Below are 71,841 nucleotides of genomic sequence, written 5' to 3'. Positions count from 1 at the left end.
CAGAGGCTGGGGAGGCCCCAGCCCGGGGAGGGCCCCTCACCTACCCTCCTCTCTCCACACAAAGCATGCCTGTGACATGGCTCTAGAAAGCTCCATTTTTTTCTTTTAAATCTACCCTTGAAAGGATCCTCTAACCATCTCTGAGCCGTGTTGACAATAAAAAATGGTCCTCCCTGGTTACAGAGCCAATGGCAGCCTCGACAGAACACAGGGCTCCTTTCAGGGTGGAGATTTGCTCTCCACACGCCTCCTGGGCTGGGAGGGGGCAGGGTGTCCAGAGGCAGGAGGGCGGGTACCACGGCCAGGGCTGCCGCCTTGTGCAAAGCAGGAACGTTGACCTGGATCATCTACACCGAGTGCCAGGAGACCACCTGGAAAAGATCACAGAGGGACCTGGACTACCAGCAGGGCAGGCAGACCACCTTGTTGGTGAGCGGATTTACCAAGACCAAAGACCCCACAGCAGGTGCCTTATACCATCGCCTCCCTGGAGACATCCTCCCGGACAGCAAAATCCCCTTTCAAACCCTTTTCCAACATGTCTACAATCTGAACACTTCCTTCTCCCTTCTGTGTTTTATACTCAGATTCACTCATCACCTGTCTTCTCGAAAACTTGAGCAGGCTTATGGCAAAGACACGTAACATGGAATCACTAAACAGGAACGGAGGTCAGGATCGAGGTCCAGACGTTCACATGATGATGTTTATTAAGGGATGATTCTGTCTCTTGGTTTCCTGGCAACCACAGCAAAAAGGGAAAGGTGTCCATCCCATGAACAGATAGAGGCAGCCTATCTATTCCTCGAAGAGATACACTTTCTCCTGGACCTACACTCTAAAAGCTTGTGATGGGTTGAATCGTGTCCCCCACCCCCGAATTATACGTTGAAGTCCTGAGCTCCCATACTTGTAAATGGGAACTTATTTGGAAATAGGGTCTTTGCAGATGTAATTAGTTAACATGAGGTCCTACTGGAGGAGGGTGTTCCCTGAATCCAATGGCTGGATAGTAAGTGTCCTTATAATAAGAGGGAAAGTTGGACACAGAGGCACACCAGGAGAAGACCTTGTGAAGACACGGCAGACATGCCCTTCTTAGCCCCCTTCTGATGGCTCTGTCTTCCTTTCCCTACTCACTGTCCTGGTGAAGGTCCAGCGGCCAAGTCCAGTGCAGTGAAACTGGACAGAGTCACAAAGGTTCTAGCCAGAGGCGGTGTGTTGGTAAAAGGATGTCACTGCCACAGGGTGCTCCCCTGTGCTCTCCCAAGCCTCCAGCTGTCCCTGGATCACCGGTTTCTCTTCCTTTGCCCATCATGTCACCCCAGACAAGTCCCTTCACTTCCTGTGTCCCAGGGTCTTCCTCATTCCAATGCCTGTCTATCCACCCAACCATTTGCTTTTAGGATAAATTACAGAATTACACCTGTGCAAGGAATCTACGTATATCTAAATATGCGAGGAGTATCTACAGATACCTACACATGTGCACAGGACCTAGAGATATTTACACGTGTGCAGGGCATCTACACATATCTAATCTACACATGTGTGGAGTACCTACAGATACCTAGATCTGTGCAAAGCATCCACAGTTATCTACATATATATATGTGAAACATCTCCACATAATTATACACATGCAGGGCATCTACAAATATCTACACAAGTGTGGAGTACCGACAGATTCCTACAAACATGCAAAGCATCTACAAATATCTACATACATGTGAAACATCCTCACATAGCTACACATGTGTGGGTATCTACAGACCTACACGTGTGCGACATTTTAGGGACCAGGCACTGCAAAGGTCCAATGATGTGTGGGCATCTCTCATGAAAGTGTGTGCTGGCACCACCCACCCTTGGAAGGGTGGCCCAGGTGTGAGACGTCCAGAACCAGATGTCCACAAAAGAGCTCCACGTTCACCGCCCTGGGAGATGAGCCATCCGTCCTCCTGTGCAAACTCAACCGGTGGTCACCCTAATGTTCCCCTGTCCCTGGGTGAGTTATGATCCCATTAGCCACCTTGAACTCTGACCTCCGTTCCAAGAAAGACCCCGCGAGACAGATGGGTCCTCGTGAAGACACTATTAACACAATTCATTTTGCGAAGACTTGTCTACTTTAGTAAGTTGTTCCTAATTAGCTATCAAGGGAAGAAAGAAAAAGAAGGCAGCGCTGGGCCCTGTTATTATGTATTGATTTTCAGCGACCCCTGGTCCTCTTGCAGCTGGTGGTGTGTGGTCAGAGAGAGAACAGAGGGGCAGACACTGCTAAGCGCCTGAGCTGTGCCTCTGGTCCTGTGGAGGGAAGCTCGCCCGCCGGTTTCCCCGTGCCTGGCCCTCGTGAGAATAGCTGTGCGCCTGGGAACTCGTGGAAGCTTTTTCTATGATCACAGTTGTCACAAATACAGGGGGCTATGAGCCCAGCCCACAACAAGCCCCTCTTGCTCTCTTCGTGTGTTTGGGAAACACCACATCTTGCCTATGGTGTATAAGACATTCATCGAGGTCTTGGGGGAGAAAGAAAGCGGTGAGGTGGGGTCTCTGCTCTCCCATCCACAATTACCGATGACCCACGCCCCCCGCCTTGTCACTATCCACAGCATCTCCATCCCTCTGCTTCTGGGAGACCCATAGTCCCCTGCACCCTGACCTTAAGGCAACCACACTGTCTGGGCACATTCATTGAAGCCCCCCCACCTTAGGACCTCCTGGCCCCGTATTCTCCTCTGGTCGCTGGGCTCCACACCGCACCAAGCCCCGGAGGACGGGGCAGAGTGCACCAGCTCTAACCGCTGGGAACATCCTTCCCAGAGACCCTCGGGGTCACTCAGGAAGCTCAGTCCCATGACAGGTTCAAGGGGCTCCACGCAAAAAGTTTTGGGGGGCAAACAGCCATCTTTGCTATATCCCTTTGGAGCCCTCCCATATACAGGTAGGAGAGGACAGTGTTCCTTTTTACCAGGACACTCCTGACACAGAGTAGGTACAGGTGGAACTTGAAATGCTGGGCGTCCAACCAGACACCTATCTCAATGGGATCACATGCCCTGACCTGCCCTGCTACCTACACGTCAGACCTTTTCTCACCACGCATACACCTGCAAGGTCACCTGCCCACACATGTCCAGACCCTGCATCTCCAGACTTTCTTATGACACACCCCCTGGTGGTTTCCTAATCTCTTTACCCACTTCCTTCTCCACCTGGGGGAGGGCATCATGGTTGATGTGGATGGTTTTTCATGCACAGATATTCAAATATCCCTTAAATGCTTTTTTCTTTATTTGCGGCAAATAAATTATCAATGTCCGGGAGCCTCAAGTGCCACAAACATACCTGCAGCATTTCCTTTAGGGGTGACGGAAACGTTTCGGAAGTAGATAGAAGTGGTGCCCGCACAACATGGTGATGGTGCTAATGCCACTGAATTGTCCACTTTATTTTCTTTAAAAAGTTTTTTTTTAAATATTTGGCCATGCTGCATGGCTGGCGGGACCTCAGTTCCCCGACCAGGGATCGAACCCATGTCCTTGGCAGTGAAAGAGCAGAGTCCTAACCACTGGACCGCCAGGGAATTCCTGAATTGTCCACTTTAAAATGGTGAATGTTAGGGTGTGTGGATTTTGCCTCAATAACAATTTTATAAATACACACAGGCAAACACGTCACAGGCACCCAAAAGACACATTTGGGATTCAGCTAACAAACTCCCAGCGGCCGGCGTAGCCCAGCTACGTTTCTCTCACTCTCTCACTCTCTCTCAGTCTATAGCCTCCCCTTAAAACTCACCATGGGGTCTCAGCAGCCCTTTCTCCCAGCACCGAGCTGTTTGACACTTCATCACTTCTTGCTCAGTAGATGTCAGCTGACTGGTGGCAGGGAAGGCGGGGAAGGGGCATTCGGGAGATTTACCCGTTCCCGGAGAGGCTCGGCCCTGCTGTCCACAAAACCCGAGGCTGTCTGTGATCTTCCATAACCACGCCGTCCTGTTACCTGGAGGCCAGCATTGTTACAGAGCAGAATGAGACCGCTTTGAGGTGTTTTTTTTGTTTTTTGTTTTTTGTTTTTAATAGAAGGCAAAATTCACATGGTTGCAGGGAACACGGTTAAAAGGGAGGAAGATTGTCAATATATTACTGTCCTTTTTTTTCTTTTCATGGAAAGGCATTTTATTTTAAATATAACAGTGTGTACATGTCCATCCCAGGCTTTGCATTTTTAAACGTGCACCCCGTCCTCTCCGTGGGGTGGCGTAAGGCGGGGACGGAGCTCCATTTGTTTCTATTTTCCATCAAGACATCAAGCAGCTCCACTCGGGGGAGTTTCGAGTCCCGTTAAGGAAATCCAGAATCTGGTGCCTGGACCTCTTTGGTTCTCACCTGCAGGCACAGAATGGGGAAAAGAAAGACAGAAAAAGTTTTGTGTCAGTTTCCAGGCAAGCCTCCTCTTCATCAGGACCTGCTTCTGGAAAGGGGGGAGCTCTTTCTCACTGGCGGTGGGGGACAGCTCCAGGCTGAGCTGATGTTTGCTTTGTCTTTGGAGGGAAAAGTTCAGAGAAAGTCCCTTGATTGTGTGCTTTTGTTTCCTCCCATGCCTCATCCCTTATAACCATCATTTAATGAATTTTTATTAGAAAAGCATGGCTCTGCTTATGAATTTTTTTTTCCTCTGAAACCAGGAGTAAGGGGGTGGATGTGTGTTTTCCCTGGCATCAGCCTCTGTGTTTTTTAATATCGGGTGTGCACTGAAGTTCACTCCAGGCTCACTCTGGAATCAAAAGGCAACAAAGGGACTCGAACAGGAAAGGAAATCACGAAGATAATGCCACGGAGAGGAGCCCCCGTGTGAAGGGAGGGCAGGAAATCAACACATGCTCCCCGCCTACCACCAGCTCCCACTTTCCTGCCCTTTGTCCTATGTCACCTCTGGCACCCGGGGAAGGTGGGCAGCGGAACCTGAGGATGACCTGAGTTTCCCTTCTTCTGAAATGAAATTGCTTCTACTCTGCCTGTTTTTCTTTTTTCTTTTCCTGCAGGAAAGGTCAAAAGACACAGAGATGAGGTTCATCACAGGTGGAAAAGCTCCCAGGAGAGGAACTCGGGGCAAACACGGACTGGGCTTCTGGGCACGCACACCCCCAGGCTCCTCCAAGATGGGTGAAAGGGGATCCCTGTTTCTGGCTTTTGCACATTGCACGCTTCCCCCGAAGGAAAGTCCCTTAACTGCATGTGCCTTGGCCCCTTGAGGACAAGTCTTCCTTGGGTAGATGAGCCCCTTTTATGCCCACCCCCAGCACAGACCCATGAATCTCTTTGTGCCCCATCTTACATAGACCATTGACTGCACCCAGGTTTCGGCATCACCTCATTCCCTCTGACTGTCTTTGAACCACTCCCGTGGGGCCCCGGACATCCCTACCTGTAACACCAGGCACTTGCAATGTCTGTGCACACCTGGAGGGCATGTGCTGTTTGCCCGCCATCCCTGGACCAGAGCAGTCTCTCCACAAACATTGATAAACAGACCGATGAAGGATGCAGGAGAGACATTCCTGATGCTCACCTTCCAAGCTTCCAGAAGCGATTTTGTTGCATCTCCCTTGGAAAGACGAAGACGCTCAAATCAGCCTCATACTTGGAACTCATGACTCAGACAGCCCAGGGGTTCTTTTTAAGCTGCAGCATCTGTCCTTAAATATCACCCGATAATGTTTAATGTGAAGGAATCTCACACTCCTGCTTATTTGGATATAGAATCACTGCTGCTAAGTGTGCCCTGTGGAGAACAAAACAGCCAATCTTGGGATGCAGAAATCCAGGAATCTGCCCTCAGAGCTTCAACTCGTTTGCACCACTTTCATCAGCAAAATGTTTCCCAAAAGTGGCCAGGGTGGGTTGATGTAAATGAAACTCTGAAGGAAAGAACGGTGCCATTTTATTCAATCGCGAGAAGTAAAAATAACAGCAAAGCATTCTGTCATTGGAGTGTTTCATAGGAACCATAAAATAGGGAAATACTCAAAAAAATAATAAACATTTGGGAGTGTATATATGTCCATGCCACTCTCTCACTTCATCCCAGCTTACCCTTCCCCCTCCCTGTGTCCTCAAGTCCATTCTTTAGTAGGTCTGCGTCTTTATTCCCGTCCTGCCCCTAGGTTCTTCATGACCTTTATTTATTTATTTATTTTTTTAGATTCCATATATATGTGTTAGTATACGGTATTTGTTGTTCTCTTTCTGACTTACACTATCAAATGTAAAACCGATAGCTAGTGGGAAGAAGCCGCATAGCACAGGGAGATCAGCTCGGTGCTCTGTGACCACTTAGAGGGGTGGGATAGGGAGGGTGGGAGGGAGACGCAAGAGGAAGGAGATATGCGGATATATGTATACATATAGCTGATTCACTTTGTTATGAAGCAGAAACTAACACACTATTGTAAAGCAATTATACTCCAGTAAAGATGTTAAAAAATATGCAAAAGATCAAAAAACATAAATAAATAAGCACAACTTTTTTACTTTTTCATAAATGCCTCATTTTTACTTCTTGTGTGATGAAATATGAAATATGTAATCCTTGAAACCTGAAAATGTCTATATATTTTTTAATAGTTTTTTTTTGTTTTGTTTTTAATTTTATTTATTTATTTATTTATTTTTGGCTGTGTTGGGTCTTCGTTTCCGTGCGAGGGCTTTCTCTGGTTGCGGCAAGTGGGGGCCATTCTTCATCGCGGTGCGCGGGCCTCTCACTATCGCAGCCTCTCTTGTTGCAGAGCACAGGCTCCAGACGTGCAGGCTCAGTAATTGTGGCTCACGGGCCTAGTTGCTCCGCAGCATGTGGGATCTTCCCAAACCAGGGCTTGAACCCATGTCCCCTGCATTGGCAGGCAGCTTCTCAACCACTGCGCCACCAGGGAAACCCTGTCTATATATTTTAAATGTGGAATAAATGGGTCATGATTTACTTGTTCATCTAGAAAACACAGGTCACATATGAACTCTGTAAAATGATATATACCAGACACAGCCATATGTGGTCCAAACAGTCAGACAGGACTTACGGTTTTCGCTGCTGATCTTTGCTCATCCAATCACACCGATTTTGTGTACTTTTACAAAGAACCTCATGTTCTGACACTCTGGGGAACCACCAGAGGGATAACCGACATCCCAGATTTTCTGAGGCTGGTGAGATTCTGGGATGCCAGACTCTGTGAGTGAAAACCGGGAGAATTCTGGGCAAAGCAAGGCCCTGAGAATGGACCCTTGCATACAGTGAGTCCCATTTCCTATGACAACTCTCTTTGGTTCCAAAAGAGGGGATCATTATCTCAACGTGGAGGGGCACTGCTGCCCCCAGACTCACATTTACTTTTTCCTTTGTGTCCCTTTGCCTTTAAAGGTGGCTAAACTTTTCATCGATAGCAGTTCATACAGAATTGGGAGAAGGATGGGGTCCAGACCCCTTGTCCTAGCGTCTCTTAAAAATTCTTCCCAGAAAATGATTGGGTGATCATTCACACATTCTGAATTTAACTGGAGGTAATTCTGTTTTCAAGATAACTTCTATCGGGCTTCCCTGGTGGTGCAGTGGTTAAGAATCTGCCTGCCAATGCAAGGGACCTGGGTTCAAGCCCTGGTCCGGGAAGATCCCATATGCCGCAGAGCAACTAAGCCCGTGCGCCACAACTACTGAGCCTGTGCTCTAAAGCCCGCGAGCCACAACTACTGAAGCCCGCGTGCCTAGAGCCCATGCTCCACAATAAGAGAAGCCACCACAATGAGAAGCCCTTGCACCGCAACGAAGAGTAGCCCCCGCTCGCCGCAACTAGAGAAAGCCCGCGCGCAGCAACGAAGACCCACCCAACACAGCCAAAAATAAATAAATTAAATTAAAAAAAAAGCAGAATGGAAAAATAGCAAAATTATTTTTTAAAAAAACGATATCTTCTTTCACTCTTGTCAAGATTTTACCCACACAGATTCCTGTTTGATTAAACGAGGGAAAATCCACCAGGTGTAGAAACACCTACTGCATTGGGCCATAGCCTTGCAAACCAGCCCAGATTAGAGATGAAATTTTTCCCACATTCAGAGGTAATTGCCACACATGAAGGGACAAAATATGGAAAAAATATTTCTATAAAGTCACCACCTAATAGTGAGGAGAAACAGCAAAGTGAGAAAAAAAAATTGTGAGTACACGTCTCTCAGAAACCACATCCACACTGTTTTAGGGAGAAAAAAAAAAAAGAAAACACTGCACTGTTCAGGACAGAGAGAGTGAAAATTACCAGATTTGTAATAACTCAAGGTGTAGGAAAAGCTGCTTTTGCCTTAATTATCAGTCCCCAAGGGACAAGTGCAAACGTGATCTGGGAACGTTAACCTTCTTCATACCAGAGCTTAAAAAAATTAATTAAATGCAAGATTTTCCCCCAAACAATATTATCAGTACTCATATTACCTGTTCAAGATTTATGTTATTATTATAGTGCATTCTATGTGTCATATATTAATTATGTATATGTATTAGTTTGCTAAGACTGCTATAACACATACCCCAGATGGTATAACCCAGATGGGGTATTTGTTAAACATCAAAGATGTATCTCTCCCAGTCCTGGAGGCTTGAATCTGAGATCCAGGTGTGGGCAGGGCTGGTTCCTCCTGCGGCCTCTCTCCTGGGAGTGTAGACCGCCGTCTCCTCCCTGTGTCCTCACAGGGTCGTCCCTCTGTGCGTGTCTGTGTCCTGATCTCCTCTTCTTATAAGGACACCAGTCCTATGGGATCAGGACCCACCCTAGTGACCTCATTTTATCTTCATCACCTCCTTAAAGACCCCCATCTCCAAATACAGCCCCATTCTGAGGTCCTGGGGGTCAGGACTTCAACATATGGATTTGGTTGGGGGAAACAGTTCAGCCTATAACACAATATTAGTAGATACTTTCACCATCAAAAATCAAGAGGAGTATTTAACAGAAAAGACTTCAATGACTTCTCCATTTTCAGGTTTAAAAAAAAAAAGCAAGGAGAACTTTAAAGCACTTCCTTTTTTAAAATTGTGCTAAAAGCCCGTAACAAGAGATCCACCCTCTTCACAAACTCTCAGCCTCACAACACAGCACCGTTTGCTGACGGGAACAACCACAGCCCAGTGGTGGTCCCCACCGGCCAGGTGGACGTTGTCAGCAGCTCCCATCCGTCACCTGTGCATCCAGAAGCAGAAGCTTCTAGACCTGCTCTTGGCGAGCAAGGGATGCCCTGTCCCCACTCGGCCCGGCTGACAAGGGCACATCCTCCCACTGCAACACCACGTCATTTTCCTTGTGGGCTTGTGGGGTCCATACCTTCTCCCCCTCACTGTGCCTGGGGGCTGAGATCTTTGCAAGTTAAATTACTGGCCCCAAGTTCCCATGGAGAGCTAGATGCTAGGTGCTGAGTGCTAGGTGCTGGGTGCTGAGTGCTGGATACTGAGTGCTAGGTGCTGAGTGCTGGGTTCTGGGTCCTCTCCAAGGTCCAGCATCACCCATGCTTGAGCCAACCCCAGATTCCGTTAGTCTAGGTGGCTCAGGTGGAGACCTGGCTGATGGATCCTCGGGTGACCCTTTGTGGAGACCCCTGATCCACCCTGCCTGTGATGGGGGAGTCCGGGCAAAGACACATGCCCGATGTAGCCTGTGTCCCTCTGTGAGTCGCCGTGAGGCCAGGATTAGACCCGAGCTCTCCTGCGCGTCAGGGACCAGGGTTTACTATAACGGACCCTGTGTGGGGAAGGGTTAATTTTGCCCTAAGAGAAGGCTGACCTTTGCTTTTGGCTCCGAGGTGGTCCCCTCTGAGCCCTTGGGACGTTCTGTTTCATTAGAGTCTTTTTACCAGGGGCCGGGTCTGGAGGCTAAAGTCAGCCATGTGGACGGCCAGCCATCCTACCAGACCTGTACCCCAAGTGCCACCCCCCCCCGAGGCACACTTTACCAAAAACAAAAGAAACAAACCACTCTCTGTGCTGAGCGTGGCATTTTCATATAAGGTTGAAATTTTTAATGATTGAAACGTACTTTTTATTGACTATTACTGGATTAGTCCAGATAAACATAGCCAATAGGCTGTGTATAGATGTATATACGCCGGGGTCTGTTACAGGAACTGACTCAGAGCATTCTGGGGGCTTAGACATCACACTATCTGCCATCTGCAAGCTGCAAACCCAGAGCTGCTGGTGGATTAAGTCCAAAGTCCCAAGAGCCAGAGTCTCTGATGTCTGAGCACAGGAAAGTGTGGTCCCCCAGCTCAAGGACAGAGAGAGAAAATTTGCCCTTTCTCCGCCTTTTTGCTCTATTCATGCCCTTGATGCATGGGCTGGTACCACCCACATTGAGTCCTGATTCAAGTGCTATTTCCTTCTGGAAAAACCCTCGCAGACAGGCCAGCTGCATGTTGGACCAGCTACCTGGGCCTCGCTGAGCGCACTCAAGTTGACCCATAAAATTAACCATCAGAATCACTGAACAATAATAAGGAATGATACAGGAAACCATTTGGATGACTCTCCAAAGAATTATGCTGAGGGGGAGAAAAACATTCCCAAAAGGTGGCATAGATACGATTCCATCCATTTAACATTTTTGAAATGACACAATGCTAGCAATGAAGGACAGATTAGTGCTTCCCAGAGGGTAGGGATGGGTGGGGATGCTGACTGGAGGTGAGCTTGATGGTGAAAGGGGAATCTGAGGGGTCCTGGCCGTGATGGAAACATTCAGGGTGTTGACTGTGCTGATGGCAACGCAGACCCGCACAGGTAATAAAACTGCACAGTGCACAGAACACACACACATACACAGAGTGTCAGCATCCCAGTACTGGTGATACCATACTCTAGTTCTGCAAGATGGTACCATTGGTGGAAAACTGCATGCCAGGCACTGGGGATCTCTTTGTATAATTTCCTACAACCACAGGTGAACCTAGAATTATCTCAAAATACTATTTAATTAATTTTATTTCATTTTTTATTTTTTCTTTCATATTGCAGTCTAGTTGATTTACAATGTTGTGTCAGTTTCAGGCATACAGCAAACTGATTCAGTTGTACATATTCATATATCTATGCTTTTTCAGATTCTTTTCCCATATAGGTTACTACAGAATATTGAGGAGAGTTCCCTGTGCTGTACAGCAGGTCCTTGTTGATTATCTGTTTTGTGTATAGTAGTGTGTATCTGTGAATCCCAACCTCCTAATAAAACATTTTTAAGTTAATTTTAAAAGAGCTCCAAAAGAGTGTTCTTAGCCAAGAATGAAAGACTGAGAGAAAGGAAAGAAAAAGGAAGAGAAGGAAGCGGGGAAGAAAATAACAGAAAGATGGACATAGCGCCTGGTTGGAGTCTGTACAAATCGGAGGGGAGAGAGTGAAACCAGAGGGAAGAGGCTCTCGGAGGTCCCCGTGCACACCTGTCGGATTCTCTCTGCCCTCCTCCCCTCCTCGTGGACCGAGTGTTCCCTCCACTAGGGGGTTTGCAGACAGAGGCAGCCTCTGTAGCCGGTGGGGAAGCTGGAACAACCCCAGGCTCTGCAGAGGAAAACCCAGAGAGCACCCGCTGGACGAAACCGCAGCCTCAGCACATCTGTCCCAACGCTCTGAGCCTCAGCGCCCTACCCTTGCCTCGTAGACCCCCGAGGCTGTTACGAGAGGGGGGCCATCCTCATCCTTCTCCAAAGCCCGTGCCGTGGAAATCCGAGGAGTTCTCTCATGATCATTCCCTGCACAGCCTTTAGTCTAGGACTCTGCTTCAGAGCCGGCAGCCTTGCAGAGATGATAACACAATAAGTCAGGGCCGGCAGAGTATCAGGCAGACCAGCCTCGATTCCCAGCTGTCACACAGAACGCTTCTTTTGTACATGTTATCGTGTTAGTTCTTCCCACTGAGCCAAGCGGCGAGGTCCACCTTTTCACAATGTGCCCTGGAGGCTGGACGCCTGGCAGCGAGGGTTCATTTATTCCCCTAATATGAATACACGAATGCAAATAACCAGGAAGGATTGATTCGTGCACAGCCCGTGCCCCCAATGGGGCACCGTGTCACTGAGAAATCCGTCTCTGATCCTGCATGTTCACCATCTCCAATCGCTTCTTAGGTGTAATGTCGAGATCTGCGTCTAGATAGAGATTCTGGAGTGTGACCGGCGTGTCATCAGCACCCAGAAAATTGCAGCACCCAGAAAATATAACTCTTCACTCTTGTAAAATGAAAATGAGCCCCAAAGAGAAATTTTAGCCCGGTCCGTTTTAAATCCCTTGGAGACGGAAGATTATAAAATCAGAATTCACAACTCTGTGTCCAGCCCATGCTCAGAAGACCGCACACTGGTCGTCCTCATTCTTTATAATTTTGGAAGACGGGAACTTGGATTTTTATTCTGTGCCTGGTCACTGGGACAAGGATATAACTTATCACTTTTTCTGAGAAGCCTGGGATCAGGAAAGTGCCCGGTCAGAGCCGGCTACTGGGTGTTTAAGAAGAAACAAATGTAAGTAGATGCGCCTCTGAGCACAGTCTTTGACAAGAGTCAGGGGACCTGGCTTCCTCCAGGAAGGGCTGGGTTATGTCTGGGAGAAGGGGGTCAGGAGGCAGAACTACCTCCCACCCCCCACCCTTTTCTACCTGGCGAATGTGATGCCTTCTGCGTGCAATCCCTGAGAAAATGTTTGCTGGGCATCCTTGCTGTGTCCCCAACAGCAGATCCTGAAGAAGGGTGCACGGTTTATTCGGGGCAGGTCCCCGAACAATTCAACAGGGCAGTGAGAAATGAGGTGCAGGGTGTTTGAGGGGAGAGGAGTGGTAAGAAAACAGCCTATTGGAATATTTAACCTCCAATTTCTAGCCATATAGGGGAGGGCTGCTGATGGGGGTAGCCGTGTCCCGGGCCACTGTGAGAAATGAACACAGACTGGGGAATGAAAACAACAGGACTTTATTCCCTCTCAGTCCTGGAGACCAGACGTCTGAGGTCAAGGTGTCATCAGGGTTGGTTTTATTCGGAAGCTCCAGGGGAGGGTCCTTCCTGCCTCTTCCAGCTTCTGGGGGCTCCAGGCGTCCCTGGGCTTGTGGCCGCATCCCTCTCGTCTCTGCCTTCCATCTTCACATGGCTTCTCCTCTGTGTCTGGGTCTCTCCTCTTCTGTGTCTTAGAAGAACCCTGTCATTGGATGTAGGGCCACCCTCCTCCAGGGGGACTGCATCTCAGATCCTTCACTTTATCACATCTGCAAAGACCCTGTTTTCACATAAGGTCATACATATCCCCAGGTACTGGGAATTAGGACCTGGACATATCTTTTCAGGGGGTGGGGATCACAATTCCACCAGCAATAGTCAGGAACCTCATCATCTTTGGCAGGTTACTCCTGTAGAATCTGGCTCAATGTTTCCCACATACGACAACAGATAGTTAACTCGATGGATTGATGCATTTGACACAGGTTCAGGGCAAGAGCCAGAAGCATAGGGCTCACTTTTGAAAACGAATGTGTCAGGGATGGAATGAAGACCAGGCTGGACCTACAGAATGTCAAGGTGCAGGTAGGCTCTGAGCTTGGGCTGATCCTAAAACACCCCATGACATATCATTAGGCTGGAAGCCCCCCGACAGAGCAGAGCGTGTCATTAAGAAGCAGCCCGCTTGGATGAAGTCTAGATGCAAGAGAATGACCAACGGTGCTCCCCTGCAGAGAACACGGGCAAAGCCTTTCTCCATTGGTTGCAATGACTTTTATCCAACCTCATCATAAATTCCCAGTTGTCCAGAAAACATCAATCTCTTGGAAAAAATAATAATTTTGTTAATAATACGTTTCCTGTGGCCACTACAGAGGTGGCCCCATGAATCGCCGTCACGGTTCTGTGGCCTCAGCCTGGGTGGGATCACGCAACGTAACTCAATTTTCCACTTGTGTTAAGTGATCTTTTGAAATTGATTTTTTTCCCCAATAGGCGTAAAAGAACGAATGTTTGTGTTGGCTGTCACACGGCTCTGGGTCAGTTTGGCAGTCATATTTCTTCATATAAATTAACGTGCCCTACCTCACACGTATGTGCTGGGTGGGAAAAGTCCAAAATTTCATAAAGTATTATTATAACTACGTAAAAACTATAGTCAAAGCCTGGAAAAAATATAGGAATATGGAAACAGATGGTCCACTAGAAGGGTAAGATGTAGGGGGGTTGTTTTTCCATCATTGTTGATACAATCAGAACCCTAAAATATCACAAATTTGGCTCCAAACCACCTCAGGAAAGCAAATATCGTGATAAAGTGAGTCACACAAATTTTCTGGCTTCCCAGGACTTCTAAAACTTATGTTCACAGTAGACAGTAGTCTCTTAACTGTGCAATAGCATTGTCTCTAAAAACAACAATTACACATTAAAAAGTATCATTTATTTAAAGATAGTGCTCTTGGAAAAACAGTGGCAATAGACTTGCTGGATGCAGTGTTGCCGTAAACCTTCAATGTGTTAAAAAAGAAAAAAAGAGTATCTGAGAAACATCATAAAATGAGGTGTGCCTGTATTTTTTAACATTCAAGTCTTATGAAATCTGTGTGTGTGTCCAATTGGAACACCACCTCAAATACAGAGGAGGGGTCTGAGGTACACTCCTCCCCACACACAGAGGTTCTTGTGATGTAGGTTTCAACACTTTTTACTCCAATTTGTGTCTCTGAGAGAAAGAAAAGAAAGACATCCATCCGTAAAGTGGAATGTGACTCAGCCATGAAAAGGAGTGAAGCTCTGACACAGGCTACAACGCAGATAGACCTTGAACACATGATGCTCAGTGAGAGAAGCAGACCCAGAAGGACACACAGTGTGTGATTCCATTGATAGGAAGTGTCCAGAACAGGCAAATGGAGACATAAAGGATATTTGTTGTTGCCTAGGAATAAAGGAATAAAGAGGATGGGGGAGGAGCTTAAGAAGTGAGTCCTTGATGGGTACAGACTTTTCTTTGTAGGACGATGAAAATGTCCTGGAATTTCATAGTAGTGGTGATGATTGCACAACATCGTGAATGTGCAAAAACAAAAAACACTGAATTTCACACTTTAATAGGGTGAAGGGTGAACTTTAGGGAATGTGACTTATGTTTCGATGAAGAAATAAAAAATAGATTTTGCAAAAAAAAAAAAAAGATTTAAAAGATGATGCAGGCCTTTCTGCCACAGAGCATAACTAATTAGGTCATTAGCTCACATTAGTGCTGGAACAACTCAAGGAACCCAGAAGACACCTCTCATGTTTCTCAATCCACATCCAGAAACAGGATACCCTATCTAACAAGAGCACCACCATGAGGTTTGAGGACAGATGCAGACGAAACGCCCACCCAGACAGACCCAAGCCATGTGTCAGTGCCGTGTGTTGGGAAGATTTCAAATCAAGGGCCCCTGTGTCATGGGGTCAGCCCCAGGCTGTTAGCAGCCGTGTGCCCCTCTCAGGATCTCACTGCCTGGACGCTGAAAATAAATGTCCAGTACATGCCATTTCCACCTATGGTCATGTGTTTGGAGAATCTATATTTAGGACTCCCAGACACAAAAAGTGTTGCACCTCCTGAGAGCATTTTAACTGTGTTTTTTGAAAATCCTTCTCCAAATATATGTGTGTGTGTGTGTGTGTGTATTTTATATATATATATATATATATATATATATATATATATATATGGCACGGTTCCTCTTTCTATGGCTTTTTCTGAATTACGTATAAAGCAAAAATGAGCCCTTGTGTTCTAAGCTGAAATGTCGTAAGTCTCTGTGGGGACCGTCTGGTGTTTCTGTCTGTCTCTTCTCTTTAATAAGAAGATCAGAATTTTAGCAAGTTTCCCAGACAACTAAGATCTGAGAGCCCATTTCCCTGCAGCTCAAAACCTTTCCTGCGACTCATATCTCTCAGCCGCATCCCCCTTGCTGTGTGTTTGGTCCAGGAATCCGTGTGTTTAAAATCTCAGGAATAAGTGACTGGTCACTTCCCCCTTCAACCTCCCTGAGGCTTCACCCAGGTCAGAAGGAAGAGGTCCAGAGGTATAACCACAACCTTCATGACCCAGGATCAACTACACATGCCCAAGACGGAACCCCAAGAAATGTGAGGGCTGTGCCAGCCTGCACAATGGTCCACAAGGGTGCTGGGTTCTGATGCCTGGAACCTGGAAATGGGACCTTATGTGGAAGCAGGGTCTCTGCAGATGTGATGAAGTGAAGGGTCTGAGATGAGGTCCTCCTGGATGAGGGTGGCCCTACATCCAATGACAGGGTCCTTCTAAGAGACAGAAGAGGAGAGACACAGACACAGAGGAGAAGCCACGTGAAGACAGGGGCAGAGACGGGAGGGAGTCGGCCACAAGCCCAGGGATGCCTGGAGCCCCCAGAAGCTGGAAGAGGCAGGAAGGACCCTCCCCGGGAGCCTCTGGAGGGAGCTCAGCCCTGGGACACCTTGACCTCAGACGTCCGGTCTCCAGGACTGGGGAAAGATGAATGTCTGTGGTTTTAAAATTCTGGTTTGTGATCCTTGGCCATGGTAAACCTGCACAGTGTCCCAGTGAAAAGCAAGCCTGGTTCTGATGCAAGTCAGTGGTGGGGCACAGCCTCACCTTCATTTCGGATGTGTTTTGCAGGCATCTCTGTCAGAAGAGAAGAAGGAATCAGGAGCATAATTGCTGGGCACAAATGTATCAGTTGGCATTGTTGGTACAAACTTAGCCAGTACTAGGTCTCAAGTCAGAGTCAAATTGTATTGTTCCTAATGGTTTCCTAAGACTTAAGCTTGAATATCCAGTGATTGCTTATGTACCATTTCATCTTGGATGAGGCTTGTCAAGAACCTTAGAGAAGCTCGGGTGTCTACAATGTATCAGCGTTAACAATGACTTCCATATCCTGTTTGCAGCACCACAAAGCTTCCCTGACAGGGTATTGTGAGTTGGAGAAAATTAAGGACATGCCCTGTGGTCCTACAAGGGCTGACATGGCGGTGGTCGCCTGACATCTCACATACACCACCCTACTTACCTCGGCGAGGGAGGGAAGGAGGGATTTTTTTCCTCCCAGACACTGGTTTCTCTCTCTTGTGCTCCTCTATGGAATTCTTCCTTCACCTTCCATCAAGGTGCAGAAACTGCACACTTTCTAGTTCCCTAGGAAATGACCCAAACTATCAAGCATTCTCTGAAACGCATTGAGAAGGAAGCACACGTGTGCCCAACCCGTTACCACCTTAGGCACCTTCATAGCTCTAGTCATGTACGGAAGTCTCATGCTTCAGTCACAACCTCCAGCATTCAGTGCTATGCTCTGATACCTGGTCACCTGGACCCCCGGATACACAGAAACTTTGCAAGTAACTGGTGTGGTCGGTGCATGCATGGTTTTCCAAAGTCATGACTGTCTGCCAACTCTGTGAGTCAAATAAATCCACCAGAACGTGTGGTCATACTCCACTGAACTTCCTGAATACATAACATAATTCGAATGGGTTACATGTTTCTACTCTGTGTGTGTGTGTGTGTGTGCGCATGATATTCTATTTTTTTCCCAACAATCGTTAAAGCCTTACTTGTGTATTATCTCTTTGGAAGGATTTCACATATGAGTATATTGTCTCTTTGGAAGGATTGTACATATGACTACATTATAATTTGGGGAGGATTCATTGGGAGAAAGAGCCCATTGGGGGTATCTTTGTATTGTAGCACTGCAGTGCAGAACCTCTAGATTGTATATATTGCATAAATAGTGGTGAAGATAAAACACACCATACCCTTTTAATTGACCAGTTTGGAAAACTCACAGTCCTTCCTGAAGGCATTGGTTCATAGGTCACACATGTCCCTCCTGGTCTGGTAGGATGGAGGGCAACCTGCTCACCACAGTCCCTATGAAAGCATATTCTGCTCCTTGTGGGGCCTCCTGATCTTAAGAATATGGGACAAAAGTAAGACCATGTGCTGGGTCTGGAGACCCCAGCATTGCCAGGACTGGTTGGCCTTGACATGAGTCAGAAGCATACTTATACCGCCAGGGAGAAAACACAGTCCCTGTCTGATCGGATCCGATCAGCGCATCCTTCTACTGCCCTCTGTTTGACTTGCTTCCTTGTGTCTGATCCATAATTCCTCTTCCCCCTCCAGCCCGTTCTCAACACATCTTTCTGCGCTGGTGCATTTTTATTAAATATGGCAAACACATTGTGGCTATTTAAACATCGATAGGTTGAGTCAGTGGTCTTTCTCATTTTATAGGAAGAGCCTAGGAGGATGGCTCCAACCGGCTTCCTTGAGGTCTCTTGGGCACACGGTAACACACATCTCCAAGGACACATGCCAAGAGATAAGATGGTCCCAGAGGGAACTGGACACCACTGATGGCATCTGTATTCCCTCCCCCGTGTCTGCTGAAAGAACTATGCATATTATCCCAAAATGCTGAAGTAGCTGAAGCTAGAACATTTTAGAATCTTAAGGTAATTCTCCATGATTTTAGGTAAACAACATAAACAAAGGTTCTAAGAAGGAAAGCCTTATCATTTCAATCAACTGCAACAAAACAAAACAAAAAAATCTGTAGTATTGATGTGCAAACGAGTAAGATTTGGCAACACTCTATGTTTGCCTTTATTCTAAGAATGTCAACGTTTCAACAAAAAGGAATCAAGTTATTTTTTTTTAATCCCATAAAACTGGGAAAGGACCATGGGATTGGACGCAGATGACCCCCATCTCTTGTCTGGGCTCCGTCTCGCCGGGAAGACAGACACGCTGGTGAAATTGAAAACGACTTTATTTTTTTCCAACAACGGCTCCATGAGCCCTTTGGCGGGCTCCATCCGTGTGTGTGTGGGACGTGTGTGCCGGCCAGTCCGTGGTTTTCCCTTCCATCCCCACGCTTCCTGTGACTGACTCTGAAAGGCAGACGCCCCAGAAGAAGCCTCAGAAACCTGGATACAGGAAACACACGTCTGCAGGAGGCAAAGCAAACGTGCTTTCATGTTCAGTTTAGGGATCTGAGAACCGGTCATGAGAAACGGCTCTCCGAAAACCCCCAGGCCCATGCTTCCCCAAGGTGCATCCGTGGGTGCAAGTTAAAATAATTTAAAAAGAAAAATGAAACTGAGTTTGAGTTCAAGGATCGTCCGCAGCACAATCCATGGGAAAAACAAACAAACAAACAAACAAACAAAACAGAAAGAAATTCAGGGCAGGACGACTGACGTTTTAGGTTCAAATACTCTAAGAACGTCTTAAAGACAGAGTCGACTAGACCTGCTCTTACTGGAAACGGATGAGTTACGTTTGGCAACAAAGCGAGTGTCTGCTTAGAAGGGAAAAGATCTCAAACAATGTTAAACAATATGAGCGGATTTGCTGAACAAAGCTGGACGTTTATGGCTGTTTTAACTGCAGAATAACCGTGCCGATTACATTTTGTGGAGGCCGGGATGACCAGAGTTGGCTGCACTGGCCCCAAAAGGACAGAGCTTTCTGGAGGCCCGGGACTGAGTGTCTGAGAAGGCCATCAGAAACCCCTCCAAGGCTGCACCCTGGGGCTGCCCACTGGTCACTCGGACCTTGAGGACACCCTGTTTTGAGTGACCCGGGCCCCCCGTATCCTACATCCAGGACACAAACAGGCTTGGGGAAAAGAGCTCTGGGCGTAGACCACTTCTGTGGCATCTGAGTCAGAAAAGAAAAGGAAATCTCAAGTTGGATACTCAGCATCAAAGACCAAGGTCCTCAAAACTCCTTCCCTGTCTGACAAGGTTTCTAGGACCAGAGTCACCAGAACCCACAGGAGAGAATCCACCTGCCCTCGGCACACCAGGGCAGTGATGGATGCGTGACTGAGGGGGTGCCACCCTTCCCCGAACGAAGAGGCCCCCCAGCTGCAGAGACAGCCTCCCTGGGCCCTCAGGCGGCTTCCTCCCCCCACCCCCCCAAGTCTGCCTGCCTTTTTTCCCTCCCATATGTGGTTTTTATCGAAGCTGGGAAGCCATCAGAGAATGGCGACATCAGGTCTTTAACTTTCCTTTCCAGAAGGAGATAAAAAGCACAGGCCAAAAAAGGTCTCGTTTTTAAAAGTTGATTTTTTTTCCATTTATTCTTTTTTTTTTTTTTCCCTAAAGGACTCCACCATCACTGCAACACCCTTTTGGAGAACCCACACATGGTTCCAAAAGAAATCAAACAAAAGGGAAAATTTTAAACTGGAAACCAAAGCACGTGGGCTTTTCACAAATGCCCTTGCTGCCTACCCCCAAATTCAGACTTGCTTCGAAGTGGAGATTCTTTTTTCTCTTTTCTTTCCCCACCTTCAGGGGGAACATACCCTTCCTCAAGGGGAGGGTTATAGGAGCAGAAGTGGATGCCAGACGCCCACCAGAAACGCACGCACGCACACACACACACACACACACACAGACACATACACCCTTGGGCATCGCCCCGCAGACAAAACTACTTTCAGCCAGCGTGGACTTGGGATTTGGGATTTTTTTTCCCATCTGTCTCCTCTGGGGAGAGGTGAGAATTCTTTTTTAACACGTGAATACAAATATTTATAAGTTTATTTATATCTCCGTTTTACAAGATGTACATTCATACCATATGGTTTGACAAAATACACTTTGTAACTAGAACTAAACTTGAGGGCATTTTGTGTCGGGGGCCTGCGAGCACGGCCAAAAAAACCTTCGGCGTGTTTTTCTTCCCCACAATAGCAGAGGGTTGTGTGATTTCTTTTCATTTTAAGCGATCCCTGAAAAGGTTTGTAGGTCCAGACACACCTTGTATGCATAACCCAAACACAGGTGCTGTATCTTAAATCATCCTGACTGCTTATAAAGTCGGGGGAGAAGAAAGCAACAGGATTAAAACATATAAAAATAAAGGCAAGGCAACGTCAAAGTTACACTCAACATAATTAAAATAGCACATATTTATGAACTTTCAACCAAAGGAAAAAAAATAAATAACACATCCACATACGACCACTATCAGGAAGCAGAGAACCTTGCCACTCTTCGATGGGGGCTCTACGTACGACGGGGCTGGCTTTGTGAAACCATCGCCTTTCAATAAATAGCGCGTTTAATAGCCTTGAAACTTGATATTATTCTACATTCCTCAACTGATTTCTCATTAAATATCAAATTTCAATAAAACATTTATAAATTGCATCGTGTTCATGTGTGTTGAAAAATCCGCATATTCCTAAGCTATTTTTTAATAAATTAGGCACCAGTTTTTTTTTTTTCTTTTTAAATGTCGAGCGTGTCCACAGAAAAGCCCTCTGCCATCCCAAACTCCCAAACTTGGGGAGGAAAAGGAGCAAAGTGCCTCAGATATGTTTGTCATTGAAGTCAGCTTATTGGCTATCCTAGGACTCAGTGACAATGCCGTGTAGGAGCGGGCTGGGGGTGACCCCCTTGTACTCGGGGAAACGTTAAAAGGTTTAAGTGAAACCCACCGATGGAAGCAGAGGGCTAGGGTAGTGACCAGCACGGAGGGGGGTAGTCACGAGCTCAGACACAGCCGCTTCCCACTTCAATGTCCAGATGTCCCCACACTGTACAGACCTCGTGGCCAAGGACACAAGTGCCTGCAGGCAGAGGAGGCAGCTGGGGTACCCAGCTCGGATGGGAGCAAGATGGGCCGGGGGTGGGCGTCCCTACACCCCGGGGGCATGTGAGGCTCTGAGGACCGGCTTCCCAGGTTGGGGACGCCAACCACCCTGCATGACCAACTTAGCAAGGTTGAAAACACATGAGTGTGGTTCATTTTGTCTGCAGCTACATTATACAGGAACCTCAGCCGGCCCACACTTTGCCTCCGTGAAGAAAGCCACCCTATCAAAACCGACCGAAAAGTGACACCCCTGTCCCTCTGGAAGGCGCCTCCTTCTAGGTCTTAGCAAGGCTAAGCCGCAGAGCTTCTCTAAGTACGCCAGAGTCAGATGCTTCATCACTGAAACTACATCCGATGCTAAGACCCAATCAATGCAATATCTTCCCCTGTGAGATGAACTTGCAAGCTTCCCAGGCTGATGCCAGAAGGAAGAAAAGGGTGAATTTGTAAAGAATGAGAAAGAACAGCAACAACCAAGCTGAGGAAGAGCACAGTTTTCGCTAAACCGGGTGGCTCCTCTCCTAAAAGTCCTCTCTGGCCAAGGTCTCAGAAAAGGAAACCCGTTCCGTGGCCGAGCCCATCTTGGAGAACACAGCCCCATGTCGAGTGGGCAAGACACAGCCTGCAGCTCAGCCAGGCTCTCACGTGGGTTTCACAACCAAAAACCCCGCATCCAGTGGCCCTCCGACGAGACCCGTCCAGTTTGCTTTCCAGGTGATACTCCTCTCTTGGTCCGCACCCTCGAAAACGTGCTATTTGGAAGTGCCGTGAACGACTCTGAAAAGGGGTCTTGTCTTATGCAGAAAGCACCAAAAACAGCCAAAATACATCCACCCCATAAATTTAATGCCTTATGGCCGCTGGGAAAAAGCAAAATCCAGATGCCCTCCCTGGGAGACCAGGACCCACACAAAGCATCCTCTCCAACCCACACCCTCCCGACAGCCGAAAAGAGAGAAAGCGGATACAGATCTGGGCTGGGAAGAACTGACCACAACTTGGGCTGACAGCTCGCTTCTGTCCTGAAATTTCCAGGAGAAAGAGGATGTCAAGAGATGCCCTCCACCCCGGACACCCTGCAGCACGTCCTCTGGACTTTGTTCCAGGGACAGTAGCCACGCCAGCTGCTCTGACAGCACTGAGCCTCACACAGCTCAGAGTCTGTTCTGTTCTGGGGGGCTCATCCACCTGGCTCACCTTCCGAATCAAGCCAAACAGAAACAGGGACGGGGCTTCCCTGGTGGCTCAGTGGTTGAGAGTCCGCCTGCCGATGCAGGGGACACGGGTTCGTGCCCCGGTCCGGGAAGATCCCACATGCTGTGGAGCGGCTCGGCCCGTGAGCCATGGCCGCTGAGCCTGTGCGTCCGGAGCCTGTGCTCCGCAACGGGAGAGGCCACAACAGTGAGAGGCCCACATACCGCAAAAAAAAAGAAAGAAAAAACAGAAACAGGGACAAGATGACCACCATCCAGCAGGCCTTTGCGGCTACCAGCCTCCCAGCCCTGGCCGACATTGGGCAGCTCTACTTTAAAACTTCAGCTTCTCCCAGGAGCAGATCTCATGCCTTTCTGTTCATGTGGAGAGAGTCTGCTCTTGGGGAGGGGTTGGTGACAGAGGGTTATGTTTAGATAAAATGGAAAGTAGACCTTAAAAAAAAAATAGGGATGTATACATCTCACCTCCAACATTTGCCCAGCGTTAAATTTCAGGATGAAAGTGGCTCATTTGAAGTGGATCTGAAATGCATCTTTTTAAAAAATTTAAAGCAAAGTTTCAGCTTATATAGGGGACCTTTTAAAATTCACAGCTGTTTAGAAGCAGAACTGCACAAATGAGGCAAATTCCATAATGCCATTCATGCGGGGGTGGGGTGGGGGGTTGGGGGAGGGGCGGCGTCGCAAATGCATTAAAAATACTGTGTTTTCCTCGTCTCTCTCTCCATCATTTCAGAGCTTTGCAGAAATTTCAAAATTAGAAAAAACAATGTTGAAGGGGCCTTTCGATTCAAAGCGTTTCAGATGATACAAATGAATCTACATTTCAGGTCAGTGCAAACGTAGAATGTATTCCCTTACACGGAAGGAAGATATTTTTTTTCTTCTTAGAGATATGTACGCAAATCAGGGGTAAGGGAAAACAGTCAGCAATACCGAATCTGGAAAGATGAAAAGCTGTTTTGGAAATAGAGTGAACGGTTGGACTTTGGAGAACTAGATGGTCACTTCCATCTGGGCAGGCCTGGGTTCACTAAGGCAAAAAAAAAAAAAAAACAAGACAAGAAAACCCACAAAAACCCAGAGATGCTCATTTTCGAGGTAGACAAGCCCAGCAAGGGTGCACTGCCCCCCAGATCTCACACAGCACATGCAAAGCACATTGCCTTAAACTCAGGTGCACGATTTGGGACCCTGAACGCTTTGGTTATATCATGTCAAGAGACTTTCCCCATTCTGTGCCAGCTGTTCAGACAAGTTGCTATTTGGTGTTTACACAGTGGGGGAGGAGAGGGGACCAATGCACAGAAAAAAAAAAAAAAAAGGATGAAAGAAAAGCTAGAACTGGCTTCCCTTAGAAAACATTATCTTAAAACTCACTGCCTGGAGGAGTTATCCCAGGCTCGCCTGGAGCGGGTATCCCAGGCTCTCCTTTTCCCAGAAACAGCTCAGTCCCTGCCCCCCAAGCCGGGCACCCCTCCCCGCCATCCTGCTCCATCCCAAGCCACACACTTACTTCCGTGAATCCAAAGCACTCCCCACCCCGGTCATTTTGGCACTGGCCCCGCAGCATGCAGGGGGAGGTAATGCCCTTCGAAGTCCGAAGCTGACGGGTCAAGAGTGCACAGCTAATTTTTTTTTAAATCTATAATATTTACAATATTGCACTTTACTGCACTTAATTGCATGTCACTAGCGTGGATGCTGCATCCGTATTATACCTTCAAACCACGTGCCCCTGTGTCCCCAGTGCAAGTCCTTTGCATCTGAATTCTGGAAAACAGCCAAAAATGTCAATTCGGGAATCAAAGACTGGAAAAGTTATAAAGTTGCCTGTCCTATGGCACAAGGAATCCTGAATCTGGTGCTCTGGGGCCAAACGTGTGCATGAAGATGGTGAGTTAGCAAGGTCACAACGTGAAACACTGAGGTCCCCACGACCACCACCACCTCGGCGAGGTCTTCAATTGCGTTTCGTTATTGCTACCTTTCAGGCGGAGGGGAGGGGGGCGGGCGCGCAAGCAGAGCACGGGGCCCTGCCTCGGATGCAGAAGGCCATATTGAAATCCACACGGGTCCTGCAGCTCCTTGGATGACACTGAGTTCACGGCAGTGAATAAAATTGTTGGCATCCAAGCACTGGCTTCTTCGGCGGAGACCAGCCCCAGATCTTTCTGTGCAACAGACTCTTAAGATCTTGGAGGGGCGTGTAGGAGACCGCATGCACAGGGTGGGAACGCGGGCAGCAGAGAAGGACGCAGCGCCGCGGGGCTCCACGTGGCCCCGGGGTCCCAGGACGCACAGACAGCGTGGTCGAGGGCTGACTTGGCTGGTCTGACGCTCACCTCCACTCTCTTCTGCACAGTCTCTGCGAGGCTTTGGCGGGGTCCTGCGGTCCTGGGATGCCCCCTCCCGAGGACTGCTCCAGGCGGGGAAGGCGCTGCGCCCTCGCTCCGGGGCGTCCGCGCAGCCATCGGGGGGCGCGGAGGGGTCGAGTGCAGGACGCAGCGCGGACGGGGCGGCGGGGCCGGGGCGGGCGCGGGGCCGGGCGGCGGGTCAGAGCCCCAGGGCCTCGGCGTGCTTGCGCGCCTTCAGCCGCAGGTCGGCGATGCTGGAGTTTTTGCTGTTGCTCTTGGCGGCGGCAGCCACGACGGCGGCGGCCGAGGCCGAGTCGGCCAGGGATGCGATGGGCAGCCCGAAAGGCGGCGGCGGGAACATCAGGTAGGGCGCGTGCGCCGCCAGGTGTGGGTGCAGGTGCGGGTGGGCGTGCGCCACGCCTTCCAGCTGCAGCTGTGCCTGGACCTGCGAAGGCAGAACCCGCACGGTGAGGACGCGACTTCTAGGGGGCTTTCCCCCCTCGAGGACCGCCCCCCCCGCCGAGAGCGTCTCCTCTCCCGGGGAGCCATCGCCCCTTCCCGCGCCCCAGGGACTACCACCCACTGTCCTCGGGACACCCGGTGCCACGACCAGGTCACTGGCCGCTTTGGGCAGAACCGGAGCCAGGGAGTCGGCACAGATCCCCGGTGCGGTAGCGCCCGAGCGTCTACAGCTGGTACCTCCTCCTCTCCAGACCCACGGCTGATTCTTTGACGCATCCCGGACTCAGGGTCCGGCCTTCGGCTCAGGCTTCCACCCCGCCACCCCCTTCCCAGGGACCCGGAGTCCTCGAATCTTCCAGGAGCACAGCCAAATCTGCAGGCTCCGACCGCCTAATTTCACCAGGACCCAATGGCTGACCCCACGTCGTGGGGGCAGCTGTTCCTGTGATGCTGAGGGGCCACCCTGCCCTGGGGAAGGGGTGCTGAGGGGTGGAAAATGGGCCCAGCCGCGGAGGTGCGGGTCCAAGGGAACAGGGCGTGGACGTCTGCCCTGCGCACGGCAGCCCTGGACGCCCTCCCAGCCTTGGGCGCCGTGACTTTGAGGGCGCGCGGCCAGCAGCCCACCCTCACCCCATCTCCATGGTGTCACACGTAGCTGACCCTCCGGGCCGGGCCAGGCCCACCGGACCTCGTGCCCTCAGCAAACCCGGGTCCAGCTACAAACCCAGGCCTGCCCGTAGGAGCAGAAGTCCTGCATGTGGAGGCCACGCCTTCGCTCTGGCCAGGGCACCGCCAACCCACCAGCGCGGGCACGCCTACCCCCCATGCTGGGGTCCCCAGCCCAGCCCTGCAGGCGAGTGGGCCTTGCGCTCTAGCCCCGGGGCTCCCTCCACCCACCCGACGCTGGTCCAGAGCAGGGGCGAGGACTTTGGGGCACCCTCCGAGGCGGTCTTCCGACCCCCTGGCATCCCCCTCCTCCGCGCAGCGCACCCAGCGCCCCGGACCCTCCCTGCTCTGCTAGGAGCTGGGCGGGATGCCCCCCACTGTGAGGTGCGCGGGGGAGCGAGGGGGCGTCGAGCCCCAGGTGCAGGAGGGGCACTGAGACCCCCTGCGAGGCCCTGGGCAAGCTGAAGCCGGGGCTTGGGTGTAGACACGGGTCCTCAGGCCCAAGCGGCAGCCAACCCCTCCCTCCCGCCAGGCGGTGAGCGAGTGGGTGGTCCCGGGTGGGTGGGGATTTTTCCCTCCGACTTCAGTGAAACTGTGCTGGGGTTTCTGTCCTAGCCCTCCCAAAGGTAACTCTCAGAGATTTTCAGCCTGGTGCTAATACGTGCCAGTGGGTTTATAAATGTCCCCCTTGTGAAAGCGGCCTCTTTGCTTCAGCACTGGCATCTTCAGCGGAGACCAGCCCCAGATCGTTCTGTGTAACAGACTCTTAAGATCTTGGAAAGTTCTCCCTCCCCGGGAGGCGCCGGGGAGGCGACGGCCCCCTCTCTGTTCTGTTCGGAAGGAAGAAAAACAAAAAACAAAAAACGAGCTACCTGTTGGAAAGGCATCCTCAGGGCGCCCATGTTCACGTAGGGTGCCACCCTGCAGGCGTCCAGATGACTGGCGGTACCCAGGATAACGCCTGAGGGGAAACACAGGAGGCGTGAACCCCGCCCGCTGCTCCCAGCTCCTGGCGGGTCTCCCCACCGCCCCTGCCTCCACGCCCGGCCCCTCGCACCCACCTTTATGCATCTGGTTCTCTTGCTTGCGGCACTTGGCTCTCCGGTTCTGGAACCAAACCTGGGAATGAGAGGACAGACGTGCACCCCCGTGAGCCGGCCAGGCCTTGGCGAGAGTCAGCGAGACCTTGTTTCCCGACACGCCAGACAGCGCGCAAGGCGCTTGGGGTTCCTGTCCCCAGAAGGCTGCCTGCCACCCCTCCGGCCTTCATCCCCGCCCCCGCCCACCCCAGCCCCGCGTAACTGGCTACCTGGAGCTGGGAACAGTCCTCACCTAAGTGAGACCAGAGTGTCAGCATCCAAACATTGAAGGTGAGGAAGTGGGTCCTCGGATGGCGTGGAGAACTTTCCATCCTTCTGTGTGGACATTGCCCCCTCCCCCCTGCCACGCACCGGTCCAACCTGACCTTCCACCCCGATGTTCCACCTTAGCCCCCCACCCACCCACCCACCAGGAATGGGGGGGCGCACAGGTGGATACACATCTCCAAATCCATCCCCCTCCCCAATCACACTCAGACACCCTGAGTCCAGAAACTTCCATGACCTCCATGCCCTCCTTGGAAGCCTGGGGGATCCCAGTTAATATTACAGAGTCATGAATGTCCTTGATCCCTAAAAACCGGACGCACCCCAAAAGCGCAGGCTCTGCACTGCAGGCACTCGGCCTCCCTAAGGACATCTAATTCCTGCGGTGCCCAATCAAGAGACGAGGCAGGGAGGGAAAGGTGTTGGCACCCTGCCCAGCCTGGCTAGCTTCACAGGCCTGGCATCCCCGAAATGCCCCCTCCAGCGCTCGCCATTCTCAACCTCCCCCCTCCTCCAAACAGCCCTGGCCCTTGGTCTGTCACTCGTGGAATCTGGAGTCCCCTCCCTCTGTGTTCTTAGGCACTTAATTTTTCCTACCTGGCTTTCTCCAAAACTTTCCCTTCACACTCACTCACCTATTGCCACAATGGCGGTCACTGACCGGGCAGGGTAATTAGCACAAAGAAAGCCTTCCCCTCGGCTACACTACACTACGCCTGGTAGCTCAGGGACCCTGCGTTGTTCCAAGCCCAGGGCCTGGGGCCACTCCCTACTCCCACGCTGCCTGGAAACCTCAGCTCCCTCAGAGGTTGCAAGCACCCGGGAGTCGAGGAAAAGCTGAAGTTTTCCATCCCAGCCTCTTCAGGGGCAGTTTTCTATCCAAGGCTGAGCCATGGGCCCGCCTGTTGGAACTGGCTTTCCACAACGTTGGAAACCTCACCCAGCCACGCTCTACGGAACCTGGCAAACTTTGGTGTTGTTTCCCCGAAAAGTATTTCCAAAACAAAAAGTGCCCCTTGCAAGCTGAGATTCACAAATCTTTACTCCATTTCCAAAGCCTGCACTCACTTTCCTTCTCCCACATCCCGCCGTGACTCTCCCCCCAACCCCATCCGGCAGGGACGAGACTCCTTTCCCTTTCGGACACTTCCTCGGAGCCTCTTTCTCCTTGGGGTCCCGTACCCGTCCTCAGGCGAGCAGAGCCAGACGCGCAAATTCTGCTCCCCCTGGAAGGGCATTTTTCAAAAACAGAATCCTATTTAAATCTAGAAAGCAAGCTCACTTTCCCATCAGCGGAGGAAAGGAAAAAAAAGATTATGGAGAATAAAAGTGATGAATTAGCTGTGCGTTTGGCGATAATAAATCAGGCTTGGGGTGATTCACGATCAATTCCAATTAGTCCTGAATATGCTAAGTAAAGCGCAGTACAGTGGTTTAGACAGTTATTTCTTCATTAAGGACCAGTCACTGATTTCTCTCACAAATGCTGTAATCTGATTTCCTTTTGATTTCCATTACAGACAGTGAATAATGACATTTAATTTAGCTCTGCGCCATAAACCCAAAGATATTTGTTGTAATTAAATTACCGCCGCTTCTCACCGTGGTCTCATAACTTTCGATTATAACCCTGACAGCTGGGTGATGTGAGTTTCCAGTACAACACCAAAAATAAAAGGTCAATAAAGGACCAGCTTCCAAAGGATCCTCAATTTATTTACAGCAAATTTCCACTCTAAATTGAAACTCTATCTTCTAACAACCCAGGACAGGCTGTACCGAAAAGGATTACCAAACACGTCACAGACAGGATTAAAATATAGTGCATTTTCGTCTCTTCCTTTTGGCGTCTCCCCAGCAACCCCCCACTTCTGCACAGCGGGGTACGTGTTTTAACTAATTGGTTTTTATGAGCACTTTCTGCCTTCTCTCTATTATACGATACTTTTCCCTGTGGCCAATAGGAAATTATATCTTTTTTTTCTTCCCATGTTTATTTTTATTATTATTTACAGTCGTTAATTTTTAATTCACCTCTGGATCGATAGGCTTTCGTTTTCTACTACCACCCTCCCCCCTTTATTTTAGGGCTTTTCTCAAGATCTGCAGCCACCCAAGAACCAATTTTCTCCCAACTCGGTCTCTCCTGCTAAGGCGCTATTCAGTAATAGACTACTGAAAAGAAATAGTGTGGAATTAAATTACAAGTAATTTATTTTTATAGAAACAGTACATCAAGGCCTGGGAGATATTACAGATCTCAGGCAGAAAGGCTGTGAAATGACATAAAAGTTGATGTCCCCTTCAGCAAAAGTTTAATCTTTTCATTAATTTATACGGTGCAGCCCCATCCATCTTTCCCGAGAAAGGTGGCCAGTCTCCCCCGCCCTCCCCCCGCTTGCGGAGGCCACAGATGCCCGGACACATTCGTTTGGGGACAGGGTCCCCAGAGCTACTCCGCCCGTGGTCCCAGCGATGCAGTATGGTCCTGGGAACCCCTGCGGCTGCACGGAATTCTGGACAGACTCGGGGACGGTTGCATTTCACCTTAAGCAGCCGTTTTCACCGCACCGACGGGGAAAGATGGAAGGCATGAGGGTGCAAACGCCCTTTTTTTTTTTTTTTTTTTTTTTTTTACAAATTAAAGATTTTTGTGAAGCACTCTCTATAAACGCTTTCTGTGTTTTCGTTTCTTCAATACAATCCGGGTGAAGTTGTGTTTGAAATGCTGACCCTCTACCAATAAGAAACCCGTTCTTTCAAAGCCCTGGCTTTACGTGGTTCCCTCCCCCCCGTTGGCAGTATTAATTCCATTTATTTAAATAACCAGTCCCCAGAGCCCAGGGACCCTGACTCCTTTTCCTTCTCTCCCCGGCGCTGCTGTCCTGCCCAGAACCGTCAAAGCCGACGGAAAGCGCAGCAAAACATCGAGGCCCGACCTTCCGGTGGCGGGGACGGGGGGAGGGAGCGGGGGCTACCCTGCGGTACCCGGAGGAGGCGATTTGGAAGCGAACCTTTGATCCCCACCCCCCAATAAATAAATGAATGCATTTCACGCAAACGTTTACAAAGCCCGAGAAAAGCGAACCGGGAGCGTCTCCCCCCGCCCCCCGCCGCGCGCACGTGCGGCGAACACCCAGGGCCCCCTTAGACGGCGGCTCGCCAGATGGGGCATCACGAGTTCACGCGTCCGGTCCCCGCCCCGCGCCCGGGCTAATCCGGCACGGCGCGGGCAGGAGCCGCAATCCTCAAGACGCCCGCCCGCCTCCTCTTCCCATCTCTGTTCCCTGCAGTGGAGCGAGCGGGCTGCAGAGGAGCGGGTAAGGCTTTGGCGGCGACGGCGGGGGGTGGGGGGGCGGGGGGAGGAGAGGCGAACCAGTGGGAAGTAGAGAACCACATTCCTGATGAGCTGGAGGTGCGGGACGAGCCAGCCAGGCCGGGCGCAGGAGGCCTGACCGCGAGGCCCCGGGGCGCCTCCCAAAGCCCGGCTCCAGCCGCTCCCCCCCACCGCGGTCCCCGCGCTCCTGGAAGGGCCCGGCGGCCCGGCCGAGGAGCGGGCGTCGGGGCCGGGCCCGCGCTCTCACCTGCACGCGCGCCTCCGAGAGCCCCAGGCGCTGGCTGAGCTCCTCCCGCATGAAGGCGTCGGGGTAGTGAGTCTCGTCGAAGAGTCGCTCCAGCTCGTTGAGCTGCTCCAGCGTGAAGTTGGTGCGGCTGCGCCGCTGCTTCAGCTTCGTCTGCCCGTCCTCGTCCTCCGACTTCACGTCCTCGCGCTTCTCCTTGCAGTCGTAGATACCTACGGCGGGCCGAGGGCACAGCGCTGAGCCCACCCCCCGGCCCCCGCGTCCCCGGCCCGGGCCGCCACGAGCCCCTCCGCCGGCTCCCGCCCCGCCCCCCGGCCCGGCCCGGCCCGGCCCGCGGATCCTGCGCGCCCGGGAGACGGCCCCGCGCGGGGACGCTTGGGCGCGACGTGCTGAAAGCCTGTGTGTGCTCGCGGTGCAGGGACCTCGGTGGCAAACACGCCCTGACGCAAAGCGGCGTCAAGTCGATAAAGCAAACTCCAGGGCAAGACGCGCTATTTTGTAATAACTCGAGCCCCGGCGCCGAGGTGTTTCTTGGCCTAAAATCTCTGAATAGTTTCCTCAATTATCCTCTTCGCCTCTGTTGACATATTGACATAGCCTAACCTTCTCTCTCTCTCCCTTTTTATTTTTTTTTGAAGGGGAGTGGAGTGTTAAATATTATTAAGTCAAAGAAGCTTAGGCAGAATCGCCCAAGTGTCGGGTCCCTGGCGGGGCGCCCGCAAAGTGCGCAGGGAGAGCCCAGGCCAGGCTGGGGTCCAGGCCCCCCCGAGGGCCGCCGCTCCCGCCTGCAGCGCAGCAGGACAGGGGCCGTGCCAGCCGCCAGCCGGGCCAGAGCCTCCCTCAGGACGCCGTGGAGGCGGGCGCTCGCCCGAGCTCACCTCCTTCTGACCAAGAAAGCGCAGCCGTATCTTAAGGCGGGCACCCCGAGAGCACGGTCCCTTGACTTCCGGTTTTGTCCCTCCGTCTCTTGGACACACATTCTCACTCCCCATCAGGACACCAAGAGTGACACTTTCCTAGGTCCAAACATTATGACAGCAGCTACATTTGCTGGGGGAGCGGGCAGGGTATCAGGCAGACAGCTCAGGATTTAGGAGATTCTAACCCAGACACCTCTCCTTCCCACCGCTAGGAAATGAAGCCCCTCACCAAGCTCAGGGATTTAAAATAAAAGTTGGCCCCCCGTTGCACAGTTGGTGGAAGCTGCATTTCAGCCCCCCTTGCGTTTTCCTGTGCTTTTTCTCCGATCATAGGGCCTGCTGGGTGCAGGCAAAGAGGGCCCCCATGCCCTCATTAGATGTCCCATCTGTGTCAAGGAGAAGAGGGCGGCTTTCAGGACGCTCTATCCAAGGAGTCTGGGGTTACACCCGTTCTGAGAAGCCTCTTAGCAGTAAGCCCAGAAACTTGCAAAGGGCGAAGACCCAGATCCTCTGCCGGGCCAGGGAAAAATCCGGGCACCCAGTTCCCACCCCCCACCCCACCTCCCACCGGGGTCCCTGAGCTGGACACCAGAACCCAAGTCCTGAGTCTGCCTAAAAGCCTCTCCTCAAGGCTGCTGAGCACTGGACACTCAATCCCACCCCGGATCTTAAAGCCTCTCTCACCTCCTGAAAGAGATGCATTTCCAAGAACACCTTATTTCTCCCCAACGGGAAATCCTTTCCCGGAGGCGGCCCCAACTCTGCTTCCTCCTTCAGGTCTCTTAAGTCTGATCCCCAGGGATTGAGCCCAGATGAGGAGCTGGCCTTCAAAGTCCTCCAGAACCCACGGCAGGCTGTGCAGAAGCCACAGGCTGCCGTGCCCGGCTCAGCGGGATCTGCTGCTCAGGCTCCCAAGACCTCTGGGTTTCTCCGAAGCCCAAGCATCTCCCGCCTCTCCATTTTGCTCCCGTTCTGCAAATTCGGCCTGGGGCTCAGCCCTGCCAGGGGTCTGCACACCCAGGCAAAAGGGAAAAGGTGCAGCTGGGGCTTTCCTAACCCCTTCCTGCTGCCTGTACTTCTAGCCCGGTCTTATTTTCCTCTCTCCTTCGAAAAAGGCCTCGATTGTACTCTGCTCTCCTTCCACGGGCCTTTTTGCAGGGTCCCCCTGCCTTGGCTGTCCAGGGTGAGAGGAGACAGACAGAAGAGGGGACTCAGCCCCTAAGGCGGATGGGGGAAGCCGTCAGGAGCCCGGGAGGTCAGCCGCCCGCCGGTTGCTGTAAATTAAATGTCAGCCCTGACAAGCGCACAGCCGACAGACAGCCGTGTCTCCATCAGAGCAAACTCTCTTTGTAGGAATCATAAAGCCAGGTGCGTGAGGCCTCGCCAACGGGTGAGCCCCGAGATATGACAGGCCAGGCTCAGGCTGCCTGGGCTCTCAGAAGCCAGGGGCTTATTCCTAAGCCTCTGCCAGCTTTCTGCTTCCACAAGGTCAAGGTCTCCGAAAGCTGTCTGGGTCATCCACTGGGCTTCAAGGCCAGCACACCTGGACCCTGCCACCCAAGTGCAAGGGCCACAAGAGCAGGAGGCGTGGGGTCCCCACTCTCCGGCCGTGACCTCTCTCAACACGGACAGAGAATGAAACAGGACCCAGGAGCCACATGGCAAGCTTCTGTATTTCCTCTTTGTAGTGAGAAATAGACCTTCATATACTTTCAAACGCTGCCCCCTGAGAAATCGAGCCAATTTTATTCCTCTGATTTATAGCTGCTGGTTGCCCTGTTTGTACGGAGATTCCCCCGGGTTGGGACCACCGCTGTCCAGCTGAGAGAACCCTTGTAAACATGTTTTTTCCCATCCCCCGCGTTCAACAGCAGCGCAAAACGCCGCGGAGATTTCGGGGGGAAAGCAGCCGGAAGGAGGCCCAGGACGCAGCCGGCGTGCAGCAGGGCCAGCTGCGCCCTGACAGCCTGGGGTAGGGCGGCCGCGTGCGCGGGGCCACAAGCCTCCCCGGGCCCTTCTGCCCCTTGTAGACTCTGACCACCTGCGGGCACGCGGCTGGTTTTAGTCTACAGGCCCGCGTCAGCCAAGATCCAGCCCCAAGGTTCAAGGGGAAAGTTTTCCCTGAGAGGAAACCACGCGGAGAGGCGCAAGAGGGCGAAGAGGCGACGGAACGCGTTGCCTCCCCGACTGCCCGCCAGCGCAGCCCTCAACGCGGCCCATTTCGAGCTCGGGAAGGCGCTTGGAGAGACGTGTGTGGATCTCTCTGCGGGCGTGGAGGCGGACGTAAGACAGACCGGCAGGCACACAGGCAAGCAGCCAGCAGCTCTCCAGCCGACCTGGGTTTACAAGCCCATACACCCGGATTCCCCCCCAACGCGGGAAAGTTCCCGCTGTGGAGCCCAGTGCCAACGCCCAGGGAGGCGATCCTCCGGCAGCGCGCGGCCCCAGCCGCTGCCCGTCCTGGGCGCCTCTGCCTCTCCTTCCCGGCTTCCTCGCTTCTCCAGCCGAATCCTCCCCTCCCCCGTTTGGTTTCTTTCTTACGAAAAAGACTGGCGATGCATTGCCGGGGCCTTTGCGTCCGAGCCGTGGCTGTACATTCAGCGTTTGGGGTCGAACGGAGAGCGAACCGCGGCCCCCGGGGCCTCCGCGCGCGCGGCGCCAGGGGCAGGCGGCCAGGCTCGGCGGCGAGGAGACGCCGTCCCCGGGAGGGGCCCGGGGCCGGCGTCCGGAGAGCTTACCTTCGGCGGCCCTCCCCGAACCGAACTCTTTCAGTTTGTCCTTGTCGTTGTCCACGTGGTCCTTAAAGAGATGCACCGGACAGTGGCCGCTGCCCTCCGTTATGTCCTGGAGGTTGGGTTCCGAGACCCCCAGCTCCCGGGAGCGCGCCAGTCCGCTCTCCAAAACTTCCCTGTAAGTGATCGAATCCTTCTTGGCTCCGCCGCCGCCGCCGCCGCTGCTCTCTTTGCTCTTCTGGTCAAAAGATTTGGATACAAAAGCCGTGAGCTCCTCCATGGTGGCCGGGGGCTGCGGGGGTCCGCGGGGCTCGGCGGGGCTGGCTGGGAGCCGGGCTGGGGTCCGCACGCCTCCCGCGCGGACACGACTCTGTCCGTGTGAGGGTGGACCTCGCCTGCTGTTATTTATGGCCTTCAATTTGCGATCTCACTATTTATACACGGCTACGTCCGCCCAACCCCCAACGCTCCCTGTCTGCAGCAATTACAGCTCCCGGCTCGGCGGCGGGCGCACGCAGAGACGCTGTCTCTCCCCCACCTCCAGGCCGGCAATTGGCTTTCTTTCCATTTCATCACTGCTTGGCGTCTGTGCACCTTGGTGTGGAGAGGTAAAGATCAAGTTTTTGAAGGCAGAGAGAGAGAGAGCGCGCGCGCGGGCGCGGGCGCCAGCTCCCCGAACAGGTATCCGCATTCTCTCCGTGGCTGGCGGAAACGAACCTCGAGCAGGAGTTTAGGGCTTGTGAGGACGTCCTGGCCTGCCGGCCCCGGGAGGAGCGCAGCCTCGCGCCTCGAACGGTATCGTCGCAGGACGTGTCCGGGCGTGGTCGTGCGGGGACTCCAGCGAGGGCACCCGGGCGGCGGGGACGCGCCATCACAGACGGGAATGAGTCCCAAGTTGGAGATGCGGTGGGATTGCGGGCTGGACCCGCCGGCGAGGCCCGCGGAGCCAGCGGGTGGAGCGGGTGCGCGCGGCGTGCCGGGGGGCGGGGGGAACAGCTCTAGGACCCCGAAAGTGAGAGGAAGGGTCCAGGTCTAGCCGAACGTGGGCGCCCGCGCCTCGGCGGCGTTGGTGCAAAGCCGCTCGCAAACCACGGAGGGGCCGGGGACACGGACGCTGCGGGCCACGAGCGCCCGGAGCGCGCTGGTCCAGACGCGGAGAAGCCGGAGGGTCTCTGGGAGAACTGGTTCGTACACAGCGGTCCGTGGGGCGCGCGTCAGATCCCGTCCGGCCGGACCGACGCAGCCTTCCTTAGAGCCGTGCTGTCAGCCCGGTGTCCGGGAGATTTATTGGGGGCTGGGGTGGGGAATATATGTATTTTTGGTTGTGCCACAGTGCTCCTGAGCAGATCCTGACTCCCTCGGAACTTTATAACGTGCCTAAAAGGAGCCACTTTTTCTCACCTGCAATACGAAATTCATTCGGCAATCCCGGCAGCTGAAGAAGTCCTCTTATCTGCAAAATGCCGTCTGCAAATAAAGTGACTTTTCTGTTCTCCCCTCTTTTTTCCTGCAACCTCCCCCTCGTCTCACCTTCCACCTGCTGCCCCCGCCCCGCTGGAGTCGGGACAAGGCTGTTGGCGAGGGGTACGGGGGTGGGGGGGAGCGTTAGGCACTTTGGAGGAGTTCGTTTTGCGTTTTCTGAAGTCACGTCCTCCTCCGAAGCGCCGCTTAGTCAGACCCCAGGATCGGGGCCACGCTCGGCGGTTCCCAGTGTTCGGTCCAGCGTCCGGAGCCGGACAGCAGTTTCCTTCAGCGGGAAGGAACGTGAACGATTTCTCCCGAATCCCCGGGGCCAGGGTCGGGTTCACACGGGGGTGCCTTGATCCGGGGGGAGGGGGTGTGAAGCCAGAGAGGGGGGGAGAGACGGGGGTCGGGAGTGGGAACAGAGCAGCTCGTCCTTCCCCCTCTCCTCTCCGTCCTTCTCTCCCTCCCTCGCTCCCTCCATGTCTCCCCCGGTGTTTTCTGCTCTCCTCGCCGCCCTCCATCCATCCTCCGGGAGCGCTGCGCCCGTGCTCCTCCGCGCGGCCCCGGCTGCTCTGCCCCGCATACAGCGGACGGAGCTGGGGGATTTGGGGGCCGCTGCCTCCCCCGGACTTCAAAAGCGAAAGGCGAAGAAGCGCTCGCAACTTGACAAACAGGTCTTTGTCACCGCGGCCCTCTAATCAAAGCGAAGGCGCGCAGATATCACACAGAATTACAAATAGCCCCTCATGCATTATGCATGCAGCCGCCTTGCGGGTCTGCGGGGGAAACGCCGAGGGCCGCTCCCGGAGCCGGGTAGCGCAGGGCGCGCGGGGCGCGGGGCGGCCCAGGAGCTCAGAGTCCTTGCCAGGGCCCCCCACGCCGCATTCACTCCTTGGGGCGCATCTTCCAACCCTACCCAGTCTAGGGACACCCAGCCCCCCGCCCACAAGCGAACGTTCTTTTTGCAAGAAACGGTAGATCCACAGGAGGAGGCGGGGAGAGAAGCGGGCATTAGCAGCAGATCTGGGGGCAGAGGGCTCTGGGCCGGAGCAGCTTTCTGGGGTCCTCACAGGTTAGGGTAGCTTTTTCCCTCCTCACCTCCTCCCATCTGGCCACTCCTCCAGCTTCAGGTGAAGAGGCCAAGTCCCCAGGGACCTAGTGGTGAACCCCCGACCTGCAGCCTGCCCACCCCTCCCTGGACCTCCCCTACAATCTCAGCGACCCAGCCTTCCCTGGGGGAGGGGTCACATAGGGCCTGGCCCTTACATGGCCTGAGGTTCCTTCGCAGGGAACAGGGCTGAGAGGCCCCAGGCCCCCAAGCAGGGCTACCCGCCTTGGACCTCAGACCTTGGACCCTATCCAGGAGAGAACATTGCTGGGACCAGGGTTTTGCGGCCTCCCGGGATCTCCCCGAGGGACACCAGCTGGGGACTCTGGATATTCGAAACCCTCAAGCCTGAGAGAGAATTAAAGCCACCCCCATCCACAGCAGTCCCAACTTTGATTCCCAGTGCAGACGAACGGTTTCGAAATAACCCATCCTAAGAGGAATGAGTCCGTGCCTCTTCTAAGAGTTGTTGGTTAGGAGGGAATCCCCTTTTTACAAAATCACACTTTCTCTCGATGAGCAAAGTGATGGCCTCTTCCTCTAACTTCTGGGGACGGTGGAGAGGAGATCCCCTGAACACCCGCAACTCCCGGCCCCCTGGACAGGGGCCCACAAGGCTCCTTGACCTTCTCTCCTTTAAACCAGAGGCAGCAACGCCCAGCATCAGCCGTTAGTCTCCATATTTTAGCCTGGCCGGGGACATTTTCAACCACATATTTTTGCTAATTCAAGCCGGTGCCCAAGGCCGCAGGGTGGGTACAGTTTATGAAATGTTACATTTACATTTCCGCTGGGGTGAAGGCAGGCGAGGGGCGGAGGAACGCAGAGCTCAGACTCTCCCAGGCATAAGGGGCTCTTGTTTTGAGTTTCTGTAGCTGCTTCCCCCAGAGAGGATCCCTCATCCCAAGATGAGAGGTGAGGACAACATTGGAAAATCTCAACTTGTCTTGGGAGAACGTAGATGCTTTCACATCTCAAATGCATTCTGCCAACTCTGAAAGAGGCAGCGGCTTCGTGAAAGTTTGTGGACAGAAACAAAAGCATAGCTCCTTCCTTTAAAACCAAACCAAACCAAACCAAAAAAAACAGCAACAAAAAAGAAAGAAGTCCTGGATCGGGCGGGGGTGCAAAAAAGGGGGATCTGGTTTCTGGAAGAACACGGAAGTTCCAACGTGGATTTCACCAAAAGCTCTGCACACACCCTGGAGCTCGCCTGGGTCACTGATCCACGGCGGCGCCCGGCATCACCTCGCACCCCGCTGCCCAGGAACCGGAGCGGACAGGAGCCGCCTGAGTCCTGAATGCCTGAGTCACTCGCTCCTACCCGCGCCCGCACCATCAGGTTTATGATCCACCTGGGAAGAGACACGTAGACAAAATGCAATTAACTGAAATAGAAATGCCAGGACACCCTGTGCTCGGGAGGAAGGAAGGGTCTCTGTCAAGGCGAAGGAGGGTGGAGGCTCTTTCTAACACAACTGGTGGTTCCTGCAGCTTGGAGGTACCCTGGTGTCTGGGTTGGCCCACGTGCCTGTGGACCTGGCGGGTGCCAGCCAGGCCCCCATTTGATGGCGTGGGGGAAATGAGTGAGTACCCCACCAGGAGGATGGTTCACAGCCAGCCCGCCGGCGTGGGGGGCGGGGTGGTCCACCCCAGGAGGCCAGAGCTGCCCGGACGCCCTCCTCTTGGCAAGCTGCCCCCGGGAGCGTGGGTTCTCTCGTTCCAGATCTGGTTTCCTGAACTCCGACCACCTTCACCCAGGCCGAGGCCAGACTGGCCGCATTCACAGCTGGACATTCTGCACCCCTCACTCGCCTGAGTTTACCCCAACTAGAGTCTCTCTGGCCAGCCCTGCAGGCTCGCAGCTTCCTGTCTGGTCCCAGGCTGAGCTGGAAAGCTCAGACACGCTGGTCCCCAGTGGCAGAAAGGGCTGGAGCCGGCCACCCGTGGTGCGTCCTCCTGGCTTGGGACCATTAGAGCAGGCAGGGCGAGGAGGTGGGGGGTGGGGTGGGAGTGGTGATGGGGTTTTCTGCCCGTCCCTGTGCTTTCCCACCTGCAGACAGGAGCCAGGAGACTTCTTAGCAGTGCTGTCCACTCCGGGACCTCCATCTGGAAGGCACACTAGTTAAACTTGGATGTCCAGGCACTGCCGTCCAGCCCGGAGCCCTCAGGAAACCTGAGAGAAGAAGAGGCTGTGGACACAGCCGACCGCCTCCCACTCCCACAACTGTGGCCCCAAGCAGCATAGTGGGGGACCGACTCCGGGGGCAAACTTCAGACAGCATGAGGAAATGGACACCGGCGTTCAATTTTATAAAATAATCTGACATTCTGTATGTATGTATGTGAATTAGGTAAATTTTAATGAACTACAGCTGCTGCTAATGGTCTCTCTTTCCTGGTATTTACAAGGCCAAGGGACAGGCGGTAATGAACATTCCAATATTTAATATTTGGTTTATTTAATGCTTAAAAGGTAGGGCCCTGAGTTTTCACGTTTAGCTCAGTAAAACGAAGCTCCTCTGATCCAAGCCGATTCACGTTCAATCAAATCTCATGCCCTGAGCTTCTGAAGAGCAGAGTAGCTTTGGCAGCCGTCTGGGGTGTCCAGCCCTTCTGGGAGGTTGGGAGTCACCGCCCCACTCCGTGTTCCCCACTGCCCACCCCCAGGGTCCTCCTGGCTTCCCATGAAACAGAGGAGGAAGTTCCAAGGAATGCCCCTTCCATCTGGCCCACTTCCTCAGCACCTAATTCCAGAGACGCGGTCTGTGGATAATAATAACGGAGAGAGTGTTGATGGTCCTCGCGCAGGAGCGAGCCTTTGTACGAGCAACCAACCCCTCCCTGCACATTAAGCATTTATGAGTATCGATCAGAAGGGCAGGATTTTACAGAGGTCTTAACACTCTTCTCGGACGGGCTCCTCTCTCCCCCTCCCCCTTTGAAATTTAGAAACCTGCCTTTGTATTCCCCCCTACGCTGTTTATTGATTTACGCAAACATCAGTGCTTCCAGCGTGAGGCTAATAGATTTTCATCACGCTGGGGCTCTGTTCATCCAGCTCTTGAATGGATAAGATTGATCCTGTCGACAATTCGACATCTATACGATTAATAAAGGGCGAGATGGGGCGGGAGAGGTTCTGTCTCCTCTTTGGAGGGTGGGCCTCCTCTGTGCTGCAAGGCCCCTCCCCCAAGATGTAGGCTTTTGGTTTTTTGTTTCTTTTCACTTAGCCTCACTTTTACTACAAATCCCAGCTCGGGGGGCCGGGGTCGGGGAGGGTGTTCTAAAATAACCCTCAATGCAAAAATGCAACTTTAACAATACATTTCGTAGTAGGAAGTGCTGTTTGCTTTCTGTGGAGTTCCTCTCTCTTTTCCGTGCCATGTACTTTGCAACATATGGTGGACATTAAAACTCTCTCCTTTCAGATTTAATCACAGGGCCGTTACTTTACGTTTTATTGAAGAAAAACATTATTTTTTTCGGGGAGCAAAGCAGTTTACCACAGAGGACCTCTGAAGAGGGCCGTTTTTGTTTTGTTTTGTTTTGTTTTGTTTTCTGGAGACCACCGCGAAACAAACAATGGGCAGCTCTCCTTCACGATGAATACATTACGCGCTCGCAGGGAGCCCTTTCTGCGGTAATTAATGTTCCGAGGAGCAAGCTCAGGGGTGGATTCTGGGTTTCGTTCGTTCTCGGTTCTGGCACCGGGCCTCAGCACAAGGACACGGAAAGAGCCAGTTCTACCTCCTTCCTGCCGGCGGCCCCTCACCCCGGATTGGCTTCTCCCCGTTACGCACGGGTCGCCGAGAGCTTTGGAAACAGCTCGCTCCAAAACTGGCTCAGAACCTAGGGCTTTCTCTCTCCATTTTCAAAATGCAGACAAAAGGGAGGAACACGTCCCACGCCCACAGCCTGCGAGAGGAGACTCTGCTTCGGAAGACCTGGGCCCCCCGGTCGGAAGCTGGAAGAAAGCGTCCTGCACCCACCGGGCGTCGCTGGGACAGTGGGTCCCAGCCCCCCGGGGCGCAAGCGGAGTACGCAGGGCGCTGTCCCCGCGGGTCGTGCTGGACCGGTGCCCGTGCGCTGCCTTCCTTCCCGGCTCAGGCTCCGGCCAGCGTCCCCAGGCGCCCGGGAACGTGACGCAACGATCTGTACCGTCAGTGCCGGCAGAAAAGGCCGCGCAGGGCTCCGGGACCTCGCGACCACCTGCCCAGAGTTTGCAAGGGGTTCAACAAACTGCGATCTCCCCCCACCCCCAAGGAAAGCTAACGGTTACGCTGGTGGGGCCGACACTCGGGCAGCCTCGCGTGCCCCCCACGCGCCATCGACTTTCAGATACCACGTCTTTAGAAAAATAATCCAGGGAAGGAACTTTCACCCTCTAGCAGGCAGGCATTAATTAAGTGGCCAATCTGTGCAGAAGACACGCCGCCCTCCTCCCCATCTTCTGCGTCCTGAGGCTGCCTTGGAACCAAACGTCCCCTGGGGAAGCAGGCCGACGTTCTGTGCCAACGGCCCCTTCCGGAAGGACAGCTCATCGGCCGGGAGCACCTGGGCATTGGAGTCCCCCCAAGACGGCTTGGGGCCAGCAGTACTTATCATGCAAGGCCCCGCACCCCTGGGGTCCCCAAGCCTCCCTCACAACCAGGGTCACCCAGCTTGCTCCCGCCCAGTTCACTGTCAGACAGCTGGGCTGGCTCTCCAGGTTGTGGGTCACCCCCGCAAGCGTCGCCCATCCCAGATGGGTGATTCCTGTCACTCGTCAGGGCCTTGTTGAGGAGGGGACTTGGGCTGCCTCTCTGCAGGGCCCCCCCCATGCTACCCCACTAATGAGGAGCCTGCGCTGACCGCCCAGGGTTGCCTCTGGGAGGCCAGGGGCGTGCCCTTGCCCTGCACCGACTGGGGAACCTGCCAGCCATCGCGGGGGAAGGCGGGTGGGGGGGCGGGGGGAGAGAGGCTGCCCGTGTCGCTGCCGGCCTTTCCAAGGCAGCTCACCCTCCTGGCCTGAGGCGAAGCTCGGGGCTAGAGGGCTGAGCTCGACCCGCTGGACCCCAGCCAGGAGCCCACCTCGGCGCTCGGCACGAACCCCCCCCACTCCTCCCCTCCAGCGCTGTCTGCGCACGGGGGAGGGGGCCGGGGTGGGGGGAAGGGAGCCGGAGCCCGCGGGGGAGGGGTCCGCGGGGCGGAGGCGGGGACGCGGGGGTCGTTATCCTGGCCGGGATCAGGACAGACACAGGACTGGCCCCCTGGGCAGAAGAAGCCGCCTTGCAGGCCTGGGCACCAGCCAACCAGCTGGGGAGCCTGGAGGCTGGGTCGAGGGGCTGCTGTATCCTTAACTGGCCCCCCACCGGGCTCCGCCCAGCCAGGAAGGCTTAGGGTGGTGTGTGGAGAGCTGGGTTTTCCCTCTCTTGAAGGCAAGGGCCTGCCCTGGGTTCGTTCATTCATTCACTCGTTCATGTATTCATTCCTGTATCCCCCTCTGTGCCCGGTCTCTGACTCCTGCACCACTGACATGGCCCTGGAGCTGGCCTGTGCGGCCCGGGTCTGTGCTCCCTTTAGCCCTCACGCTGACGGTGGGAGAGATTTCAGATGGGCTGGAGGAATCTGGGCCGGGAAAAGCCCTCCACCTGCTCCAATCCTGAAATGCTCTGTACCTCCCAAGAGGTCTGGGCCCTGTGTGAGGACCAGAAAGGCAGCTTTCAGGTTTGGGGATGAAGAGGGACTCCCCAGGGCAGAGCAGAAGTGGGGGTGGTTTGGGGCACGTGTCCAGACCCGTGGGTCCCCGTGGCTTCAGGGCACAACTGGGCTGGATGGGATCCTCTGCGGTTCCTCCTGTCAGCAACCGCTCCTGGATTCTGTCTTCCCGACGCAGAGGGGTCGTCGTTTGTGCGCACAGGTCCGAAGAGGAGGGGGAGATAGAACACCCCCAAGGCTACAAGAAGAGCTGGTGAAAGACAGGAGAGGGCCCAGAGGCCAGGGCTGTCCCCGCCCTCTGGGGGAGCTCCAGGGACGCCCACATGGACCCACGGCTAGCTCTCCTTGCAGCAGGCAACATGCGGGTCTGGATGGAGGATCCGTTATTTTGACAATACTTCCTCTTCCATCTGCTCATTGCTACTCTGTTCAGATTGGCACCCATAAGACACCTTGCTCTCCAACTGGGCTCATGTGGGTTGAAATAATCAGATCCCCCCAGGCTGGGGAAGAAACCCATCTGGAGAGGGGAGAAGGCAGCTCTCAACTGGCCCCTACCCTCAGGGGGCCTCAGGGCTGTCCACAGGACCAAGCCTTCAATGAAACAACGCTTTTTAATGGTTTCTTTGAGTTGTCAACCAGTACTTTTTGAGCACAGTGGTGGCAGAGCTGAAGGCCCGCAAAGACATCCACACCCTCACCTCTGGAACCTGTGGCTATGTTTCCTTATGCGGCAAAAAGAGTTTGCAGGTGTGATTAAGGTTACCAGCCTCTGCATTGGGAGATGGTCCTGGAGTATCCAGGCAGGCTCTGTCTAATCAGAAAAAGCAGAAAATTGTTCCGGCTGGTGTCAGAGAGATGAAGCAGAAGGAGACAGAGAGATTCCAAGCATGTTGCTGGAAGGGCCTCATGGAAAGTGGGACAAAGAATGTGGGTGGCCCCTATGAGCAAAACCAGCCCTGGCCGGTAAACAGCCAGGAAGAGATGTCAGTCCTACAACCCCAAGGAACTAAACATGGCCAACAGCCTGAACGAGCTTGGAAAGTAAACACTCCCCCAGAGCCCCCGATAAGAGCCCATCCTGGTGGACACCTTGATTTTGGACTTGTGATGCCCTGAGCAGAGGGCACAGCTCAGACGCCCACATAGTCCCTGGACTTCAGACCCAAGACAGTTAATAAATGAGTGTTGTTTCAAGGCTTTGAGTTTGTGATTATCCGTTACAGCAGAAATAGGAAACTCACACATACATTCCTACAAGCACAGGACATGTGCCAGGTGCCAGGGACACAGAGGTCCACTAGGAACCTTCCCTATTCTCTCGGAGCTCACAGTTTGTTGGGGGACACAGACAATAAACAGATACGTGAATTTAGAAATTGGATGTAATTTCAGGTGCACAGAATCAGAGAGTGATAGGCTTGGGGAGACGTTTAGAAAGGGGGTTGGGGAAGGTGACTTTTGGAGCAGAACGTAGAAGGCGAGAGGGAGCAGGTGATGATACCATGTGGGAAGAGGGCTTTCCAAGCAGATAACATGAGGACAAAGACAGGGCATACATCTGTCGCGTTGAGAAATAGCAGGAGAGATGAGCAGAATGGTCAAGGGAGAGAGTCCCAGGGGGCGGGCTGACAAAGGTCTTGTAAGGCAAGTGTTTTGGACTCAACTGAGTTGCCTGTTGTGGGCTTGTTTAGTTTGTGATGCCCACTGGACCTCTGAGATGTTGAGTAGTCTGGTGGCCTGGTGAGTCTGAGCTTGGGAAGAGCACAGCTAGAGATACTGGATGCACGTGGAGGAGGAAACCAGTGGACTGGGTGAGGTCACCTGAGACACAGATGTGCGTAGAGGAGAGGAGAGGTCCATTACCTGACCCTGAGTCTCTCTAACCACAGGTTGGGAAGAGGGTCAGGATGTAGCAAAGCAAAGGAAACCAAGAGGGGGTAGCCATTGAGGTAGGAGAGAAACGGAGAAGAACGTTCTGGAAGAAACTGTGTCAGGAAGGAGGAACGTTCCAGAGCAACGTAAAATGGATCAAAAGGGAACACTATCAACAAGTTTGTGCTAATGAACTCAATCACTAACGTGAAATACATTCCTTGAAAGATGTAAATTACCAAAGCTAACACAAGAAAAAATAGAAAACATGAATAGTCCTGTATACCCATCACAAAGACGTCAGGGTTGTAATTAATAGTGTGGCCACCAAGAAATCTCCAGGACCAGACTGACTTGTGAATTCTACCACACGTGGGAAAAAAAATCACCTTCACAAACTCTTTCAGTGATAATGCAGGCGGGAAAATTCCTAAATCATCTTTGAGGCTTGAATCACTCTGAATCCAAAACCAGACAAAGGTGTTACAAGAAAACAGAATGACAGACCAATATCAGCCGTAAGCACATAGAAATCCTTAACAAAATATTAGCAAATCAAATTCAAAAGTATATACACTAAAGGGATAACACACCATGACCAAAAGTGGTTTATCCCAGAAATGCAAGGTTGGATTGATATTTGAAAGTCAACCAATGCAATCCACACGTCAAGAGGAAAAAAAAAAAAAAGGAGGGAAAATATATGAATATCTAAGTAGATGTGGGAAAATGGATCCAATCCTTCTTACATGCCCAGAATTTATTCTGCAAGCTTTAGAGAAGTTTGTAGAGGCATGTGGGAGAAATAGGTTTTAGCCACACATTTTTCCAACTCCTTTTCCCCCTCCCATACCCAACACTTTGAAGACCTCTTACCAGTTCCATATTGATCTTTTCCTGTGTCCCAAACGCCAAAAGACTATTTTATTTATATTTATTTTGGCCGTACAGCTTGTGGGATCTTTGTTCCCCAACCAGGGATTGAACTTGAGCCCTCAGCAGTGAAAGCGTGGAGCCCTAACCACTGGACCACCAGGGAATTCCCCAGACTATTCTGAAAATCTCCTTCTGACACCTGCTGCAAACTCATCTGCCCCAGACGCAGGCAGAAGTCCCTTAGCTCAAAAGCGTTCTCTCTCCATGCACGTTAAACACCAAATCCTGCAAAAAGAAAAGTGGTGCCCATTGCCTATATTTTAGACAAGAGAGACAGGAATGATTTTTCTTTTCTTATTTGGAGAAGGGAAGGCTGGCCCCGAGGCTACTTGTGACCTTGGTAGGGCCATGTCTTGAGAGAAGCTGGTGGTGAGCACACAGCCCCAACTATGGACAAGGGAAGTGAAGATCAGTGTTTCTGGTGTGTGGCAAACACTACGACTCAGCAGAACTTGAGATTACACTAGGTGGAAATGGCTGCAGGGCTGGCTGTCTGCGTGACAAAGGCCAGACGCAGGGAACAGCAATCAGTGCCTCCATGGGAAAGTTTTAAGGGACTCTCAAAACTACACTTTGTGAATCATAACTCTATTCACAAAAGGATCCTCACCCTTGCTTTGGACTACTGTGTCTGCCCAACCATCCTGCTGTTTGCCCCTTGACCAATGGTGTAGTTAACTCAGAAGAGGCTCGTGCTACAAGCAGCAGGTGCTTTGGAGGCATAGGATGGGAGCTGATCCGCCTCCTATTTTTAAATCCACCAGCAAATCACCCTGAAGGTCATAATCTGTGATCAGCAGAGTGGCTGCAGCAGCTGAGGGACAATAGGGCTTTAGGTTTCCTGTTGAATCAGTGGCGTTTGAGAAGTTCTGAGTTTCAGTGAACTCTTTCAATTTATTGCGTTCACAGAACCATCTCCCCAAATCAAATTTCACCATGTTCCGGAAGACCCTCCTGTGCTTTTCCTGAGCCATTTCCAAATTCCTTCCAACGGCTTTTGTTTTTAAATTGAGGTGAAACCTTTCAGGGCCTTCGACAAGCCCCGTCCTACAGGGACAAGACACACCCCCTGGACACTACCAACAGCCACATCCGTTGCTGAGTGAAATTCCACCTGGACTTCTTTCTTCCACACCAGCCTTCGGTCAGGGGGCCCTTTCCTGACAAAGAACCACGACACAATAGTGGTCCTGCTTAAGCTTTCAGTGTTTCAACTGAAGCCATCACTAGGCTCAATGGAGTTTCTCCACCTCTGCGCTACTGACATTCAAGGTCACATGACTCTGGAGGGATTGGGGCGTCCTGCGCATCATGGGATGTTTGCAGCTTCCCTGGTCTCCGACCCCCAGATGTCTGGAGCACCCATTCCCTCTCTTTAATTGGGACAAACAAAAATGTCTCCAGACACTGTCAATGGTCCCCTGAGGATGGGCAGAATCATCCCTGGTTTTGGACCACTTGCAGAAACAGAAAAATAGATAGATAGATAGATAGATAGATAATAAATGGACAGACAGGTGGATGGGTAAGCAGGCAGATGGATCCATGAAGATTAGATAGATAGACAGACAGACAGATAGATAGATAAAACAAGCTATGCACTGAATTATTTCCCCCTCCAAATTCAAATTCACTTGTCGTAGCCCTAAGCCCCACGGCCATAGTACTAGGAAGTGCGGCTTTTAGGAGATAATCACGTTTAGGTGAGGTCACGAGGGTGGGGGGCCTCCACCGTGTGAGGACACAGTGAGAAGGCTGCAGTCTATAAGCCAGGAAGAGAGCTTCATCAGGAGCTAATCTGCCCACACTGTGATCTTAGACTCGCAGCCTCCAGGACTGTGAGATGTAAATGTCTGTTGCTTAAGCTGCGCCGTCAGGGGTGTTTTGTTATAGCAGCCCAAGTTGACTTAGATAGATGATAGATAAATGTGATAGAGGGATAGATTAATGATAGGTAGAGAGATAGATAGCTGATAGACAGATAGCTAGCGAGCTAGATAATTAGACAGAGTCTCTCATGCTGGGTCAGGGTTTCTCAACCTCAGCACTACCGGCATCTGGGGCTGGATGACCCTCTGATGTGGGGTGTCCTGGGCACTTCGGGCTGTGGAGCAACTTCCCTGGTCTCCACCCACCAGGTGCCAGGAGCTTTCTCCCAAGTAGTGACAACCAACAAAATCTCCAGACATCACCACATGTCCCCTGGGAGGGGCTAATCTGCCCCCACCGCCCCCATCCAGAGTCATTCTTGCACACAGCTTGCCCCCCCGGGCACAAGGCAGGCTCATCATTAGAATCAGAAGTAACAGTATCAATACTTCCTTGAGCACTTCCTGCATCTCGGGCACTCTCCTTGGAGCTTTTTATACATTAGCTCAGTTCCTCAGAACAACCTCAAAGCATACGTATCATTATTCTCACTTTACAGAAGAGAAACATGAAGCTCGAGCTAGCTTAGTACCTTGAGTTAGAGAGACACACCCAGGAGAGACAGAACCAGCCTGGAATAGAGATCGGCCTTCTCCCTTCCTCCGTGGCTCCCGGGCGTACCTGCTGCCAACCTGCCGGCGGGGGCGGGAGGGGTGAGAGCGGGTGTGGAAATAAGAAAAATGCTCTGGGAGGCTCACATCAGAACAGGCACCACGGAAGAGCACTGGGTTGTGTGTCTGTCTGTTGAAGGTACGACCTTCTGCTTGTCCGAAAACAACCCTGTGTTTCCCCAAACACTCTCCAAGCCCAGGATTCTCCTGGGTGGTGTGCAGACACGTGTGGCTGAGACCACGCAGCGCAGTCCCCAGCTGGCCATCTGCAAGAAGCACGGCTTTCCATAGATAAACTGCTTCTGACGGGGCTGGGAAAACAAGGGAGCACAGAGACAGTTGAAACGACGCCCATACTCTCCCTCCACCTCTTTTCTGAAGCCTCCCACACTGAAAACTTCCCAAACAATCCTTTTCATTGGGATCTATTTTTGTTTGGCTGTGAAATTCTGTTTAAGGAAATGCCACAGGCGGAAAATCCAGGCTGCATATTTTGTACTTCATGAATGACAACACAAGTGATGGGGCCTCGTTAAGACGGATAATTGCTCTAATTTTCTCTCTTCATTTCATGAGTCTTTGGCAGATGTGCTTCCGACGGACCTGATTCCCAGGCACCTTGGCAACATCCTAAGTGACAGTTCCGGGTGATGCCTTCACGACATAAATGTTCCCCCTCGGTGGCATCATCCACTCTGGAGATAAGGGACTCCTGGACCGTGTGGGGTGTGGATGGCTACCCTCGGACATCCATCAAACTACCCAGGTCACCAACGCCGTCTGGCTTTTCGGATGCCTGACAAGGGGGCGGCCGCTGGGAAAAGAGTCGCCCGAAAGAAACTTCTGAGGGTGTTTTCCCAAAGCCGGACACAACCCTCAGCCGTCCCAGGACCCATACAGAACCACAGTCACAGTGCATAATATACTTCAGCCCAGAGGACAGTTCTCTTAGGGCATCCTGACTACGGAGGCGTCTCTAAAGATACTTCACTTGGGCATTGCCGGACGGTCTCCCTCAGTCCTGAGCTGCTCACAGGTTATCCGAGGGTTTGCTTTTCTAGCTCTTGAAGTGGCGTGAATATTCCGTACACGGTACACACTGGAATCTTCTACACCGTTCCCCTTAACAGAAAAATATTAAAACTCATAATGAGTGAAATCAGAAAGGATTGTGACACTTCGAGCCCGTGTTTGAAAATTTTTCTCAAAGGGACATACTTGTGCATCCCAGCGGAAGCAGGGAGCAGCCCCAGACTTTATAAACACCGAGGGGTTTACACTTAATTCATCCAGACTGACAGTGGCAGCGTGTCTCCCGGAAAAAACGAGGATGCCGTCAGGAAAAGAACATCCAGCCCATCTTGAGGGCTGTTCAAAGTAGATGTGAACTCAAAGAAGAGAGATTGTCATCTAAGTGAGGTGCACGAGCATGAAATAATGTTAACCGTGCTCGTTTTTAAAACATGCTTCACGCCTGACTTTTAAAAGTGGGTAGATAGAAACGTGTATGAATATTTTGGAAACAGGCTTCCTTTATGGATTTGAAAATCTGCGCACACATAAGCACCCAAACTAGTGCCCGTCAGATAGATGCATGGTTTTCTCTGAAGGTGGCTCTTTGGTCCTGGATGCGAGGAGGGGCTCGCTATGGACAAGGCCGTTTTATCCATTAAGGAGGGGCCACCGGGGCCAGGCCGACGTAACCGGTCCACAGCTACCCTTCTGGGTGGGTCCACCCAACCGGCTGTTTTCAGAGAATTCCCCAGCACGGAGGGCAAAGGTCCCCCTGAAAACATGCAAAGACCCCGCCTCAAGCTCCAGCAGCAGACACTGCGTTGACTCCCCTGGCAGAGCCTCTAGACGCAGCTGCCATTTAAAAAACTAGTTCAATTTAACCAGCTTACAGCCTTTTGGGGGAAAATATTGTAAATGAGGCAAAAATAGAGCAGATCGTTAATCTGTCATTTTTTATCCACCTCGGTTCCATGCCCCAGCTCCTTTCAGCGCTGGGAACATCTGTAACATTTAAAATCCATTTGCACGAAGCCAAGATCCTAAGCTCCCTCCGTGGGACACCCCCAAACGTTTGAGGGGTGATGCGTGGGAAGGAAAGAGACACAGCATCAGGCGGGGCTTGTAACTCCGCCTGTCGACTTTGGTGTTTGAACCATGCCCCCCGACAGTTGGAGAATTTAACTAACGATCCCAGGGAAATCATGTGAAACATTATTTAAATAACTGGAAAATCTATGCTGACCCTCAGCCAATACCCGTTTACCCAAATTAAAGGAAATACAGAGTCAGAGGCCGCGGGGGACAGAAGGGGCTGCGAGTCTGGAAACCGAGCTGTAATCTCTTCTCCGAGGATGTGGCTTGAACAAAGGAGGAGCAGGGGGGTGTCTGAAGGCTGGGCACCTTGTGGGCTGCAAGGCATGGGCTGCTGGGTGGACACCCTTCTCCTCTCCTCCGTGAGTATTCCGTGAACTTCTCGTGACGACCCAGGGAAGTGTGTGCCACTGAGGCAAAAGGATAGTGACCTTCCTTTCCGAACAAGTAACCCATTTTTGATGAGGTTCTTCGTTGCCTGGTTGTAAGAAAGAAGGTGCTGCCAGGCTCACAACGCCGTGAGAGCTTTGAAGGACCCTGGTGGACTGTGTAGCTAAAGGGGCACCATTAGAAAAGGGGGACGGGGAGCTTCTCCGCCTGGTGCGGGCTACTTGCTGCCTAGCAGGACAGAGCATTGGGCTGCAAAGGACTACTTCTGGGCAAATGATTAAACAGGAATTTTCAGAAAGAAAGAGGATGTCTCTCCTCTGAAGCAGGGTGCATCTTTCTGTCAATGATATGGTATAGCTTAACTAGAGATTGTTTTCTTTATTAATGGTACATAACATAATGGTATTTCTTGCATCTGGTAGTACCTTAAATTTGAGGAAATTTAGTATCTTTTCAGTGGTAAATGACACAGTTCAAAAAAGTCCTAAAGGAAGAAAGAAACATAATTTACCACTTGATTACACATTAGGCTAATGCGTAGCTCTCTAGTTTTTAAGCATTACATTTTCTTTCATAATTAAAAAAAAAGAGGGCGTCTGTCTTCTTATGGGATGGAGCACACAGCAAAGTCACATGAACTTGAAGGCGGAGGTCTGGGTGATGCATACAAACCAAGGCACAACAAGGATTGCCAGAAAAACACCAAAAACCAAGGGAGAGACACAGAGCAGATCTTCCCCTAGACCCCCCAGGAGGAACCAATCCTGCCAACATTTTGACCTCAGACTTCTGGCCTCCAGGACAGTGAGAAGATACATTTCTGTTGGTGTCACCCTGTCAGTGGTACTTTGTTACAGGAGCCCTAAAAGGTACAGACTTTGATATTCACCCAGCCTGAGTACTTGTCTTAGTCAGCTCAGCTGCCATAACAAAATATCCCAAGACCAGGGGGCTTAAACATCAGACAGTGATTTCCCACAATCCTGGAGGCTAGAGTCTGAGATCCAGGTGTGGGCAGGGCTGGTCCCTCCCGAGGCCTCTCTCCTGGGCGTGTAGACGGCCATCTCCTCCCTGTGTCCTCACATGGTCATCCCTCTGTGAGTGTCTGTGTCCTAATCTCCTTGTCTTATAAGGACACCAGTCCTATGGGATCAGGCCGTATCCTAGTGACTTCATTTCACCTTCATCCCCTCTTTAAAGACCCCGTCTCCAAATGCAGCCCCGTCTTGAGGTTCTGGGGGTCAGGGTTTCAACATGCGAATTTTGTGCGGACACAATTCAGCCCGTCACAGACGGTGAGATTATTCCTGGTTTATATTTTTACTTAGTATCATACCATTAACCTCCTCTATGTGTAAGTTTTATGTATTTTACCTGATGCTGCCACCAACTTTTCCATCCCAGTCTCAGAATCCTTCCCTGATTATGAAGCCAAGGAAGTTTTGGGGAATCAACTTTGAAAACGCCATCTAAAGATGAGAAAACTGTTCCATTAGGCATCTCCCTTTGGTTTTTGTAACAAGGATTTCTGCGACTGGCACTGTCTGTAAGAAGCCACAGACCTTCTGGTCCACCTGCAGTCCCTTTATTTTTTTTTTCCATGAGGGAGAATGTGTTTCTATTATTTTATTTTTTTTAATGGAAGTATAGTTGATTTACAGTGTTGTGTTAATTTCTGCTGTACAGCAAAGTGATTCCGTTATACACATATGTACATTCTTTTCCATTATGGTTTATCATAGGACATTCAATAGAGTTCCCTGTGCTCTACAGTAGGTCCTTGTTGTTTATCCATCCTATATATAATAGTTTGCATCTACCACCCCAAACTCCCAATCTGTTCCTCTCCCTCCCCGCTTCCCCTTGGCAACCGCAAGTCTGTTCTCTGTCTGTGAGTCTGTTTCTGCAGTCCCTTTAGAAATGTTCTTCCAAGAGGGTTCGGGGCTTTCCCTCCTAAGCCACCCTCTGCTGGTACACACCTCTCATTATCTTTAGGCTGACAATCTGAAAAAATTTAAAGTAAAACAAGAGCATAAAGACACGCTTATTGAAGGATAAATTCACAGTGAGAATTAGTTATCGGGACTGAAGTATACAAGGATTATCAATGACTTTGGTGGTAAAATTGAAACCCCAAACCAGATTTTTTTAAAAGCCCAGATAACAGAGTGTCTTAATCACATCTACACAAAGCCATTCCAATACCTCCCAACGTGGACTGTGTGTGCCCACCTTTGCCCATAAGCCACAAAATCATTACAAATACCAAAGGGCACTAAAGTCCGGAAAAGATACTTTTTTCTTAGACTCCACATAGTTTCCCCCTAAATCAAAATTTTCACTTTCTTCATTTTGTCTAAACAGCAACATTTTTATTTTTAGGCTGTTTCTTGGAGAGCACACGAGGGAAACGGTACATGCGTAATTCAGATCTTCCAGATTCCGGGCGCGTCCACCGCAGGTGTGTCTTTGAGCGGGTGAGGTCGGTATAATGGTTCCACACACCCGACATTTTTAGGACTTTATTCTAGGAACATTTTGTGACTGTTCCCAACCGTATAATAGCAAAGCATTTTCGGTAGAATGGTTCTGTCCACTCTTCTATGTTTCTTACTTTTGAAGGCAAATTGTACTGTCCCATGGGTTTCACCAACAGAAAAAAAGGGGGGGGGATCAGAATTTCTCATTAGCACCTGGCTTTGAGTCCATCGGGGTTGGGGGTGGGTAGCTAACAGTTATAATCAGTTTTTTAAAAAACACCAGCAACAACAAAATCTGGATATGATGTCCATCCATGAGTCATTCTGACAGCAGTTAAAATTTCATGCCAGGTGAATAAGAAAATGGGATTGGACACGGTGTGGGGGGTGAGAGAAGCACATTTTGAGGAAATCAATCCTCAGAGACCCCCCTTCTTGGCCACAAGTATCCAGCAAAGTAACCCAAGAGCTTTGAAAACCACTGGGGACCCCTGCACGCCTGCCATATTGAGCATGGTGAACCCCACGCAAAATGTGGCACGTGGATGTATGTACCTGAGAAAAGATAGCGGGTGGAGATTTCCTGTTTATTCTTTCACGACTTTGTCCACATCGTTTGAACCTCACCTCTCTTAAAATTTTTGTAAATGGCTTAGATTTATGATTTGCATTCCATGGTCTCTCTCTCTTTATAAAATAGCTTTATTGGGGGATCCTTCATGTGGCATACAATTCACCCATTTGAAAGGACAATTCTATGGATTTTAGGACATTTACAGACCTGTACAACAGTCATCACCCTCAGTTTTATTTTATTTTTAATTTTTATTGGAGTATAGTTGCTTTACAATGTTGTGTTAGTTTCCACTGTATGGCAAAGCGAATCAGCCATACATATATCCACTCTTTTTTTGGATTTCCTTCCCATTTAGGTCACTACAGAGGACTGCATAGAGTTCCCTGTGCTAGACAGTAGGTTCTCATTAGTTATCTATTTTATACATAGTATCAATAGTGTATATATGTCAATCCCAATCTCCCAATTTATCCGACCTCGCCTTTCCCCCTTGGTATCCATACGTTTGTTCTGTACGTTAGTGTCTCTATTTCCGCTTTGTAAATAAGATCGTCTGTACCCACACTCGACGTTAGAACATTCTCACAACCTCAAAAGGAACCCCATGCTTTTAGCAGTCACCTCTGATTCCCCTGTTCCTGCCCACCCTTCCCCAACTCCCCCACCCCCAGTCCTAATCAACCACGATTCCACTCTCTGTCCCTGCAGATTTGCCTATTCTGGAAATTCCATACGAATGGCATCATATCCTATGTAGTCTTACTTTCCCCTCTTAATTTAGGAGAACACAGAGAAATCCCCGGCGTTCAGACAAGCACTACAGTGAATCACATTTGGCCTTATTCTATCATCTGCAACAAAGCTCCATCTATCAATTAAAATGGTAGAGTTGCAGAAATTTGGCTTACCCTCTGCCCTGGAGGGAATTGAACCGAATCTCTGTCAGATCCGCAGAACATATGCAGAGTCCAAGGAAGGGGCACCCACTGCCTCTAGCATTTCGGGTTTTCATGACCCTCTTCTGCACACCTTCTTCTTTATTTCATCATTTAACTCTTTCTGAGTATTTTCTACAGCACACTTTACAGAGTCAAATGCCCGCCACCCTGCACAAGGCTAGGGTGCGTCAGGGACTCCTTGGAGACGAGCCCCTCTGTGCTTGTACAATGGGGAAATGACAACACAGTTTTTCTGTCCTGCGTGTATTTTTCTTGACCTGTGGTCTCTGGGGAGTCACCTCTTTGGCCATCCAGACGAGTTTACAATTCCGATGAAATCCCAATGAGCCGTAATTCCCAGTGAGCCTCCAGTCCGCTGGGGGACAATTAACTAGTTCTCACTCCGGCATGTGAGTCACAGGAGAGATTTCAAATGGGCTTCCCGGGTGGGGCTGGTGAGGGAGAGACACGTGTTCCACAGGGACCGATCTTCCCCAAAATGCTCCTGTGTTTTATCTTCGAGAGCATGAGGGTCGTTTTCTCAGGAGAAAATGAAGCAACTTAATCTTTGCCTCCTGGGACCAGGATTCTGATAGGAGGCAAAAGAACAGAAGGCACCTTTCAGGAAAATCATCAGTATCACTCTGTCCACTGCAAAATGTATCTCTGGTGCTCCCAGAAATAGGGCCCCCGTTTCTCCATTTTTAGAAAGCAATTGTGGGGACACTGTTCTGGGTGAAAGAAGAAAGAGAGTCTCCCTATTTTGCAGTTTATCGGCCCTGAAGAGGGGCTGAAACTAGGAAGACCCAGAATACAAATAGAACTTAAAGAATAAAGGGATTCGAATCTTACAAGGAAAGCCAGGTGAATAAGAAACAAGGCGTGTCCAGGGGAGGAAAAAGAAAGGGCCAGTTCTGAAACCGGCCTCCAAGAATTGGTTTACATTGGGACTTCCCTGGCAGTCCAGTGGTTAAGACTCCATGCTTCCACTGCAGGGGGCACGGGTTTGATCCCTGGTTGGGGAACTAAGGTGCTATGTGGCATGGGCAAAAAGAAAAAACAAAAAAAAAGAATTGGTTTACATTCCAAGAACTCTTTATCTTTATAATCCCAGCATCTTTTCAAATTTATTTACATATAATAATTTATAAGTATAGTAAAATATAATAATTATATATATATATAAAATAATTTTTTAAATTGGGAACAAAATGTCTTTGTTTGGAGTTTTCACCATTATGGTCATTTCCACATAGGATTGCTATGGGAACTTGCAAAAACTACAAGCTTTAGTTTCCTAATATTTTTCTGCATCTGTTCATTTGGGATTTTGCCAAAGGCATCTTTAAACTATGAACCAGAGAAGCAATCTGAGAGCTCGATGGATTCATAAAAAAAATACGATCCTTCGCACTTTTCCAAGGAAACTGAGCCCCAGATATTTCTGAGGCCCTGAATCTAGTGAAAAAGCACAATCCTGTGTACAACGGACGGGTCATTGAACTTGTCAGTGTGGACATTCTCCAGGGTTTAGGACAGTGCTAATGTTGGGGAGATCTCACAGGACACTTGTCTTGGACTAATGACCCAAACTTCGGTTCTGGGGAGCCGGAGGGACAACAGCATTGCACACATGGCCACATATGGAACCACGCAACACAGGACTGGTTTTCTCCACCAAAAAGGGTTTACAGAAAGTCCTCTGCTAAGAAAACAAAACATACAGCAAGTGCATTTTACCTTCAGAGCAAAGGCTATAGTATCTACCTCTGAAAACACAGATATTACAGCAACCATATGAATTTTTGCTAAAGAGCAGATGAAAAAAGGAGGAAAATGGGAAGATATTCTGACACAGGATAAACCACATGCAGGGGAGACAGCCACCCAGGCAATGGGTGGCTCTGTCGCTGTTCTTACATGACTGAGTTCTGGGCTTCCCCAACTTGGCTACTTAGCAGAATAGATGCTCAAAAAATATTTGTGAAATAAATGAACGAGCTCCTTTACCCACTTTTGCATGGAGTCATTTGGCTTCTTATTGCTTTGCACACACTCTTTATATATGATGGTTATTAGCCAACGCTCTTTTATGTAATGCTAATGTTTACTCTCTGTGTGTTGCTTGTTTTATCTTGTTTATCTTGTTTATACTGGGGTGTGTGTGATATTTTTAACCATTTTCTGTACTCAAATCTGTCATTCTTCTTGGTCACTAAGAAAGGGCTTTTCAACTCAAAAATTATGAAGATGTTTTCTAGGATCCCCATCGAGTAGTTATGTGGGTTTGTCTACATTTAAATTTGTATTCCAGTGGAATTTTTGTGTGTGATTTAAAACAAGGCTCTGGGAACTTCCCTGGTGGTGCTGTGGTTAAGAATCGGCCGGACATGGGTTCAAGCCCTGGTCTGGGAAGATCCCACATGCCGCGGAGCAACTAAGCCTGTGCACCACAACTACTGTGCCTGCACTCTAGAGCCTGAGAGCCACAACTACTGAAGCCCACGTGCCACAACTACTGAGCCTGTGCTCTAGAGCCCGTGAGCCACAACTACTGAGCCCGCGTGCCACAACTACTGAGCCCGCACACTGCAACTAATGAAGCCCGCAAGGCTAGAGTCCGTGCTCCGCAACAAGAGAAGCCACTGTGATGAAAAGCCCGCACACCGCAACGAAGAGTAGCCCCCGCTCGCCGCAACTAGAGAAAGCCCGCATGCAGCAACGAAGACCCAACACAGCCAAAAATAAATTTAAACATTTTTTAAAAAGAGAAAAAAAATAAAGTAAGGCTCTGACTTGATTTAATCCACTTCTCCACCCCACAAATAATCGGACAAAAAAAACAGCACCATGAATTGAATAGTCTACACTTTCCCCAACGATTACTAATGCTATGCTTGCTTAACAGAGTAGATTTCCAAATGGGTCTTTTTCTGAATTCTCTGTTTCCTGCTCCAGATTTTTTTTAGGGCAGAGTCCTAGATATGAAATCATTGTATCGAATGTAGAACCTTTTTAAGAGCGTTTGTTGACACTGCCAAAAGACTTTCTCCAAATTTGCACAAATTCATGTTCTCCTTAGTGGCGGTTCAGCCAGCATCTGCACGCCCCCATTATCCGTAGAACTATTTAAACCATTTGCAAATGTGCAATAGCTAGGGTTTTTAAGGGTAGCCATGGGGGGGTGGCTAAGGGTGACAGGGGCAAGTTATTCCTTCAGTAGAAGGAGACTCAGTCAGTACTTCATGCGTCCGTGAAGGCGTGCATCCATTCCAAGGCGAGCAGCACAGGAATTCAGGGCTCGGTGTCCCAGGCCACCCTCTGAACATCCCTCCCAGCCCCTAGATCATTGCAATCCCCTGGGACTTGAGAGCCATCTCCCTCCCGATCCCATTTTCAACGGCACAGGGCAGTTTGCTGAGGCGTGACCATTTTCAAAATATCTCCAGTTTGGTACAAATGGGGAGGCACAGACAGGACCCTTGGCAGAGGGATTGGGAGGGAAAAAAAATCAAGGCTCAAAATTGCCTGTCACCACCGGTCCTGTTATAGGTGATCGGCATCGCTAATGAATTCCATGCTCATGTCAGACAGGTGTTTTCTTGTTGTTTTTTCTTTCCCCCAGCGAGCAAGCTCTCAGCAAGAGAGGCAATGAATGATCACGACGGGCCAGCCCTGGTTTCCTCACTCAAACCCTGACGGGTCTTTATCCTATTTCTAGGGCATGGTGGACAGGCAGGGAGGGGGCAAAGGGCTGAAGATCCTAGGCACCAGGCACCTGCCAAGATCTCTCCATCCTGTGGGGAAACAGGAGGAAGAGGGTCTGCAGCTTTTAGGGCAAAAACCCACCCTGTCTTTAAATCCTCCCCCATGACCTACTTGACCCTGAAAGGAACTATCACCCTCTTCCTCCCAATCCTGGCTTCATGCTCAACCAGGCAAGCTTTTCAGGCAGCAGTTTAGGTTTTATCTCCATACAGAAATTACATCTACACACACACACACACACACACACACACACACACATATATATTGCATTTAGAGAGGACTCTATGAAAAACTCACACGATTGAGTTCAGAAACAAAAAGGTCTGGGGGGAAAAAAAAACTTCATTGAAATAATCATAAAACTATTTTTCCTAGTCTAACTACAGCTGTGGGGCATGTTGTCATGGAAACCGCTTTCCTGGCGTGCTTCTCGGTAGCCAGAGGTCTCCGGTGGACCACCGCCGGCCGGCGCGTTGCCTGTGTACAGCCAGCCCCACGTACATAATGCTCGCACATCAGCCACGTCTCCTGAAATGTGTCAGAAAACATTATCAGGAGGGGAAGGCCAGTTCCTGCGGATCCCCATAAATTTATAGATAATCAGGTCCTTAGCGGCTGCCAAAGGGTGGGATGGGTGGCGGGGCTCTGATTAGAGGTCAGCGACCCATGGTGCGGGGAGACAAGGATGCTGAGGATCCCAGGCCCCACCGGCTACATCTCAGCGTCTTTGCGGTGACCCATTTACACCCTATTAGAACGTATTGATTCTGCCATATTTGTTACATTCTATCAGTTCCATAGATGGTTACACATTTGGTTACAGCAGCTAAAAATATTGCACATGCTTCCTGGAACCTGTCTGTTTCAATCTTTCACTCAGTGCCCGGCGGACCCAGGATATATAAGACTTTTAGGAATGCTTGTAGATTAAAATGAATATATGCAATCTGCAGAGGAAGACGGGTTATTGCATGAAGGATTGTGGCGAGGCATTGAAAAGAGAAAAAAAGAATTCTTTTTAGATGATCTTTCTCCAGTATAAATGATGTCCTAAAATAAGGGCATCCGCATGTATTTTCGAGTTTTGAATGAGTCTCTTCCCCTGATGTACATTTTTTACTAATTCCCGTGGAGCTGATCATTTTATTATTAAAACAAACACACACAGACGTGTAACTAGAACATTATCTGTAGAGCAAAGTGTCCTGGCTCTGCATCACAACCGAACGATGAAATGTCCCAGGAATGTTTTCAGCAGACGACAGCTGTCGAGAGTTTGGGCCATGAAGCATTTGGGCTTGCAAAGCCGGGGTGGTTTGGGGTCTCGGTTTATGATTTTCATTTTAGCAAGGTCCCGAAGGAAACCCCAGAAGCCTCTTCCATTTATGTTGATGGCTGTGCATGCTTGTTGTATGCTGGTTTAGGCTTTGTGGACCTGACCCTTTGGTGGCTGATTCAGGCTGTCTTCCCTGTAAACTTAGAAGGAGAAGGTGGATGTATCGGGTGGGATAAAAATGGGATCCTCTGTTCAAAATTCCCATCGGGAGCAAACCATGGAAAGCAGCAGTTTCAAGCTGTGTGACGTCTCCAGGTGGGGTAAGCCCGTAGCTCTCAGCCTGCGGTGACCAGGTCGGTGGGAACCTGTGTGAAATAGGACCACCGGGGCTTTAACCAGCAGACGCACCCCAGCCCACAACAACCTCCCTCTGCAGACTGCAGCCCGGCCAGGGCATTTCTAGTTTGCAGATGGTTCCCACACACAAAAAAGCAAAAAGACATGGAAAGAGGGGTCACCCCCCTGGATAAAAAAAGACACTATCTAGTTTCCCTAACATAATTTAGAAACACAATGAGAGCGCCAGGAAAATTAAATCTTTTTGAGGTGAAAAAAGTGATTCAAAAGGTCTTCTGTAGAATCAAACACGCAAGCACGCCTAGCCAGGACCCTTCTGACAAAATAAGAGAAATAAATGACTAGCGCATCGTGGGTGAGGAAAATATAAAGGAACAGGGCTGGGTTAATGAAAGCACTAAGGCTGGGTGCAAAAACAGAGAAAAGGACCCAGATAGGCATAAGAATGTAGTACTTTATATGATAAATGAATAAATCAGGGCTCCATAGGAAGACAGATTATTTAATAAATGGATGTGCCTAGAAATTTAGAGGGGGAAAAAGACTGGATTGTTCTCTCAGCTGTTACCCCAAAATAATTCCAGATGAAAGAATTAATCATAAAAGACGAAACCAGGGAAGTACCAGGAAAAACAAAGGAACGTTTTTTGTTTGTTTGTTTTTACAAAGGAACGTTTTTATTATCTTTGAGCTGGAAAGGCTTTTTCAAGATGGCCCAAAAGCCAGGAACCATTAGGGGAAGTGTCGGTATGATTAGCTATGTAAAAATGCAAATAAACTTATCTACAAAACAGAAGTAGAGTTTCTGATGTAGAAAACAAACTTATGGTTACCAGGGGATGGGGGTCGGGGTGTGGTGAGGGATAAACTGGGAGATTGGGACTGACACATACACATTACTATATATAAACTAGATAACTAATAAGGACCTACCGTATAGCACAGGGAACTCTACTCAATACTCTGTAGTGACCTATATAGGAAAAGAAGCTAAAAAAGAGTGGATTTATGTATATGTATAACAGATTCACTTTGCTGTACAGCAGAAACTAACACAACATTGTAAATCAACTATACGCCAATAAAAAAATTGTTTTAAAAGAATACTTCTCAATTAAAAAAAATAATTTTGCCCACAGAAAATATGGTATTGTGTATTCATTAATGATATTTGTATACCTTACTAGGGTAAACTGTAGAGGATTTGAAGGGTATTAATATGTGACTTAGTAAAATAAGTACTTGTATAATTAGTTGAATAAAAATTCAAAAAAAATTTCAAATATGAAAAAATGCTTCTGTAGGCAAAAGCCTCCACAACAAAATGAAAAGGACATCAGTCATGGGGGAAGACTGTTTGTAAAACATGGAAGCCAATTGTTAATTTTCTAAATATACAAAGACTCCCTGCATTTTAAGACAGAGATAATCAGGCCCCAAAAAGCAGAAGAAGATGAGACACGCAATTGTTGGCTAGAACCGTGACAAAGAAGCTGGATCACCATCCAAGTCAGGAACGCAATTTGGGAAATAAGAAGAGCAGAGACTGATTCTGATACCAGATTGTCAGGGACAGTGCAGGTGCCGGTGGGGTCTGGGGAACTGACCTTTAACACTCTGCTGATAAGAGCGGGAATCTGCACAGCCTCCCAGGAAGGCCAATCTGTCAAGAGTCAAAGCACTTCTGCCCTTGGATCCGGGGGTCCCTGTGATTCTCCTTCTGCAGATGCACCCCCCGCCCTGGGAGCACTTCATACGCCCATGGACGAGGGTGTCTGTGGCTCACCGGTGACCCTGCTGGAAAATCAGAAGTAAGTTTGTTTCCATGGAGGATTGGGCTAAACTTTGTGGTGTGCTCCTGGCATGGAATTCTACACAGCTATCAAAAAAGATACGGTATTTCTGTTTTGTAAATAAGTTCATTTGTTTCATATTTTAGATTCCACATATAAGTGATATCATATGGTATTTGTCTTTCTCTGCCTGACTTGCTTCACTTAGTGTGATCATGTCTAAGTCCATCCATGTTGCTGCAGATGGCATTGTTTCATTCTTTTTTTATGGCTGAGTAATATCCCATTGTATACATGTACCACATCTTCTTTATCCGTTTTTCTGTCGATGGACACTTAGGTGGCTTCCATGTCTTGGCTATTGTGAACAATGGTGCTGTGAATATAGGGGTGCATGTATCTTTTCAAATGAAAGTCTTCATCTTTTCTGGCTATATGCACTGACAGAAAACTAGCTTACAGTTACCAAAGGGGAAAGTGGAGGGAGGGATAAATTAGGAGATTGGGGTTAATAGAGACACACTACTATATATAAAAGAGATAGACAACAAGGACCAACTGTATAGCAGAGGGAACTATATTCAATATCCTGTAATAACCTATAATGGAAAAGAATCTGAAAAAGGATATATACATGTATATGTATGACTGAATCACTTTACTGTACACATGAAACACATGTACACATGAAACATTGAACTATGTGTGAACTATGTGTCATTTTAAAAATTAATTAATTTGTGTGTGTGTGTGTTACAAGGGCCTCTTACTGTTGTGGCCTCTCCCATTGCGGAGCACAGGCTCCGGACACGCAGGCTCAGCGGCCATGGCTCACGGGCCCAGCTGCTCCGCGGCATGTGGGATCTTCCCGGACCGGGGCACGAACCTGCATCGGCAGGCGGACTCTCAACCACTGAGCCACCAGGGAAGCCCGAAAAATTAATTAAGTTTTTAAAAAAGGATACAGTAGACCCATAGGCAGTGGGAGGAAAGATGTCTGTGGAATAGTCTGGTGGCAAAATTAATTTGAAGGACTGTGTGTTTCATACGATCCCCGTCAGGGAAATTGCACTCACAGGCTTGTCTACACATTAAAAACTCTCTTTATCTCTCCCAACTCCTTCTCCTCTTCTGAACTGAACCACCAATCAACTCCCAGTGCAGTGGGGTGTTTGACTCATCCCTCCATGGCCCCGATGGTGACATGGGGTCTCTGTCTGTACAGAGCCCAAGCACCTGAGCCTCCATCATCTGCTGAGTTGTCCCCCCCAGCTTGTCCTGCTCACCTGGGGCACTGTGGGGGGAGAGGCTGAAGGCACAATGGAGACCCACATCCCAGCACCAAGTGTGAACCCCTAAGACCAGGAGAAGAAAAGCAGTGATTCAACCAAAGACCTGGCCCAGCACAGCCAACTGACATCTGCAAAAGCACGCAGTTGTGTCCCTCTTGGCTTTGGATTGGGCGTGGAGGCTAAGTTTCTGTGACTCTCTAATTTTACAAGTATGCATTTTCAGTGCTGAAAGTGTACGCTTGATTGGTCTGTGTGCCTCTGTATGAGTTTCCTGGGGCTAAAACTCACCAATGGCCACAAAGTGTCTGAAAACAATACGAATCCATCCTCCCCCAACCTGGAGACCAGACGTCTGAGGTCAAGGTGTCCCAGGGCCGTGCTCCCTCCAGAGGCTCCGGGGAGGGTCCTAACTGCCTCTTCCAGCTTCTGGGGGCTCCAGGCGTCCCTGGGCTTGTGGCCGCATCCCTCCCATCTCTGCCTCTGTCTTCCCGGGGTTTCTCCTCTGTGTCTGTTCCTCTCTTCTTCTGTCTCTTATAAAGACCCTGTCATTGGATGTAGGGCCACCCTCATCCAGGAGGACCTCATCTCAGACCCTTCACTGCATCACATCTGCAAAGACCCTGTTTCCATATAAGGTCCTGTTTTGAATTTCCAGGGGTCAGGATGTAAACATGTCTTTTTCTATGGAGGGGACACAATTCAGCCACTAGAGCAACCTTCCCAGGGACTCAAATGGGCTTCCTCATCCCCCCGTGGCCCTTAACTGACAGGCAACCCAACCCCACGTTCCCTGAGCTTGCATTGACTCTCACACGGGTTCAGCTGTAAGAAATGCATTAGGGCTGCAAGACACTCAGTAGACGCCTTCCTGATGCAATTCCTTCTACTTTACACTAAGAGCAATGAATAATGCCAAAGTTTCTCCCTTCACACAGACCCCCCACCTGCCGATGCATCGATTTTACATCAAATGCCCCCATAGATTCATCTCCATGTGTCCTCAGCCTTTTTCTTAATTATGTTTTTCAACTTTTTATTTTATGTTGGAGTACACAATAAAATAACGGCATTTGCAGCACCATGGATGGACCTAGAGATGATCATACTAAGAGAAGTAAGTCAGACAGAGAAAGACAGATATCATATGATATCACTTATATGTGGAATCTTAAAAAAAAGAAATGGTACAAATGAACTTTACAAAACAGAAACAGACTCACAGACACAGAAAACAAACTGATGGTTACCAAAGGGGAAGGTGGGGGGCGGATAAATTAGGAGTTTTGGATTAACAGATACACACACTACTATACATAAAGTAGATGACCAGCAAGGACCTACTGTAGAGCACAGGGAACTCTGCTCAATATTATGTCCTCTGCTTTTATATCGTTTTTCTTAGTTGAAATCAGCACAGTACAGAAAAAGCAAAACAGCAGCTGAACTACTGTTTAGGTCCATGAACGTCTGTGTCAGTCTGCTTTTGTAAAACGACTTTAGGCTTTTCCCTCAAAGTTCTTAATTCCAGGGGCCCAGGAGCCACAAACTCATCCACGGATGGATGGCTACTGTCTTCTTCCGGCTCCGGTGCTCAGGAACATTCCCGCACCAGGAAGGACATCCCTCCTCAGCTAGAAATGGCTGGACACCTCAGAAGTGTCCAGCTGGTGGGGGCACTGCCAGGCCATCCATGAAGCCGAGTCCCCTCTGAGCCACGGAGCATAAAACACGCCACCTGGTGTGGACACCTGGCTACTCAAGGTCCAGAAATGCACACAAGTCTGGCGTCTGTCCCGTTGTTGTACCTGGCACGATTTTCCATGCCTGTAATATGATGTTTCCTAATGGAGTCTGTGAGGGCGAAGCCAGCATCTCCAGAATCCTCAGAAAGGCGACTGTACTCTCTCATCGCACATCTGGACATCATGAGGACACCAATTGTCCTAAACCCCGGTCACAGAACTGGGAAGGATGCCGGCCCTGGTGTGTCCGTCCCTGACCAGCTGCAGACATGTGGCTCGGCCGGCCGCATGGCCAGGTCTGTACCTCCAAGTCCAGGGGTGCAGAATTGTGCAGGGAGCAGGGGGGACCCTGTGAATGGATGTCCTGTAGCACGTACTCACCCGGAAGGTGGCGGCCCAGGGAAAACACAGAAAACACACAAGGTATCTCGGACAGGCATGGCCTCAAGAAGGGTTTCCTGGGATGTATTCCCGGCACAGAGGGGGCAAATCCTGCTGTTCCTGTGAGGACCCCACCGGGGGCTCCCAAATGCAGCAAAAGCCATGGGCCACGCAGACTCGGTGTTTTTTTCAAGGTTCCTCCCCGCTGCCCCAGGAACCAAAGTGCATCCATTCAGGGACCAAAGCCCGGACTCCCAAACCTGACCCCCCAACAATGAGGGACAGGAACACAACTCACGGGATTCGAGTCTAAGTTAGTATTTATTTCCCCCCGTAATTCCACAGGTCGGTTGAAGAGATCTGAACAAAGGGGCTGGTGACTTTGAATGGAATTGTTCGTTTTTGTTTTTAAAAAAACACACTTTTTAATCTATTTGTGTCCGATAGTTGTGAAACATCTCAGAGGCCACATAAAAGAAGAGAATCACACATCCGAGGAACAATGAAAGGAAACAAAAGTTGGAATCCATACAAAGGAAGACGCTGTAACCCACCTGATTCCTGCAGCATCTTCTTCTTTTTTTTTTAAATTAGTTTCTGCTTTATAACAAAGTGAATCAGTCATACATACACATCTGTTCCCACATCCCTTCCCTCATGCATCTCCCTCCCTCCCAAGCATCTTCTTGATGACACATTTCTGCATTGATTTCTGAGCAGAGCCGGGAGTGTGGGAGCTGGTAGACTCTTTTCACTCTGACTTTTGCTGGAGATTCTGTTTCTTTTGGTCGAGGGGGGAGTTTAATGTTTAAAAGCATAGAGTTCTGTTTTCATCTTACTGGAAAACTACAAATGAAAAGACAGCCCAGGTAGTGAAAGTGGTAGGAAGGCAGAGCTTTCTGTCTTTTTTCCTTCCTCTTAACCTCCACCGATGCCTGAAGCTGCTGCAAAGCCCAGGGCTGGCTGAACACCTGCGTCTGTGTCAAAATCCACCAGGTTTATATTTCTTCTCTAAGTCCCTTGGCCAATTTACACTCAATCAATGAAAAACCTCCACCCCCATAAACTAAGACCGGGTCTGAGTTCAGAGATTTTGCTTTTAATGTTCTAGGGTGACCAACAATCACCCTAAAATAAACATGAAAGACGTTGGCCTCCTGGGTCTAACTTCATGTTTATATTTGCCTGTGTGTCACATTTGCAAATCATGATTTTTGACTTGTCAATGCAAGGAGAAAAAAATAAAAAATTTTAAAAAGGCTGATAATGCTTCACCTGGAGTAAGTGAGGAAAGGACCAAGTCAGGACAAATATATAGGAATCAGTTCTCAAGGGCGAACAGAAATGCAACCACGGGGTGCCATCTGTGTACAAAGGTCCGGCTCCCGGACACATGCGTGCTGCAGCCAGGTGGGCACCTCTTCTGTCCACGGTCCGGCCAGGATTACTGCCCACAAGGACCACTGCTCGGAATGGCCTTGGGGCTGTGGGCCATTCCTCTCTCCTGACAGACCCCTCCTCAGCAAACGTTATGGAAACTCCCTCACCCTCAGAGGGGTCCCCGACCACCACCCCTTCCTGGGCTTCAGAATTTAATAAGAGCAGAGATTCCTGTTGGGTTTTTCATAAGAAGATGTTACAGGAAATCACACTGTCCCTCCTTTTCTCCCTCCATGGCCTTTTCTGCACACACGTTCATGATGAAAACACTGTGTGAACCCAGAACAGCTAAACTCTGGTTGTCAGAGGCTGGAGGACGGGAAACCTGAAGGGACAACTCATGGGGACGGGGTCTCCGTTTGGGGGAATGAGAATGTTGTAGAACTTGATAGAGGTGGTGGCTCTCCCATACTGTGAGTGTTCTGAATGCCTCTGGATCCTCCACTTTATTTATTTTTTATTTTTTGGAGCTGCTGCCCAGCGGCTTTCAGGATCTTGATTCCCCAGCCAGGGATCGTACCCAGAGCCCCTGCAGTGGAACGGCAGAGTCTTAACCCCTGGACCGCCAGGGATTTCCCTGGATTGTCCACTTTAGAATCGTTAATTTTAGGGTCTTGAATGTCATCTCAATTTAGAAAAATAAACGATTCTCCAAAAATTAAAAATTGGGGGAAACAGGAGAAAGATCCTGTCTTTCTGGCACAGGTTGGGGGGAGGGATAGATGGAAGGAAGGAAGACAGAGGATTTTAGGTCAGGGAAACTACTCTGTATGACACTATAATGATGGATACATGTCATCATACATGCGTCCAAACCCACAGGAGATACATCACCAAGATGAAGCCTAATGGAAACTGTAGACTTCAGTCAATAATAGTGTATCAGTATGGGCTCATCTTTGCAACAGCTGTGACCCACCTGTGCAGGATGCTTGAGGGCAGGGGTGGTCAAACAGATACCTGGGAACTTTCTGTACTTTCTTCTCTGTGTTTCCACAAATGTAAAGCAACTCAAAAAAATACAGTAAAGTCTATTAAAAATAAAACAGAAACAAAACAGCCACTTTTGGAAGTGCAGGTATGGCCAGGCTTACCTTCACACTGAGGGTAACTTGGGACCCACCCCTCCGCCCAAGTTTGGCCCTGAAAGTTCCAGACCCAGGAGGCCCCTCAGACCCAGGCAGACTGGGAGGTTGGTTCCCCTCCCTCATTCTTCTTAAATATTTTGCCCACAAAGTGCAAAAAATACCCATAACCCCCAATATGTGTTAGATAAAAGAAGTGCCAGGTACATGGTACCAATGCCACGTGTTTGGGGTGATTTTACTGCGAACCGCAAAGGTATTTGCCACCTTCTGCCCTCTGCGTTTGGTGTGTTCCAGAAGAGGTGATGGTCTCTCTTAAAAGCATGGATCTTATTAAGTATACTTAAAAAAAAAAGTCTTTGGTTCTCAATGTATTCTTAACGTCAGAGGAAATTGTATCTGGGGCAGAGCCACCTGCAAAATCCAAAAATCAGCATTCCAGAAGAGGGTCACGTCCTGAGTTGGAAGTAGAACAGAAACTGGAACGGACACCGTCCACTTCTGCATAGCAGGCACCCTGCCCAGTTACAGGCCCCAAGAGCAGCTCCTTCTGTCCAGGAAGCGTTAATGGCAGGAGACAGGGGTCCGGGGTGAGGGGCCGGCACACGCCAGGTGCCTGCCCTCCAGTGATACAGGCTCGGCCGGCTTGGGGGCAAACCCACGGACCACGGATGGGGCTCCATTAAGAGTCTCCCCAAGAGATAGGCATGGCCTCCCTATTGTCACAGAGATCTGACCCCACAGCTCAGAGTCGACTCCAGCTGTGATTCTGCAGACCCTCTGACCAGGACCAGGATGGGGTGGGCGTCTGGAGGGAGTGGGAAGGCTCCCCGGGGAGGGAGGGAGGAATGAAGGCTTGGGAAGGTCTCGGGGTGGGACTGGAGCTCATTAGGGCCCTGAGCTGAGTATCCCCTTAAGGGGCCGGGGGCTGCCCAGGTGGAGGCCACGAGGGCAGGAGAGAGGTCCCCGAAACCTCTGGCCAGCAGTGGGCTGCAGCCTCTCATGAATGTGGCTGCAGAGTGTCTCGGAGGAAAGGGAAACGCATTTTCACATTTTCTCAGCCTAAAAAGTCATGATGTCCTAATTATCATGAGACAGGCTGTACGGAGAGCTGGTTTCTGTCCTCAGGCTCCCCCAACACCCAGCCCCTCCGTCCTCTTCCTCCTTTAAAATGCGGACAAGGACACAGAACCCACGTGTTCCTCCTCTTCTCTTCCTCCCCTCCTCGCTCACGTTTGTGGACACGGGAGCAGCTTCGATTCACCATCTCCGCATACGCACCTCGCAAGACACGAGCTATGTGTCCATGATGGATAGGACGCATCCCTAGACGCTGCAGGCGGGAACCCTGGCTCCACACCCACAATACTCAGCTCTTCAAGCTCCTGTCCTGGGCTGGCAAAAGCCCAGGAACCCTCCAGCATTCGTGTAGGAAATTACCTTCTAGATGCATAAAGGTACGTCCTCCCAAAGGTGGGAAATGGAAACACTCGAAGGCCATTTTTATTTCCAGCATTAGCTTCTGCTAGAGAGAAAGAAAAAAAGAAAGAAAGAAAGAAAAAGAAAGAAAGAAAGAAAGAAAGAAAGAAAGAAAGAAAGAACCCTTAGTCACCTCCCAAAGGCCTCACCTCCTCACACATCCTATTGGGGATCAGGGCTTCAGCATATGAATTTAGGGAACACAATTCAGTCCATAGCACTTGGTAAAGATTTATTAAAATTCACATGTTTTCATTTCCTGGAAGCTTTGTGATGACATTTACACAAGGTGCCTTTAAGCGAAAGACTGGTAAAAATCAAAGCCCGGCCTATAGGATTTGGTAAATCCCTGTGAGCAGAATCCCTGGACATGAGACAGTAAATCAGCCACGGACAGGGGGACAATCCTCTCAGAAACCGGGTCATGTTCAATTCTTTGCTTTGAATAAAACGGGAGGAATTGCGACTGAATCTTCCTCTTACAGACAATGAAAACGGTATTTGAGGGTAGTTCTCTGTGTGCTTTTAAAAGCAAACTTTTCCTTTTGGAAGACTTTTAGGTACAAAGTCGTGCATCTAAAAGAGAAATTTTTAGAGAAATTGCAAAGTCGTGCCGACGTGACCCATGTGCATTTCCACTATGCATCACCTCTTACATTATTACGGGACATTTCTCACAGTTGACAAACCAAGGCTGACACATTATCATTAATTAAGTTCACACTTTAATACTCAGACTTCCTCATTTTTCCCCCAATGTCCCATCCCACGACCTTTGGTCCTAACATCTCCTTAGGCTCCTCTGGGCTGTGACAGCTTCTCAGACTTCCCCTATTTTGGGTGACCTTGACGGATTTGAGGAGGGCTGGTCAGGTATATTGCAGGCTGCCCCTCTATCGGGGTCTGATGTTTTCCTCCTGGTTAGATTGAGGTGATGGGTTTCGAGGGCAACCACAGAGGTAAGTGCAAGGAACTCTATTCCACGTGGAGTCTGACCTCCCCGGAAACACCCTCCATGCCGTGCCTGGCACACCTGGCCAAGCTGAATACCTGCACACACACATCCTCCACTTGGCCTGGCAGCTGCCTGCTTCCCTGGTCATAACCCACTGTCCTCACCTGCCCTACCTATCCCACTGACCCACAGGTTCCACACACATGGCTCCACACTCTTCTCTGACGAGCCCTGCCCAGTGCACCTGCCTTTGCTGGAGGCTCGGCCACCCCCAAGCCCCACGGCCCGTCCTCCCTGGGAATTCCTCCCTGACCCCTGTGGCTTGACTGGCCACACCTGGCATGTGAGTGACCAGAAGGAGGCACGAGGTGCGGACGCTGCTATTTAGGACACCCCAAGGCTACTCCATCCACGGTCCCAGGGGTTCCTGGGCATCTCCAGAGCTGCAGGTCTCCACTTATTTTACAAGCACAGAGAAGCCGTCAGCCCAGGGGTCTCCAAGAGTCTCCTGCAGAAGCTCTCACACTCTATAACGACAGCAGTCTCCCAGTGGGTAGAAGGGTGTCCCTCAATCCTCTGTTTTCCAGTCACCTGACCATTTCGGGAACGGGCAGGGGATGATGACGGAATGCAGCTGAGTCTGCTCAACGCTGCAGCTCAGCGTTCTCCCAGAGCAGACACTTTCCAAATATGCACTGCAGTGAACAAATGAGTGGGGGAGTGAAAGAGTCCTCTGTCTGGACAGGTCTTCACAGAAGTCGAGAATGTAAAGCTTCCAGGTGGGCCATCCGGGGACCCCCTTCCCTCTGAACCCCATTCCTGACCACTGGGCTCTGAGGATGACTCTCAACACCCCCAGGACCTTAGGTCTCCGCAGGGCACCATTTGGAAAACAGATGGACATCCTATACTTCAACCAGTCACCCCTGCAGTGAGGCCTCTTGGCATTGGCGGGGGGTGGGTCTTCGCTGAGAACTGGACAGAACACGGTAATGGGAATCTTGGGTGCAGGTATGTCTGTTGTGGGGTGTAATGAGTTCAGTGTCTATGCCCTGACCCCCATGTCTGTGAACGGGACCTTATATGGAAACTGGGTCTTTGCAGATGTGGTGCAGTGAAGGGTCTGAGATGAGGTCCTCCTGGATGAGGGTAGCCCTA

General features: G+C 50.5%; 1 protein-coding gene across 1 annotated transcript; it reads right to left on the bottom strand.

Moving 5' to 3' along the window:
• Positions 1–25,472: 25,472 nt before the first annotated feature.
• On the bottom strand, positions 25,473–35,281 carry SHOX (SHOX homeobox; the record flags this gene model as incomplete). The annotated part of the gene is made up of 5 exons (XM_079727251.1): positions 25,473–25,718; positions 27,274–27,362; positions 27,463–27,520; positions 31,353–31,561; positions 35,008–35,281. 5 exons carry the CDS (start codon positions 35,279–35,281, stop codon positions 25,473–25,475), a joined length of 876 nt encoding a protein of 291 aa, XP_079583377.1.
• Between the last annotated feature and the right edge of the window lie 36,560 nt (positions 35,282–71,841).

The sequence above is a fragment of the Hyperoodon ampullatus genome (genome assembly GCF_949752795.1).
Source record: "Hyperoodon ampullatus genome assembly, chromosome: X".
NCBI lineage: Eukaryota > Metazoa > Chordata > Mammalia > Artiodactyla > Ziphiidae > Hyperoodon > Hyperoodon ampullatus.
This window is presented reverse-complemented; position numbering and strand designations above follow the sequence as displayed.